This window comes from Cupressus sempervirens, chromosome 3, assembly GCF_028749045.1.
Source record: "Cupressus sempervirens isolate cs-2001-9-10 chromosome 3, ASM2874904v1, whole genome shotgun sequence".
Lineage (NCBI taxonomy): Eukaryota > Viridiplantae > Streptophyta > Pinopsida > Cupressales > Cupressaceae > Cupressus > Cupressus sempervirens.
Genome location: NC_143120.1, coordinates 505962593 through 506034681, shown reverse-complemented (window position 1 = coordinate 506034681; position 72089 = coordinate 505962593). Strand labels below are relative to the sequence as shown.

Sequence of the window (72089 nt, the reverse complement as noted above, 5' to 3'; positions counted from 1 at the left end):
CTCAGTTAAGCCTAAGTATTTGTTCTTCATTGGTTATCTCTTCTAGGCTTTAACACAACTATCTTCTCCACTTAGTGTTATGATTAAACAATGCATTATCTTTTCAAGGTCTAACTGTATATGAGCAATGTTAGTATGCTAATAGAAACCAAATTTAAATAAAGCTTCTACAAACTAAACAAAATTCATAAACTTCAAGATAGACTAAGATGAGCTCTCAATTGAGAATATGAGCCATTAATGGGCTCTCTCAATAAGAAGCTCTCTTGTTGAGTGGCTTTGTCTAAATAGATAGGATGTATGCTCAAGCTTATGCTTCAAAAAGGGCTTCAAATGGAGTTGGAATTTGGGTGTAAGTGTATGGTTTTGATGTAAAATGGCTTCTTAAAATGGCATTATGACTTTACTTCATGGATTGTGTTATTTTGCAAAGGGGAAGGATCCAATTTATAGGCAAGAGGCTTGAGGGATTGAGGGCTAAGATGCAAGGATGGGAAAAAGCTCATGGAGGGCTCAGATTGCATGAGAAGAGAGCACATGGATTGTGCTTCCTTACAACCAATCAAGGAGTGACACATGTCACAGGGTGAGAGGATGGAGGAAAGGGGAAGGATGAGTCAACAAAGGAGGCTCAAGGGATAAAATCTTCATAAAGACCCTCATAATGACTTGTAAGAGCAATAAAAGGGCTTGGAAGAGTCATTTATGGCCTAGTGGGCTTCATAAAGTTTTATGGTTGAGATATTTTGAGGGAGATGAGAGCAATTTCGACTTGGGCTTGATTAGGAGGGTTTTAAGCTTGCTTAGGATTGTGCAAATGATTAGAGGATGGATTAGGATGGTTTAGGATTACCTTAGGGATAGGCAAGTGGATGGCATTTAATGAGGGTGGGTGAAGGAGGAGATATTTGTTAACTTTGGCTTGGGTTAGTAAGTCTTAACCCATTTTTAGGGAATGTGAAAAGGTTAGGAGGGGATTAGGATTAGGTTTAAAGATAGCTTCTAGAAGAGTCTAGACTTTGGATGAGGATAAAGACTTTCTAGAATAGTCTAGAATTTCCTAGGATGAGGATGAAGACTTTCTAGAAGAGTCTAGAACTTCTTAGTATGAGGATAAATTAGATTTTTAGAAAATAAATAAAGTTTTATTGATTTCAAGGGTTTGGGTTGAGGAGATATTTATTAAAACTTTTTTAATAAACATGAGGATTAATATTTAATCTTAATTAAATATTTTGAGTTGGGATTAGGGGTAGGAAATGATGGGATTAGCCTTTAATTAAAATTAAAGAAGGATTAGAAGATTTTGGAAGAGGTTATGGTCTTAAGGAAATTGGCCAAGTTTTGGGCAAAAAATAAATTTTTTATTTATTTTGGGTTTTTTGGTCAATTTATTAATTAAATAATTATTAAATAAAGAAATAATGTTTAAATAAGATTTAAACATTTTTGGGAGGGATTCCTTAATTAAATATTTTTAATTAAGATAAAGGGATTTAATGGCATAAAAATTAATTAATTAATAAATGATGATGTCATTAGGACTTTTTCAGAAAATAAAAATACTTTATTTTCTAAAAGTTTTTAGGTGTCTACACTAACTAATCAAGTGTCCATTATAATTCCACGTAACTCAATCATTCCATTATGTCCTCTTATTATCTCTTCTTCTCAAATCCTCTTCATCAATCATCTTGATATGGAAATTTACTTAGGTAGAAATTGTCTCACCAATAAGGTTTGACATCAATGACAACATAACAATTGTTGCAATTGTAATTCCAATAATCTCGCTCTTTGGAATTGATGGAAACACCTCTAGTTACCATGAAATCCAAAAATATTTACTTGCTTCAAGAAGCTCACTCTTGTTCAGTGTTAGAACTTTATCAATATCCTTAGTTTCATTATGATTCTCATCTCACTATCCAACAATCTCCTCTTTTTAGTTTCATTTTGATTCTCATCCATACAACTCTAATAGCAACACCTCTAAGTATAAAAACACATATCAAAACATGAAGTCAATCATCTCCCTCTTTGATATACAACTCTTGAAACTCTTTACTATCTCTTGATGGTAACACCTCTTCCATACTTCTCCCTCTTTACTCATGCTTTCATGGTAACAACATAATATATCTCTCTCTTTAATAACAATACCAAAGACACTTCCATTCCATCCAAGGAATACTTCCATACTCAAATATTAGCAAGATACTCCAATGTATTTAGTTACGTTTGATTCATACATCTTCAACATGTAGGTATCTCTTGGTTAGTTCTTTGAACTAGATTCTTATGTCATCTTTCTTATGAATGATTCAACATCTTAAGCTTCTTACTTTACAGCTTTAGGAAAATCCTAAAGCCTGACCTTCTACATCAACTTGTAAGATATTCTAATGAACATATTTGATACAAAGCTCCATCTCAACCTAAGTAGCTTTAGTTAAGGAAATCACCCCTAGTTCACCTCTTATATATTCATGTGTATCGTTAGGTAAATAGTTTTTGAATATATCAACAATCTATTCCTTTGTGTTCACATACTCCAATCTTACTTCTCTTTCTTGTGCCAACTCTCTCAAGTAATGATACTTGATAGCAATATGCTTAGTCTTAGTGTGCATCCCAAGATTTTTAGATATGTTTATAGCACTTGTGTTATCATAGAATATAAAAATAGGTTCAATGATCTCTTCCTTAATTCCTTTCAACAATTGCTTGATTCACACTATGTTAGACCAATTAACTATTGCAGCTACACATTCAACTTCTATTGTGGATTGGGAAATATAGTTTTGCTTCTTGCTTGTCTATGAAACTAGCATTTTTCCTAGAAATAAAGCTCCACCACTTGTACTCTTTCTATCATCAAAATTACCAGCCCAATCTACATTAGTATACACTTTCAACTCAAACTTGTCATTCTTCTTGTAATATAGTATATAATCCTTTGTTCCTTTTAGATATCTCAATATTTCTTTTAGTGTCATCATGTGATTCTCCTTAGGATTTGCAAAAAATATACCAACAATCCCAAGTGCTCGTACAATATCTAGTCTTCTATGAATAACATATTGCAATTTTCCAATCATTGATCTATACAAGGTTTGGTTCACATCAATAGAATCATCATTCTTTGAAATTTTATGTCCAGTAGCCACTGGTGTTCCAATTCGTCTTAATTCTTCCATACCAAAAGTTTTTTGTTTCTACTTGATATATTTTGATTATGTAATGTAGATACCTTTCTTCATTTGATACACTTGCAAGAAAACAAAAAAAATGATATCTCCAAACATAGACATCTTAAACTCTTGTGACTTACACAATTCATCCTTTCCTCCAAAAATATGATATCATCAACAAATATTTTAGGTACTATTATCTCTTTGTCAGACTTAGCCTTTAAGAACAAATTTTCATTTTCATTTATCCTTACAAAAATAATCTTCACCAAATATGTATGAAATATTTCATACCATGCTTTAGGGGCTTGTTGCAATCCATACAAAGATTTGTGAAACATATATACCATATATCTATTGTTTGGATCAACAAATACTTCACGTTGTTTAGTGTAGACTTCTTCTTCCATAATTTCATTTTAGAAATGTAGATTTGACATCCATCTAATATACTTTGAATCCTTTGTAAGAAACATATTTAAGAAGTTTTCTAACTCCTTCCAATCTTGCTATAGGGGAAAATGTCTCCCCGTAGTTAATTCCTTCTTCTTGTGCATATCCCTTACAAACTAGTTTTGCTTTATTTCTTTTGACTTTACCTTTCTCATTCAACTTGTTTCTGAATACCCATTTTGTTCCAATTACATTCTTTTCCTTTGGTCTAGGCATAAGTGACCAAGTTTTTTTCTTCTCTATCTACTCAATCTCTTCATTCATTTCTTGGATCCAGTGTTTATTATCCAAGGCATCGTTCACTGATTTGGACTCAAGTTCACTTAGTAAACATGTGTCACTTCTTAGTCTTTTCCTTGTCATAACTCCAGAGTCTTTATCTCCAATGATTTGATCAAGTGTGTGATGTCTTTTCATTTACTTGTCTCAAGGTTAACTTTAGTGGTGAATATTCTCCATTTGGTGAATTTCATTCATCGACCAACGTTGGTATGGCATAAAATTTATGTATATGTGGTATGGCACATCACACCAAGTTTACCAAAAATGGGTCACACTCCCAAGCCTATCGCCATAAGATTTATGCCATTGGATCTCCTTTTGAAATGAAAGAGCCAATCAGAAAAAGAAAAAAATTCATACAACAAATCAAACACATTCGCCCATGACTTCTAAAGTGAAACTTTTTGGATGGCCTCAATTTGCTCTTGGTTTTAAAAAATGTTTTAGGAGAGGGACAAAATTTGCCCCAAAAAAATGTGAATGTGTGTCACTAACTAATTCAATTTTGCCAACTATATTATGCATGGCCATATAGTGAACGAATCCTATTCGCCTTAGAAATTCCAGAAGACGTGTTTTTATTATGCAGGATTTGCCAAATATTTTGTATGCGCTATAATATACCCATAGAATTTACCAAAAAAGAGTGGCATAAATACATTCATAGATCAATAGGTTGTCTCAATTCCAATCAATAGCGAAGTCTCAATTTCTCAAAATGCCAAGATTATTGTTAGGTGAGTCATGAGTGTGATGATTGCAATTTAGGAAAAGGTGAGTAACTCAAACCCCTACATGTTTGTTCTCTATGATTTTAGTTCATTCTTATTTAGTAGATGCAAGTTAGACTTTTAGTGGTCAGTTATCAACTAGGACTACTGACCAGTACCACTGAGTCATGTAGTAACCAGGGAGACAAGTCGTATAACCAATGAATACTATTTAGATAAATATATGTAATAGACTACACTTGACTGACACTTTTTGAACAACTTGAATCTTATGATAGCTTATATTTCTTAGGATATGTCAAACATGAACAAGGGTAAGAGTCTTAAATGTGGTGGAAGTCAAGAAAGGCCAACCAAATGCACTCACAGAACCTTGTCATAATATTTTAGTGGTAAAAATTAGAAAGTTACAACATCACAAGTACATTTACAAGATTTCTAACCACTGTCATTGCTAGTTCCACTGGCACATATTGAAAAACTTGGCAAACCTGATATCTTTGATCATGGTGAACTTGAAGAAGATATTCAATTAAATACCCAGAGTATCCAAGATCTTTAGGTCAATACCCAAAGTAGCCAGAATAATATAATAGATTTGGATGAGAATCCCAAAGATGGTAATGGTGCATGATCAAGAAAGGGAAAAAAGAAATACAATGCAAAAACTTATGTGAAATCCAAAAAAGGTCAAAATTGGGATCTATCGATAAACAATTCTCCAATAGAATAGGCCTCAAAGTGTCCATTCATTTAACCTCTACACAATCCAAAAGAAGGTGAGCCTCTAGTAGAATGCAAATGTATGATATGCACAAGGATTTAAAATGAAATGAAAAAGGTTAAGGCAAAACAAAACACCATAGAAAAGCATATGGATAAATTTTATGAGTAGAAAATCATAGATGGAGTGGAAAAATTAGTGACGAGATAGAAATCCAAGGAGAAATGTCAACATGTTAAGGATGCATAAATCTAAGAATTTCAGGAGAAAATATAGACAAAGCCTACTGAAGTAAAAGGCTCCATTGAATCTCTTCTTGGAAAAGAAATGGATGTTGAAGTAATGGGTAAAGTTCTTTAGTTAAGTATTGTCTTCTATATTTTTAGCAAAGGTTGTTCCATGACAAACTACCAATCATTGAGTGGTTTATTACACTTTGTGAAAGTTTGTTATTATCTGAGGGGTCACTAGTGAGTAAACAACAAATGGGAATGGGCAAGTTGTCTTGCTCAGGTTGAAAAGGAAAATATTGAAGCAAAAATCAAAGAGTCAAATTTCATTGCATTTCTTTATATGAGGTGATAGCAATAGATAATACTTCTTAGGTATGCATGCATCTCTATACTATACACACTACCAACCCAATCTACTAACTATTGTTAAAATGAAGGATAATTCAACAATAGAAAATATATTTGAACTAGTAAAGAGTTCTCTAATTGAATATGGAGGTATCGATGAAATGATGATTGCCCAAAAGTATGTGAATGTTGGAGCAAATGGAGCTTCAGTAATGCAAGGCCACAAGAATGGTCTTGTCACAAAGTTGAAATATTTTTATGCACCTTACATTGTTGGCATTCACTACATGGCCCACTGAATGAATCTAGCTTTTGAAATTTTCAGCAACTCTCCAAAAATATATAGAGTTGAAATTTTAATCAAAGAGATCTATAGGCACTTTTGTCAAAGTCCTAAATGATTCAAGGATTTTCAACAGTTTATCGAGGGAGTAACTTATGGGAGAGATCTTCATAAGGATAATGATACCAGATGGATCTCTTTGGATGGATCAGCTCGTCGATTTTTTTCTTAATATCCATTGTTGCTTGGTACAATGGAGTCAAATCACAATGATCAAGGTGGTCAACAAAAATATGGTGAGCTACTTGAAAGGTTAAGTAATGTAGAGACACTCTTAACATTAGTAGCCATTCTTCCCATGCTAGAGGAAATGAGAAGTATAATGAAGAAGGTCTAGCAATTATTTATGTATAATGTAGAATATAATATGCTATATAAAATGACATGAGTCACCTCGACAATCTCTATAGAAATCTAGATTCATTTTCTATGGATGAAAAACTTTCAGAGTGGAGAATCATGGATTTGGATAATCTTGGTAAACTTTTAAATATTGATGTAAAGGGGGAGTTATGTGTCAATATACGGGGTGTTGAGATACCAATCCACTACTATAGAAGGCTCATGTCCACAAGAAAAGGAAAGAAACCCATGTAGGAGAAATTAACTATTACAAAGTGTTTTAACAAATTGTTGAGTCTGTAATGGATTCTATGAAGGATATTTCTTATAATCTTTCCTCGGAGATTTAAAAAAGGTTACCTCGACACAAATTACTTCAATCAATGTGTATATTGTTTCTCCATTATTGGATTTTAAGAAGTCCTAAATAGTTTAGAGATAAGTTATTGGTTTTGATAGATCAATTTCACAAAAGCAAACAAATAAATGGGTAGCAATAAGTGGAGTTTTAGATGAATCTCATTTGAGAGTCTCATCATTTTTCTATTATAATGAAGAAAAATTTTGATCTTATGTGGAACCCTATAGAAGAAGGATCAGTAACCAAACTTTGGAGAAATATAGCTCAGAGTGAAGTGTTGTGGCTTTCAATATCAAAATTTTTTAATTCAACCCTTCAATCTGATCCATGTTAGACTCAGCTGCAAGCATATCATCAACATATAAACATAAAATAATGTAGCTATCATCATCAAACCTCATAAAGTAAAGACAATGATTTGAATGAGACCTGCTATATCCATGATCATGCATAAAACTGTCCAATTTCATATACCATTGCCAAGGTGCTTGTTTCAAGCCATATAAACTTTTCTTCAATTTGCACACTAAGTTCTCCTTACCTTTGACCTCAAATCCCTATGGATAAGCCATATATATCTCTTCATCCAAATCACCATGAAGGAAGGTTGTTTTAACATCAAGCTGCTCTAAATGCAAATCTTCAGTAGCCACAATACTTAAAATAGTACGGATAGAATTCATCTTAACAATAGGAGAAACTCATCAAAATCAATGCCCTTTTTTTGTGCAAATCCTTTTACAAATAACCTAGCTTTAAATCTATTCTTACCTCCATCCTCTTCTTTTAACCTGTAAACTCACTTATTCTATAAAGCCCTTTTACCTACAAGCAACTTGCATAAATCCTATGTCTTATTTTTCAGCAAAGAGTCCATTTCATCTTTCATTGCAAACTCCCAGTGAATCTCAGTATCCACCTGCACAGCTTCATCATAACATTCAAGTTCACCAACATCTGTTAGTAAAATAGAATACAAAGAGGGAGAAAATCTTTCTAGAGGTCTAATTTGCCTTGCTGACCATCTAACATCACTGGTGTGTGTGCCATTTGTTTTTGTGGTTGTTGCACATCATGAGGAATGGCTGTAATATCATCTTTTGGAGTATCATCCAGCACTACATAATCATCTTCTTTCTTCTCATGTTGCTGCAACAGATCTTTGTACAACACTTTCTCATTGAATATGACATCCTTACTTCTTACAATTTTATGATTTTCAAAATCCCAAAGCCTATAACCAAATTCATTAATTCCATATCCAAAAAATACATATTTCTTTGACTTAGCTTCTAACTTGGTTCTATTTTCAGAATCTATACGAGCAAATGCTTCACAATCAAGGGTTTTGAGAAAAAAATGACTCACCTTCTTACTATTCCATGCTTTCTCTGGAATACCACAACCCAAAGGAGTAGAGGGACCTCTATTAATCAAATATATAGTAGTATTGATAGCCTCCACCCACATGTGTAAGGGCAACCCATCATGCAACCTCATGCTCCTTGCACGCTCCATTATAGTCATGTTCATGTGTTTAGCCACTTCATTTCCCTATTGAGTCTTTGGAATAGTTTTTTGTCTATTAATACCATTAGTGGAGCAATAATCTTCAAATTCATGACTATTATACTCACCACCATTATCAAATATGAGACATTTTAATTTATTACCAGTCTCATTTTCAACCAAGCATTTCCATTTCTTAAAAGTTTGAAATACATCAGATTTTGATCTAAGGAAATAAACCCATACTTTTCTAGTTGCATCATCAATGAATGTAACATAATAATGAGAGCCACGAAGGGAAGATGCTTGAGTTGGTCCCCATACATCGGTATGCACAAGCTCTAATTTCTCCTTTTTATTTTCCTTCCTAGTCTTCACAAAACTCACTCTCTTTTGTTTTCCATACACAAAACTTTCACAGAAATCCATATTAACACATTTTAGACCTGGTAGAACTTTCTTTGAATGAAGTACTTTCATACCTTTCTCACTCATATGCCCAAGTATATTGTGCCACATCCCTGTATCAGAATCTATAGCAGCTATTTATTATCCCTACTCAATTCTAACAATTGTTCATGAACATTCTTTTTTCTCTGAAACAATTAAAGTAGAAGGAACAATATAACCTGTACAAAGATATAAGGTGCCTACTTTCACACATTTTTCTACTACAAGGGAACCTTTTGAAACCTTCCAATTTCTATCATTAAAAGTAACTACACAACCCTCATCACTGAGTTGTCCTATTGAAATTAAATTCTTACTTAGCCTTGGAACATGTCTTACCTCATGTAGTAGCCAATGATTCTCATTCTGCAACTTAATCTTAACTTTTCCCTTTCCAACAATCTGACAAGGTTCATTATCCCCCAAATAAACAAGTCCAAAATCCCCTTGGACATAATCAATGAAATAACCTCTATGAGGTGTAGTATGAAATGAAGCACCAAAATCTAAAACCCATGAATTTTCAACACTTTCTAAAGATATAAGAAAAGCATTCTCTTTAGATTTGTTACTTACCACATTTGCCTCCTTGTCTCCATTTGGTTTATCTCTTGCATTTTTCTTTCGAGTCCAACAATCTTTCTTTTAATGCCTTGGTTTTCCATAGTACTAGCAATCATTCAATCCTCTCGATTGAGACCTCCTCCCCTTTGACTTTCCTCTTGATTTCCCATGATTTCCATAATTACTTTCTCTCTCAGTTGTTCTGCCTCGACTTTTTGCATTCAAAGCGCTTCCTGATATAGATCCACCTGAGGTTTTCCTATGAGTTTCCTCACTCAAAATAACACCGATCACATCATCATATTTCAGGGTACTAGATCCAGGAACAGAATTACTCACAAGCATTACCAAGCCATTCCAACTTTCAGGAAAAGAACACAAAATCAAGAGAGCCCTAATTTCTTCATCAAAATTGATATCCACAGAAGATAACTAACTAGTAATAGTATTAAGCTCATTTAAATAATCTGCAACAAATACACCTTCTGCCATTTTCATATTAAATAAACGCTTCATGAGAAATACCTTGTTTGAAGCAGAGGGATTTTCATACAACTTCACTGGGGTTTGCATCAACTCTTTTGTTTTATTTACTTTTGTAATATTAAATGCCATTGATGGTGCCAGGCATAATTGAATTCATCCAAGTGCCTTTTTGTCCAAAATTTCTCAATCGTCATTTGACATAGATCCCTGATTCTTGGTTTTGCCTTCCAATAGCTTCCATAATTCCTTTTGATAAAAGATAGTCTTCCATTTGCATCTTCCATAACTAAAAGTTCTACTCACTAAACCTATCAACCCTCAGCTTACCCTCATCTTCCATCGCTCGAACTCAACCGTGAGACTTTCCTGCAGAGGATAACGTAAAGAAAAGCCACTCTCTCTTACCACTTGTTAGGATTAAACTAGAGACAGAACTAAAAATTACATGAAAATATAAGCAATATCAGAAAATAATAGATCACACAGAAAAGAGTACAAGACACCAAGATTTAACGTGGTTCACCCAATCCCTAGGTTGCGTCCACCAAACAACAAGTCCAATATTATTATGATCCAGTGATTACAACCTAATTACAATCTGTAATCCCTTACAGCTCAATACTGCCGCAAGAACCAATTTTCACATCACAACAATAAAACAATCCCTAACCCTAAGCCCTTTCATACAAGTATTTTTACCACTTTAGGGTTATAATTAATAATTACATGTCAACCCAAAATTCCAATAAAATAAGGCCAAAAAAAAATTTTGGGGTGATGCCTCGAGCCCCAAAGAATTTATGAAGTATCTATAGTACTTTCCTGATAAGTCACCACAAACTAACATTTCATACATACATGTGTATGTTCATTATATGTGTCTAGAGCATGTGGAACCACTTGGAACCACTTGGCATATTTCATATTTGTAGAACTTGCTTTAGATATTTCATATTTTTAGGATTTGCTACGTTTAATACTTCATATTTCTAGATCACTTGCTTAGATATTTAATATTTCATAGTTAATTTAATCCATTTCATACATGTACATATATTGAATACTTACATGTGTAACTTGCATACTTATATTGAATACTTACATGTTCATTTGATATACTTATATGTTCATGCATTACATACATACATACATACTTGCATACATTCATTTGATATCCATTTCATATACATACAATACATTGAATACTTACATGTTCATTTTAAATATGAAGTTTAGGAGTTTATTTGTGTACTTACTTATATGAAACTTTTAGGAGATTATTTGAGTACTTACATGTTCACATGGACCATAAACTAGAAACATGAATATGTCACATTTAAATTTAATCATCAATTGAACCAATCATACATGTACACGTGTCTAACCATAAACTAAATACATGTATATCACATGGACCATAAACTAGAAACATGTATACATCATGTTTGTAATCATAAATTGAATGAATTATGTACACATGTCTAACCATAAACTAAATACATGTATATTGAACAGTATAAACTAGAAATGTGTGTGTGTCTATCTGTCTGTCTGTCTGTATCATATTTCTAATCATAAATTGAACCAATCATGTACACGTCTAACCATAAATGAAATACATGTATAGATCATATCCAAAGGTCATAAACTAAAAATATATATTACAATTGAATAAATTTCAAACCAATCGTGTGTATAATAAAAAATTAATCATAAACACACATGTATGTGCAAAGATCAATACATATATATAGATATATGTCAAATCATAAATGTTATATGTCTCAATCATATCAATGATAAAGTAAACATGTGCATGTGTCCTAAACTAGAGAGTTATCCAGATGCATATGAATAGAGCGACCCTCAGATCGAGAATCATGAGGATCATGTGTCTTTGGAGTATCAACTAAGCCCTACAAATTAAAATATAACAATGTATTAGACATGTATAGGGATCCACACACACATGGGTTCTAGAGTTTCAAATATTTACATGTATATATTTAAATTTAAATTCATTGATACAAGTGCACATGTATCTAGTAAATTTCAAAATAATTTAAATTTCTATAATTTAAAAATTACCTGAGCACTCATGGGTGTCACATCCATCATATTTATACCCCAACGTGTAGTAGGCGTCGCATCAACAACATCTCTCCTCCCACTACAATTAGAGCTGACACTAGAAAAAGCATGCTTTGCTACCTATGCCTACACAAATATAATTCATTTGGAAATATGAGTGCATAATTATAAGTTTGTACATGGAAATTTGTTATTGTAAAAATGAAACTTAAAATAGGTGTACCTAGGTTTAAGGAGCAAGAGGGTCACTAGTGACACATACTAAGGTGTCATCAATAGAAAGTCCATCTCCAATAGTCTCAATCCTTTGAAATAGTAACATGTCCATGTGTGATCCTATGTCACTGGGAACATGAATCTGACTCAGATCTCGTAACTGCTAATCAAGCATGTCAACTCCATCAGTAGAAATAGATATACCTCGACTAACACTTAAGATCCCCTTGGTTGGAGCTACAACAAACTGATGTGCTAAGTGTTGAGATGAGTGATAAGCTGAGTGCTGAGAAGACTGTTGAGTTGAGTGTTGAGATGAGTGCTAAGTTGAGTGCTAAGCACCAGAGTGTTGTGTAGAGTGCTCAACGCCAAAGTCCTGTGCAGAGTGTTGTCTACTCTGGTGTGCATGACTTGATGACATATCATGGGAAGCCCAAAATATAGGCCTCTGTGAAATCATATCTATGACACTATGTAAAGGCATCCCTTTTGTATTTGTGATGTATTAATATGTATGTAAAAGATCATCTAGAAGATACAAGGCCATCTCCATATGTCTATGCTCTCTAATGAGGCCACGTATATTTGATGGGGTAGGAATGTGTGCAACTCTATAGATCTCATCAGTGGCAGTGTAGTACTCGATGATGCCTCAAAAGATGATCTACGCTAACTAGGTCTACTCAAAAGATATCTGCCTAGAGTGTCAGATGTGATGCTCCTAGTAGAAGATGCAATGTGTCCTATCCAATCAACGGCTTCCCTCTAAGAAGCCATGAAAACTCTATCTACAGTAGTAGCCATCACTAGAGTCACTATTGGGGTCCTGGATCCCACCAATGCATGATGATGATGAACAGCATGAGTAGCCTCACAATATGCATCAAACTCTAATGTGTCCCTGACCGTATTATCTTGGAATATCTAAATAGTTGATGCAATGCCCCAAATAGAACTCCGCGTACAACTGCTGGGAAAAATATAATGAAATTTGATCGTTATTAGGATAATGACCATGTGCTGCTAGGAATCAAGGGTATATCATACAAGAAAATTGTAGCACATCACATCTAGTAACTTGATATGCCCTAACTTTGGTCTTCCCCTCATAAAATGCGAAGACCTCTCATTTGATAATCTCCTTAGAAACCAGGCTCTGAACTTGGTCTAAGGTTATACCAACTAAGATCTCTACTCTAAGCTCAGCAAAAATCCTATCTATAGACTATGGTGTAAATGTAGACTGTGATCTAAGTTTGTCAGTAAGCTCCTCAAGACTAGTCAAAATCTGCTGACATATACCTCTATATAGATGATCCTGAGATTGCTCAATAGTTGATCTTGGTCTAACAGTCTCTGTAGTCAAAAATTGGAATATAGTCGACATATGAGGAACACGAGCCTCTCCCTATCCCTATCCATGTCCATGTCCATGTCCATGTCCTTGATCCTAAGGATGATCGTGTGATGCCATCTATGGGTACAACATGCAAACTAAATGTTAGCTTAATATTACAAGAACATAAGGGGAACTTAAGGTTAACTTAATATTACGAAAGTGATGTGAGAGAGAGAGAGAGAGAGAGAGAGAGAGAGAGAGAGAGAGAGAGAGAGAGAGAGAGTGCATAAGGATCTAGAGGAAGTGATGTGAGAGAGGAGAGACAAGTGAGATCGGAGAGAGAGATTTGAAAGCAGAGATAAAGTGTGAGGAGAGAGAGGAAAAGAGAGAGAGTTCAAGGAGAGAGAAATTAAGAAGAGCAAGAGAGTGTGAGGGGAGAGAGAAAGTGATGAGAGAGAGAGAGAGAGAGAGAGAGAGAGAGAGAGAGAGAAAGGAGAGATAAAGTGTGAGAGAGAGTGAGAAAGAGAGAGTTCAAGGAGATAGAAATAGATGAGAGAAAGTAAGGAGAGACTTGTGAGAGGAGAGAGAAAGTAAGGAGAGACTTGTGAGAGGAGAGAGAAAGTTTAAGAAGAGAAAGTAAGAAGAGGGAGAAAGTGTGAGGAGAGAGAAAGTTCAAGAAGAGGGAGAGTGTGAGGAGACAGAGAACTTGTGTAAGTGAGAAAGCATGATGAGAGAGAAAGAAATGAGAGAGAAGTGAGAGGAGTGAGAGGAGAGAGAGAGAGAGAGAGAGAGAGAGAGTGTGTGTGTGTGAGGAGAGAGAACCTTTCAGGTTCCCCCTTCCAAGCAACCATTTGACACAAACAAAAAGAGTGAGTAAAGAAGCCCAATAGAATAGTAGGGGCTTTAGAATAGTAGGGTGCTACACTATAGACAAAGTGCAGCATGCCATATGTACCACGAAAGTGGAAGACATGGCACACTAGTGTTCGCCATAACTCTGCATGCATTCACATGAAGAAGGGCTAACCAGCCCGCCTTACCTCGAGAGGTATATTATTGTAGGGGCCTACTATTCTTTCTAAGTGCCTACTATTATGGCAGGGATCCTATGGGCCCTTTGCAAGTATGCATGCATCAGCCCATAAAATTGTAGGGCACGCACGTTGAGGACTAGTGCACCAAAACACTTCTATATGCACCAGATTCCCTCCCTATAGTTCAAAGAGAAAGTAAGGAGAGACTTGTGAGAGGAGAGAGAAAGTTTAAGAAGAGACAAAGTAAGAAGAGGGAGAGAGTGTGAGGAGAGAGAAAGTGTGATGAGAGAGAAAGGAAAGAGAAAGTGAGAGAGAAATTGATGAGAGAGAAAGTAAGGAGAGAAAGTGAATAGAGAGAAAGAAATGAGAGAAGAGGAAAGAGAGAGAGAGAGAGAGTTCAAGGAGAGATAAAGTGTGAGGAGAGAGAAAGTGATGAGACGGAAAGTAAGGAGAAGTGAGAGGAGAGAGAAAGTGACAAGAGAGAGAAAATGGTGAGAGAGAAAGTCAAAAGAGGGAGAGTGTGAGGAGAGCGAGTGCACAAGGATCTAGAGAAAGTGAGGAGAGAAAGTATGAGAACTTGAGAAAGTGTGAGAGAAGTGAGAGGAGAGAGAAAGTGTGAGGCGAGAGAGAGAGAAGACAGAAATTGATGAGCGAAAGTAAGGAGAGAGAAGTGAGAGGAGAGAGAAAGTTCAAGAACAGAGAGAAAGTAAGAAGAGGGAGAGAGTGTGAGGAGACAAAGAACTGTTGTTACAGAGAAAGTGCTAGAGAAATTAAGAAGAGGGAGAGAGTGTGAGGGGAGAAAGTGTGAGGAGAGAGAAAGTGATGCGATAGTTCAAGAAAGGAGAGAGAAGTGAGAGGAGAGAAAGAGAGAGATTTGAAAGGAGAGAGAAAGTGTGAGGAGAGAGAAACAGAGAGAGAGAGAGAGAGAGAGAGAGAGAGAGAGAGAGAGAGAGAGAGAGAGAGAGAGAGAGTTCAAGGGGAGAGAAAGTGATAAGGAAGGTAGCAAGGAAGTCACAGTAGAGCCTTCAGGCCTATTAAATGAGTTACAAGACATCTTATTTGATAATGTCCAGTAAGGAAATTCATTCATCAAATAGATTGTTCGTGGAGCCATTTTTCCTAACAAGGTTGCTCATGAGATGACTTATATTGAGATTGAGGAGTTGAAAAGAAAACGTAGGGAATTTCTAAGGATGGGTTTGATTCAGGAGAGTCGAGTCCATGTGCAGTACCTATAGTACTAGCAACAAAGAAGGATGGAGAGTGAAGGATGTTTACAGGCTCTAGGGTCATAAAAAAACAACCATTAAATATAGATTTCCCCAACCAAGGATGGATGAGCTCATTACTTCACGAAGATAGACCTCAAGAGTAGGTATCACCAGATTCAAATCAGAGAGGGTGATAAATGGAAGATGGCAATTAAGACCAAACAAGGTTTATATGAGTGGTTAGTCGTGCCCTTTGGGCTAACCAATGCACCAAGCACCTTTATGCATCTCATGAATGAGAAAATATGTTACTGAGTATTGGATGAATTTTGATATTTAATAAGGCACTAAGTATTTCATGCATATTTGTAGAGCACTTGAGAAGTTAAGGGAGGGGAAAATTTTAATTAATCTAAAGAAGTGTAGTTTTATTAAGAGAGAATTAGTCTACTTATGGTTTTTTGTCTCACTTGATGGTCTCAAAATGGACCTAGAGAAAGTAAAGGTCAACATAGAATGGCCTACCCTAATTTTTGCTAATGAGATAAGGTTTTTTAGTGGTTTGGTTAGTTTCCTCGGGAAGTTCATTAGAAACTTTAGTAGTATTTGTGCACCTCTAACTGAGACAATTGAGGAGGATAGAAAAGAGTTCAGATGGACAGTAGGAGCTACAAGGAGTTTGAATTGTTGAAGAAGAAAGTGATAGAGAAACTTGTGTTAGCACTCCTTGATTTCAACAATGTGTTCTAGTTTGATTGTGTTGTCAATGGCAATGTTATTGGAGTTGTACTAAGCTAAGAAGGTAAGCCTATTGCATTTTTTAGTGAGGAATCAAATGATGCAAAGAAGTATTATGTTTATGACTAGGGGTTCTATACAATAGTTCAGGTGTTCAAGAAATTAAGGCAATATCTATTATCAAAATAATTTATTTTATATACTAATCATCAAACATTACGATACCTGAATAAATAGGGTAAATTGAATCAAAGACATTTGAGATTAGTAGTGTTCTTGCAAACTTATACATTTCTATTGAAGAATAAAAGTGGACAATCTAATAGGGTTGTAGATGCCTTAAGTAGGATGCAAATATTACTAATAGAAATGCAAATTAAGGTGGTTGGGTTTTATGAATTCTTACCCTGAGGATCCTCATTTTGCAGAGGCTTGGAAGGCTTGCAAGGAACATGTTACTCTAGATAGGATAAAGTAGCATGTTATTCAAATGGAGTCATTTATGCAACCCAACGAGTTCCATAAGGAAGAATTCGATCAAAGAGAAATATAGTGGAGGAATGACATGACATTTTGGTTGAGATAAGACCATTGTCATTGTCAGTGAACATTATTTTTGGCCTTAGTTGTCACAAGATGTGAAGAAAATTTGTGTAAAAGTCTCAAGTTTGTCAAACAGCTAAAGAAATCAAACAAAATATAGGATTCTATGATCCATTTCCTATTCCATCAAGGCCCTGGAGAGATAATTATGAATTTTGTACTTGGCTTGTTGAGGACACAAAGAGGAAATGATTCAGTATTGTGGTGGTTGATAGGTTTTCAAAGGTGGCTCATTTTATTCCTTGCCACAAGACCCATGATGTGGTTCACATTGTTGATTCATTCTTCAGAGAAGTAGTGAGGCTACATGATCTTCTAAAGTATATAGTTTCAAATGGTGAAACTAAGTTTGTTGAGTATTTTGGAAAACCTTTGTGAAGAAATTGAAGATAGGGTTGAATATTTAGTTCTACACATTACCCACAAATTGATGGATAGACTGAAATACAGAATAGAAGTATGAAAACTTGTTAAGGTGCTCAATAGGTGATAAGCTCAAGGGATGAGACTTGATTCTACAACAAGCATAATTTTCTTACAACAATTTTGTGAACAAAAGTACTAGCAAGTCACCATTCCAAATTTTGTATGAGAGTAGCCCAAGGATTGCACCAAAATTGAGGAAGGATTGCACCAAAATTGAGGAAGATAGATCAAGGAGGCAGGACTAGTGTTGAGGAAGAAGACTTTGTTGAACATTTCAAGAACCTAAATGAGGACGTGCATGAACATATCATTTGAATGAACATATAGTATAAGGCTAAGGTAAATCAAAAGGAGGCATAAGGAGTTCCAAGTTGGAGATGAAGTTATTGTGTGCCTAAGAAAAGAACGGTTTCTAGTGGGCACCTGAAGAAATTTAGTCCCTACAGGATTTTGAAGAAACGTGATTCAAAAAATGCATATGAGGTGGAGTTGCTAAATGGAATCCACATTTCTCATGTTTTGAACATTGCAAATTTAACATAGTATCAAGAAGGTGGTATGGGGGATGAATTGATACTAGAGCAATGTTTAATTCCTGCTTAAGAGGAGATTAAAAAATCTTGGACAAACACGTGGTAAGGAGTACTAGAGACGAGTAGTATGAAGAGTACCTAATGAAGTGGAAAGGATGATAATGAAGTGGAAAGGATGACCAGTGGAAGATTTGGCATGGTTATCCAAGGTGGAGGTCGTCCATGTAATTTTCCTCAACAAATTGAGACGTAACAAGTTTACTACTCACGTTAACTCGAATGTCTGATGTAGCAGCATCTGACAATTTTAGAGCAATCATATATCACCCAAAAATATTTCTAGTGATAGTTTATGTTAGATGTTTTTGCATTTATGGATGCCCTTTGCACAAATTAGAGATTCCAATTCTCATATTTTCACTACTACTTTTCTCAATCCTCTTTTCAAGCACATGAAATTGTCAAGCACACGTGAAAATGTAGAAAAATGAGCTATTTTGTTGAAGGGTCATAATTATGAAGAACTAGAAGGTATTACTTTTGAGGAAATGATAATTGAAATTTTAAGAACTGTATAAAAAGAATCAAGTGAAAATGTTTCACCATTTGAATGTTATTCATTTTTAAGTTGTTTGAAGACCTAAAACCCTTTGAAATCATATTTGAGGCACTAAACGACATTGTGTGGCCCGAGAAATGGGGACAATTGTAGGATTTCCATAGTGTTGTAAAGAACTCAAAGAAATTTTTTACTGTGTAAACGGTTCATCAATCAAAGTCTCGAGTCAAAAGTTATGCATTGGACCACTTTTTCTCGAACCTTTTATTTTCGTACTTACTTCTAATTCGAATTCTAGATTTTCTATTTTGGTATCTAGCTGACAAATCTCATAATGTAAATTTCATTCTTGATCCTAACCCTAAATAGGCTATTTAAGACCCTTTGTAGTGAAAAGAGAATTTTGAGTGAGTTTTGATAGAAGGTACTGTAAGAATGCATTTTCCCCAAAATCTTATAATATTGTATCCTAGAAGACATATATTTGAGTCTGTTTAGATTGCAATACATGTAATAACTACTTATTTCATATAATAGCAATTCTTCTTCTTCTTTTTGTGTTCATTTTTACCTCAAGGTGTGCCTCATCAAAGATGAACAATTGATGAACACACTGACTATTAATGACCCATTTTCAACATCCAAAACCAAAGTTCTCTTCATTAAATATTTTCCACTTTAATAGAAATGATCATAATCCCTTCCTTGCTAATAACATATTGTTCAGCTTTCACACCTCCATTAGCAACATAATAACTTATATGTCCCTTCTGTCCAACTCTCTTACATTTTTCTTATGATCTCTAGCAAATTTATCAAGACATCTAGATGCAATATGTCAAATTTTCCCTACATTTAAAGCTTTTTAAAGGTAGTTTTCCTTCATACTTATCGGATCCTTTATGTAGCAACCCTATAATCAAGGCTTCTAGCTCGTCCGGTTTCTTTTCCTCCTCTTTAATTTCTTCCCAATCTTTAGCATATCATCCAAATCTAGCATAACTTGATAAGCTTATAGAGTTGTCATACTCAACCATTCTTTTGGCATTGTTCACAGTTCAATCATTCTTCTATCCTTATTGACTATAGCTTTAAGTGTGGTCTCAATCTGCAAAAGCTCCTTATCAAGGGTAGTCACTCCATGTGCACCAGTCTCCTAATTAATGCTTCCCTAGAGATCTTTCAAATTGTTTTCGACTCTTCGATAGCTTTAAGTGTGGTCTCAATCTTCAAAAGCTCCTTATCAAGGGTAGTCACTCCATATACACCAAGTCTCTAAATTGTTCTCGACTCTTCGATTTTTAACTGTAGCACTTTGGCAAAGATCTCAGAATCTTGTCAATAACCTCATTTTCCTTCAAGGTACCACCAGCACATTTGATTGTACAAACCAAATCATTTATTATCACATAACAAAGACATCAGTTTGATAGGAATATCAATTGATACATTAACATCAGTTGGATTGTTGGATCAGTGTAAGGCAATACCAGAGTGATGCACTGGGAAGGGTGAGACTATTCTAAGCAATTGACTCCGATGTATTGGGAAGGGTAATAATTCTGACTATTCCAAGCAACTGACCGGAAAATCCAGATGAAAGCTGACACAGTCAACATAAATCATATTGGGATATCAAGATGTGTGAAATGCTCAAGGAGGGTGAGCGGAAGACTCAAGATTTGAACGATTGGTCAAGATTAAGAGGCAAAAGATGCACCTAACCACAGTTGTAAAAGGTGGTCTAAAATAAGATGAGTGAATTGAAAAAAGGAAGCTGAGTGCAGAAGTTGCAATCAAGACAGAGCAGAGAAGAGCAAAGAAAAGTTGCAAAAGAGCAGATAACTTATTGGATCTTACAGACAGTGTGTCATAATCTAGATCAGTGATTTCGTTGTGGCCTGACAATTACAACAAACAAATCTATAAATTAGGTGGACCCCAATAGGTTCTAGTTGTAAATCCCTAGTACACGCTAAAGAGATCAGTTGAAATCCTTTAACGAGGCAGATTATGTATCTGTACTTCTAAAATGTACAAATCACTACTGATAGGATGAACCCTCAAAAAGGGTAATTATACTCCTTAAAAGGCAACTCATTTGCTACAGTTGTCACCGTAGTTTCCACCGTCTGTGTAATGATTGCTTTGTTCTTATCTTTATTAGCATCAGTTATATGCTTTACTATTTGAAAGTTAATAATTCAACTTAACATATCGGCGGTATAAGCTTTAAATTACCAGGTTGTCCAAATTTACAGCATTTACATTTAGACCCATCCAAAAATACTAATAGATCTTAGATAATAATTTTATGTCTCAACAGTCATTGATGTTCAACATCAATTATGTTGACCTCCCTAGAAACTTACCCAAAAACAAAAACTGAATAGTTGATATGATTAGCTAATTATCTGTCCTTGAACAGACTGCACAGTCAATACTAGAACGCATGACTTCAGATCATGAAATTGGAATGAAACATTAAGTTTCCACCACAGAAAAAAACGATCACAATTTGGTTGCCCAATTCAGAATCATTCGCCATCTGATACATGGTTATTCATGATATGCAGGCAAAGCACCCTAAAATCTAAACTCCAAAATATGGGCTGAACACAATCTAATTCTTGTGAACAAGATATACTGCTCCCAATGAAATTACAGCTGAAGTGCCTTTCAATTTGATCTTAAGACCATGCCGGAACTCAGTATTCTTTAGGTACATAATTGTCATATCTTTGTTTGTTTAGAGAGACTAAGGTGCACAATGACATGGTATGAAAGTAACATTGACTGTAGCATTCAATCAGCACTTGGACATATAATACAGTGGGAAAATGCATTTAAGATGTGACCTGTCTAGACAAAAATGATGTTTCCCAGAGTTACAGCTATGGGATTAGAGCTTCCCACAATTTAAATATATTTGTGCAGCACTTGTAGAGTTTGTACAAGTGATGCATGCAAATTGAGAAGTATCACATATCCATTGACTGTAACACAGATGAACATTGAACATCTAATTGAACACATCTTCAGTATCGCCCTCTGCATGCTCCCCCTCCTCAAGATTGCAGAACTCCAGAAAGTGTGTGGGTCGATGATCCTCATGGTAAAAATCTCGAGGAGTTCCCAGCTTAACTCCATACTTCATACTTACAGTATGCTTGACACCCATGAAATTGTAATTCCATGGACCATTGTCCGGAACCTGCACATAAATGAGATATAACATGCTTGGATTAGCGATTTTGACTCGAATATTAATTGAATTGCCTCAAATCTGCACAAACACAACTCAACATACAATACCTCAACAACTATGGAACATTTTAAAGCTAACGGTTATATGAACAAGAACACAGATTGTCATTCCATCCAATGTTGTAGGAAAAAACTGTCAGCTGTACAAATTTAAAAAATCTAAAAAACTTATGTTCCACATCAGATGACAGTTACAATTTTAATTTTAAAAATGAAAGTAATCCTAAAATTCTATGGTTTTTGATAATGGTAAAAGAATAGGTTTTTGAAAAAGACTCGAACTCGTTTACAATGAAGTAGCCATAAAGAAGAGGCACAAGTTCCATGAGGTATGGATCAAAACCACCAAAAGACAGTAGGAACAGAAAACAAGAAAAGAAACTGCAAAAACACATCACAGAACCGGATAAACATGGAGGAAGCACCTCCCTTGATATCAACAAGATTCTGCAAGCTTGCAGCAGCCTATCCTTCTCATAAAGAAGTTGACTCAGTCCACAAAAATGACTCCAGGGGGTGGTCCTTGATAACAATGCCAATGGTTTCAGCATTCTGGGCCATAGGTTTAGCTCTCGTTTTCTTGAAGGGCCCTGCATCTCTAAATGTCTTCTTCTTTTTTTAGTTTGTTTTGGAGCACATAGACACTGGTGGCTTAGTTTATACAGGCCTTTTACATAAGGCCACAACATGAGCATAATTTTTGCTCAACTCATACTCATTTGCCTGAACGGTGAAGATTTTCTCCTATTTGGAACGTGGCAGAGAATTTTGCTGATTTCCTTCCAAATCTTATCGTCATGGTCTCTGGCTCCCTCCTTGTCTTTCGTAAAAAACTACTCCGAGGAGAGAGAAAGATTTGAAAGGAGAAAGAAAGTGTGAGGAGAAAGAAGTGTGTGTGTGTGTGTGTGTGAGAGAGAGAGAGAGAGAGTTCAAGGGGAGAGAAAGTGTGAGGAGAGCTCAAGAAAGTGTGAGAGAGAAAGCGATAAGAAAGGTAGCAAGGAAGTTGCAGTAGAGCTTTCAGGCCTATTAAATGAGTTACAAGACATCTTAGGGGTTACCACCAGTAAGGAAATTCATTCATCAAATAGACTGTCCGTGGAGCCATTTATCCTAACAAGGTTGCTCATAAGATGACTTAAATTGAGACTGAGGAGTTGATAAGACAACTTAGGGAATTTCTAAGGATGGGTTTGATTCAGGAGAGTCGAGTCCATGTGCAGTACCTATAGTACTAGCAACAAAGGAAGATGGAGAGTGAAAGATGTATACAGACTCTAGGGTCATAAAAAAGACAACCATTAAATATAGATTTCCCCTACCAAGGATGGATGAGCTCACCACTTCACGAAGATAGACCTCAAGAGTGGTGGGTATCACCAGATTCGGATCAGAGAGGATGATAAATGGAAGATGGCAGTTAAGACCAAACAAGATTTGTATGAGTGGTTAGTCATGCCCTTTGTGCTAACCAATGCACCAAGCACCTTTATGCATCTCATGAATGAGGTAGTGAAGAACTTAATTTTCCTCATTCCAATTAAAACCACTTTTGCAATCTCTGATAATTCCTATATTGGAAAATGTTGAGGGCCTATTCAAATGGTGCAGATTAAAAAGCACATAGGGACACCTGCTACTCTGAGGCTTTCATATTTCATTGGAGTGGACGATTTAAAACTTCGTTTGGTGATTTCCATTTGGTGGTGCTTAGCCTGCCAACAATATTATAATAGATCTTTATCTCACAATGGAAAGTTTGAAAATGGGTATACAAACCCCATGATTCCTGTTGTTGCAAAATGGATTATGGAGAGGTAGCCTGTGGAATTGTGTTGGTGGATCCAACTGTGAATAGGTACAGCCGGTTAATAGTTAATATTGTGTTTGCTTCACTAAATGCAGAGAGAAAACTTGAAGATGAAGTAGGAGTTTTATCGTGACCAATATAAAGGAATAATGTAGTTAGTCATCAATCTCCCCCTCCACAATGGCATCTAAGTTTTCATGATTACAAGGGTACTTCTCTTAAATTACCTCATGAGAGAGAATCTTCTATGAAATTAACTAGTGAATAAATATTCAGAGTAATTATTGTATTCATTTGATATTTTCCCGTTCCAATGGTTTAAGTGTCCACTCCTCGTACCAATGATATTGACCATTATATGCCCCAAAACAGCCTTCAAGTTTAGCAAAATCCATATGATTTAAGTCCTCCGCATCACTGTTGGGAATATGAACAACTTTAGCACAAGATTAAGCCAAAAGGAGCGCTGCTAAGGCTTCAGCATAGTTTTTGAACTGAGAGCCAAATTAAGGGCAAAAGCAGCAAATAACTCTTCTTTGTTTCTCCTAAGCACTCTTTCCACCACTAGCCTGCTCAAAGATCCATCAAATTATGTTTGATTCATCCCACATTAGAAGCAGCCCACATGGTTGTTTTTCTTTTCTAATTTTTTAGATCATCCATATTATCCAAGACAGATCATATGTTCCAAATGGCAACAATTTCTTGTTAAACAAAAGAGAAGAAATTTTTTGGCCTTCAAATTTCAGAAGAAATAACATTCTCCTGTATTGCCTTGTAGATTTTCAAGATCACACAACCTTCCAATGCCTACTTCTGTTTCTAAATCCTATTATTCCCTTTTTCCAATGCCCTCGCAGATGTGTGGAAGGGTGTAGGATGACCAAAAGAAGGGACCATACTGGCAGTCAAAAGCCTGACACTTGCCTAGAATTCCATGCAAAGGTACATTCTATGGATAGATGATTAACAGATTCCTCCTCTTTTTTGCACTCAATGCATATGCTGCCTTGGGAGAAACCTCCTACTTCTCAAATATGGAGGCTTCTTTTGTGCACCAAGCGAACTTCCAAAGAAATGGCAGGCTGCACCAGTCCTGAAGAAACTTGCTGGTATCACCTAGAGGTGCTTTCCTGGTGTTTCTCTAGTTCTATGTTGTTTATCACTGTTTCTCTTCCTTTTTTTATCCTATTGTTTATGGAGGCTTAAATTGTTCCATACCTCATGGAATCTGTTCCTCTTGCTTGATTGGCTACATTTTTTTTAAGGAATTCAGGCTCTTCCATAAACTTGTTCTTTTACAACCATCAAAAACAATGGCAATTTAGAATTATGTTTATTTTGAAAAATAAAAATTATTAATTATCATTTGATGTGGAATCAAAGTTTTCAGATTTCTAAAATTTAACAGGTAACAGTTTTCACTCAATTTAATTGCTTTGCTACTTCATATTTTGAGAGCACATAGCGGAATACACTACCACAAGATCTCTAAAATTCCATTGTTTTTATTTGTGAACTTGCCATCTATACATGGGAGATGCCCAACTAAGAGTTTGCCAAAATTATTTCAACGTTAAAATAAAATAAAGAGGAAATTTGATTGTAACCCAAAATTAAAACTGAAAAAAGAAAAAAGCAAAGGAAGAAATGTAGAAGAAGAGTGTTAAAAATATACCATATAAAAGCCAAGGAAGCGGTCACTCAGAAGCATTTGTACTTTTTCATAATGAGTTGGTAGATATCCATGTGGATTGCTTCCAGTGTCTTTATTAAGACGTCCCCATTCATACCCTGTTGGTGTGAGTTTGTATGCAGTTAAGGAGCAGGAGCCAGGAGTGAAGCTGCATGTTAAAATTATGCATTTTTCTCCATCCCATTGCTTGTTGTTTTCTAGGATTCGGGCATGACTGGTCAAGTCCTGAAGTTCATCAAAAAAACGTTAAGTAACAATTACTTAACATATTTTCACCGTATATAAATAGAACATGCCTTCAAAACTAACAAGTACAGCACCCAACACCACAGACCTGAGGTGATAACTGAGGAAGTTCATTCGGTTGTGTATGCATCCATCCTAAAGGTTCTAGATCATTCAAAAAATCATGCTCGGGCAAAGCTGAGGGTAAATGAACTTGTTGATGTGTGCCCCACTGTGGAGGCATAGATATGCAACGAATTTCCTTCACTTGAGGATTGTCTGGGGGACTTACACCATAGAGATAGCCTGCAATCTGGGTTCTAAGGTCGGCTATGCAAATAAATTTCTTCAATATATTCTTGGGAATGATGTATGTATAACCAGTTTCCTGTTCAAATTACCAAACCAACGATTAGATCAAATCAAAAATATAAAAATCAAATTGACAGAAAAACCAACACATTAATTGTACCTTGATATCATCTGAGTTAACATAGATATGATTGACTCTGAGATAGAGGTTGGTTGCAGATATTGCCCTAACTCGCCAATCTGTTTTAGAACCAAAAGCAGCCTGCTCATATGGACTTGTGGTTGTAACAATCAACTCATCACCATGCACATTTGTAGTTCTAGTTGTAACAGCGGTGAGCTGGCTTGCTTCCTTTGCCTGAAAACAGCATACAGGTCCCAATAAATTCACTTTATTAACATTCATATCAAAATACAAACCGTCATTAATTTACTAGAATTAATGAAAAAGGATCTCTCACCTGTTTCTCTATTTCAGCTATCTGTTGCCTTTGTTGAGAAGGTGGGGTTATTTCAGCTCCAAGTATAATATCTCTAATTTCTGATTGAGTTAATGCAGACGTATTAACATTATTCTTCTTAGCATAGTCGGACAGAATCAGGTCTCTCAAAGCTACTTCCACCTGAATTAGCAATATTCAAAGATTGTTTCAGGATACAGTCCATCTGCTTAATATTTAAACAAAGCAAAAAGTTCATGTACACCTTTTCAAAAAAGAAACCCTACAAAATGATTGAGCTGTAGAACCTCTGTGAAAATATTATGGCTTTACAAGAGGTTTACCTTCATCCATTGATCATCAGAGAGGTTTGGCCAAATGTGATGTGGCTCAGTGACAACTGTCTTGTCAGGTTTCAACAACATCTTTGCTTTCTCATTATTCACATGTAGGGCTCGTAATATCAATATTAAGCGAGAAAATGCAGTGTAAGAGGAGATAGTCTTTAACCAATCGTCATAAATGTTGAAAAGAACCATTTGGGGCTCAGTAGCCTTCAGAATTAGATCACCAAACTTTTCAATTTTTAAGCATGCTTGGAAGGGCAATTGAAGCTCACTGCCTTTGATGACAATGTTGGGAAAGTCAAGTAAGTGAACTTCCAAAGGATCAAGCATCCCCTTACGCGTAACAATTATCTGTTTTGGTTGCTCCTCAACAGGTAATGACCTTACCAATGCAGCTACTTCTTCAGCTGTTTTCCATTTTGCTAGCTGACCAAGCCGCTTCTGCCCTGCCCACACACTAGTATGGATAACCTGCATTATCCAATTTTTTATATACGTTAGAATTATGCCCTTGTAATCCTATCCCCTAAAAAAAAGTTATTTGAGTGACACCTCAAACATTAAAGACAGCAGCACAAACTAAACACAAATGGCATGCTAGAAGGGAAGCAAACCTTCAAAAACAGTTGCCCAGTCCTTGGGTTGAATATGAAAATTGCCCCATTAATGGGCTTTGTTGTAAGATTTCCTTCAAAAGTTTTATGGATAGTGACACGATATACGTTTGTATCATCCACAAACCATATGATTTGGTTGCTGAAGATTTCTCCATAATTTTGGGAAGATAAGTACGGTTCTGTGGGCTCAGAAGAATAAAGCTGTAGACCTTTTCTTATGCGCTCCCTCAATACATAAAGTGCAGGATTTGACTGCAAAAATTTTAGAATATATACATGAGCAATTCAAAACATAGAAGAAATGATATTGTATGGAATTCATCACATCATATGATACTACTGATTCACCTTCATTATTTTATTCATAGCTTGGGCTAGAAGAGGCTTTGAACCAGGAAACCAATTACCAAATGCAGAGTGTAGATTGTAGGCGAGATCAATGGCAATCATTACACCTGAAAAAAAATTGACTCAGCTTTAGCTCTTCAACATTTCAAAATTGAAATCTATCTTGACCTTGAATTTCACAATAAAAGCAAACATAATCTACATGATTCCTCAGGATGCTCTCTTATAATGTAGCTCTAGTATTTAAAGATATAGATGCTATTTTAACAATAATTTCCAGAGGTGCATACCTGTAGGGGATGGATAAATGGACATGTTGTCTGTTGTATAATCCAAAAACTTGGCTCTTGTATATCTCTCTATGTCATGGGAATCATAGTCACCCCAACGAAGTTGCACATCAATCCAATATTTATTACTTGCCTTCTGATCAAAAACATCCTTTGACTCAGCAACAAGGCTAGGTTTACACATTGGCCATTTATAAGCCGCAAAGAGAAGAATATCAGCACAAGAGCTGTTCATCTTATAACTTTTACGAGGATGTATAGTTTCCTTTTGGACGGTCTCAATTTCCAAAGCATCCAACTCTTGGTCAAGAACCTGACAGAGATCCATAACAACACTCTCATGTACTTTCTGCCACAGATGAGCTCTAAATATCTGTATTAATGATATTTTCAGTGTTGGGATTTTCCCATGCATGAAAATTCCCGTCAAATCTAGCTGCACTTGGAAACCCACATAAACATTGGCACGATTTATGGTAGGAGACCACCAGAGAGTAAATCTTCGATTTGGAATTTGATTCAGCCCTGATCTTTGTGCATTTGTCAGCTTTTTGTATTTCATTGACTCCTCAAAACCGGATGCTTTTTCCCAAAACAAACCTTCCCATGTTGGAAAGCTTCATCACACAAGGAAGGAAGCATCAGAAAAATGTCCAACAAGATTTAGAAATGGTCAAGAATTAGAAATAGTCACTACCTGAAAGGCAATCTTATATACCCATCAAAAAAACACAAACCTGGAAGTAAGGGAATAGGACAAGGATTAGAGCTTACTATGTTCCCTTGAAGAGAGTATGCTCCAGAATACCTTCAACTCCTCCAAGTGCCTGAATAACATCTGTTCGATAATTATTCAAATTCCACAGCTTCCCATCATGGCGCTGATGGGTCCACCAAAATGGATTTTGCTTCAAAACCTGATACTGTTTAAAGTCTGTTCGTACCCTCCATCCTTTATCATATGCTAGTGTATGCCTATCTTTCTGAAAGAGAGTATTAATACGAGGGATACCTCTATCCCATGAGTCCTGCAACAACCAAAAAAATGAGTACCATGAATTTGGCAGATTCAGTAATCAAAGCCTCGGAAAGTAAATAGTGAAAGGATACCTCAAGATCCTCAAGTGTTAACCGCCTATTCTGAGCCTGTGCCTCTTGCCTTTTTAAAGCATATTCTGCCCAGACACGTTGAGAATCTATGAACTCACTTTCCCAGGGCTGCAATACAACACACTTTTGAGTTAAACCCCTAAAAGCTAAACATAGAATGATACAGAAAAGACAATTGTCAATTTTTTACCTGTATGTATCGATATAAATTAGGAATAAGTTGATCTTCTTCATGGCTCATACCACTACGGAAATGTGTTACACCAACATCTGTCTGTTGGCTATAACGCAAGTCACTTTGAGGAATCAAAATATGTCCCATAGACAACATTCCCAGTCCTCCAATTTCTTTGGGTGTATAGAAGATGACAGGAGGAAACCTAGTCCACAAAAAATCATACATCACAATGAAAATGCATATCTAACCAACTTCAAATTTGTCTCTGCATGTCCTTTGTACAATAACTTGTGTGACATACCTGCTAGGCATCTTGGAATTCAAACCAATTTTAATGCGAGTTTGAATTTTATTTTCACATTTCACTAGGAGATCAAGAAGCTCTTGTGTATGGACAGTTGCTTCACGGAAGTATGTCATAAGCCCTGCAGAGCTCAAAAAATAGATAAGCAACCATAAAATAAAACCCTGACAATATCTAAAAACTAAAAAGTACTATGGAAGACCCTATAAAAACCACACAATATTTATAACTAAGTTGAACAAGGAACTATGCAAGCAACGAGAAGATAGTACAGAGTGCATCAGGCATTTACAAGTAAAACATCTACCTATAAGTGCAGTATTCCACTTGTTTACGATTTTTGTGAAAGTTGTTGATCCTGATGACATGAGGATCTGCCTAACACGATTCTCAAACACCTTCATGTGTTCATCATCAACACGCAAGAAAGCAACAGCGGTGCGCTCTTTAGTTTGTTCATTTTGCAGATTCCAGACTCCATCCTTTAAGTTGCTGAATGCTTCTTGAGTCATTCTTATCTTAGGCAATATACGAACTTCAAATCCACACCTACATGTGATGCATAACTAGCTATGAATATTTTACATAATTCATGTAAAAAGGAACTACTTGACAAAAATAGAAATAAAAGACCTAGATGAGTTGTGTAGACATACATGCTGAAAAGCAAATTAGGATTGTCCTTGCTGTACACAGAGACAAAACTGTTCTCCCACTCTAATGTTGTTATACTACGGGGAAGTCTGTTCTTTATATCCCAAAATACACTCCTTCCAAGATTAACTGCAATGCATGAAAAATATTTGCTATGTAAATACAAACTGCAATATAACTTGATTTAACCAAAAAACCAAAATAAAAAATGAAAATTAATATTACCATCATGTTTCATCAGCCTCATTCGAGCATCTCTAGGCCAGCACTTCTTATTGTTATAACCAACCATGTTTTCATTATTTGGATCCGGATGTTCAGTAAGGTAACGCTGAATAAGATCTCTTGCTTCTTCATGAGTGAATCTAAAAAGCATGTGCACCTTTTCAATATATCGGGAATATAATCTTATTGGATGCCTCGTCTCCACTTTTGTATCCCAGTAAGTAATGAACTCATTTGGCATCTGTGGGGAACCAGCTATTTCACTTGCCCGAGTCAAACCAAGAACCAGGAGATCAAGAACAAGACCATAATATTGCACAACAAAAGATGCAAACTGAAGGCCTCGTATTAAGCCATATGAATTTGTATGGCTCATATCTTTGTATGATAAAACCACATTGTTCTTTGCAGTGACATAATCAGCAATATTATGATCAAGCACCAAACGCAAAAGCCTGCAAATTGGATTCATTTTGAATGACATAATCAGAACATCATCAAGAAATTATGTTTTGTATTTGTGTTTTTTCCTAGAATAAAAATCACAATGCAAAAGATAATAACACACCTGTTCAACATTGTAAGATCTATCTTTTCAAAGAACTTCTCAAATTTTGTCTGTAGCATCACGACACATTGGCCCTCACTAGTATCCCATATATCTTGTAAATTATTTATACCTTGACACCATTTATAAACCAACAGAGGAGGTGGCTCTGAATCTGCAGGTTTAATCCAATTTGGAAACAGATGGCGTTTGTCCCCTTCATACCAGAGATACTGATCAAGATATGCATCTGTGATTTTCTCCAGAGGTTCAATTTCATAAACAGGAATCAGATAGCTGTACAAGTCCATAAACTCAATTCCTACCTGCAGCATGTAGCCCATAGTTAGCCATTAAACATATAGAAGCAATATCTCAATCTGAACAATACTTATGGCAGTAATGGTTAAAAGCTTAGCTTACTTCTTTAAAGGAGCGTTGAGTAAGCAGATGACGTTTAATACGTGATAAAGCTTCATGAGGATTGTCATATGCCTGTTCAATAAGACCTAGCTCTTCTCTCTGCTGCTGATTTAATCTGACCGCAACACTGTAAGACTCTTTCAACCGCTCCAATGCCAGTATCAGAAGTTTGGTATCATGCTTATATGACAATGGTGGAAAAGGAATAGGAGAAAACTTTCTAGATTCTAGCCAATGCACTGTAGTGGTATAGATAGCCACAGCTTCCTCTGGTGTCACATATGGACCATCTTTCAAGTAATTATGTTGCCGTTCCTGCAGGAAATAACCAAATCGATAAGCCATGAGAACTGTTGAAGCTCCAAGTTTACCAAACATGCCTTATACTTGTCAAGTATTTAAACACAAACAAAGCACAAGGAACTGTTTGTCTCAAATAAGATTAAGAACAAATACCTGTTCTGCTTTAAGCCATAGACGTGTGAGCCTTCCCAGGTTTTTACGACAAACTGTCTTGTCCACAGTTGCACCACGCCGAATACGTTCACGATTATAGTGTGCAACATTTGTCCACCAATCTGCTTTAGATTTAACATAACGAAGAATCATATTCTCAATAGGCACTGGCAAACCTGGTACCTACAGTATCAAAGCAACTGTCTATTAGTAAACAATGAACATGCAATAGTAGTAAATAGAGAGAATCAAGAAGAATATAAAGCATTGTAGTTAAAGTACCTTCCAAGGGATGTTTGCCTTCCAACAACGCCACGCTTCACTCAGATGCTGCAAGATAGTACGAGCTTTGTTCTGTTTGATACCCTCTGTAACAGTACCATCAATTATGTAAGAATATCATATGACAGGGCATCTAAAGAAAGTTTGATAAATTCATCATAGAACAAAAATGAACTTCTGTGTCAAATAGAGCGAGGAATTTTTTAACCAACTGCAGATCAATGTTATCATACAATCTCAAGAAGAGTATTCGATCCCTAAAGAACTAAGAAAAGATTAGTATAAAAAAAATTGAGAACCCTCGTTGAGAAAAAAAAAAGCATGGCTGACACTTTCAACTAAATGATTTCTTCTAGTGAAGGATTTCTAGCAGTAACCTGCTCTCTTTTTATCAATCAAATAAAAAAAATGGAATTTAGAATATATCAATAAAAAGACTGGCATTTCTCAGAATTACCTGGCATTGCATCAAGAACATCATGCATGACAGCTGCTCTAAGTTCCAAGTCAAAATGACTTTCAACCCTTTGTTTGGTCACGGTCTTTGCTACTCCCTTTGAATGACGGCCTTCAAACTGTCTTGCAAGCAAGTTCCCAAGCCATCTTTCCAACAATGGCACAATACCACGTAGGAAAAACAACCACACCCTCCACATTGGAGCCCAGAAACCACAACCAGGCCCCTTCCCAACAGGTCCAGTATTAAAGCGATAGTAAATTAAATGCTTTAAATCCTTGCACATCCTGATTTGTCGCATCAAACGATACTTGTAACGATACATACCAGTCAACTGCCCTACATGTGAAAATGTATACTGCAATCCATCTGCCAACTGAAAAGCATCTACATTTCCCAGCCGAAATTGTATATTGGCATCCACAACAAGCTTTGTTAATCTCAGAATCTCACGACACAAGTGAAAAGCATTTCCAAATCGTGATTTTTTACGCTCTTTGGTTGTGAGTGTCTTCACAGGTTTCAGATTGAAATTATAATCTAGATGAAGATAATTCAAGTTCTTTCGATGAATAAGAAGATTCAGCATGTTGTATCCCTGCCTGCAAACCTGGAGTCCTGCCTCTGCCCAGTCCAACTCAGTTGTCTGGAAAAACTTAGTAGCTTGGAGGGAACGGAACAAGTACTTCTTTTTCTGAGCCTTTGGTGGCCTATGGTGCAGTTCATTCAATACATAACACTTCAACAGCTTCTGATAGCTCACTCGAACCTTCACTGGATATGTGGGAGGACTGAATCACAATAAAATTCAAAGAAATTATTTAATAATGAATCTAAAGATTTATAAGTGTGTGATTAACCAAAGAAATACAACATTATGATAACATACCAGTGCTCTTTATACCAATCGGAAACAAGAGGAATGTCCTCAGCTCGTCGTGTCCGACCTGATCTCATATTGAAAGGTCGTGGAGCAAATAATAATGAGATACCTGCAGCTGTTGTATCCGTATAAAGTGGTGTATTATACAACAATGGTTCAACAGCTTCTGGAAGAAAGAAGTCGTCATCATCTTCTTCTTCATAAGTTTTCTTATCCCGACGATCTGTCCTATGAAAGGAAATTGGATGGATCAAAGGATCAAAATAAAAGGCTGGTAAATCAGGATCTTCTGTCTTTATGTACATGACCATAGGAGTATGGTATACACAAAGCCTCACTTTCCTTGGCCTGTTGTTGTAGAGATGAGGAAATGCAATTCGATACTCTGTCCGAAGTGGAGAACGGATAATAAGCTTATTGATATCATTAAACTCATTCCAGTCCTCATCACCTTTCTCCATATCACGGTACAAAGGTTCAAACTTTGGACCACCTGTTGATAGAAAAGATATATAAGCCCAGATGGGAACTTATCAATTACCAAAAAAAGGAAAGAAACAACTATAATTTAGGCCCAATAATCAAATTAATTATATGATGCATGATACCTGGTATGCACATGTTCAATGCTTTTGCAGTGAAAAATGATTCCATATCAAAAAGATAGAAATAATTCTTGTCAATCAAATCAGAAAGCAGCTGCCCTGCAAGTCGGTGCAAAGTTGCCATGATTGGAAGTGACAGCTGCCACCTTCTATAACTAGGACCATTGATAAGTTTTGTTTTCACCAGAGGCTTGTGATCATAAAACCATGTACAAACAGCAGAATCTTCTTCCTCATCAAGCTCCAGTTGGATAGGTTCCAAAGGATCCACATCTAACAAATTGTCTGCATAATCTAAAGGTGGTTCTTCATCATCAAATGGTGGAAAGCGCATTCTTTTAAAATGTCGCCTATCTCTTTTCTCTCTCCGCATCATGATCCACATTGTACCCCACTGTAGACAAGCCTCCAATCAGGTTTTACAATTGACGAAAAGAGGGAGAAAGCATGAAACAAGGAAAAAGTTTTTGAAAAAAAAAATTAAAAACAGCTTTACCTGAGCCATGAATATTGGTTCGACAACCCAGGGTATTTCATTAACAAATGTAATAGCCCCAGTAATATGATATAACACCTTCACATCTCGGACCTTTACAGACATTTTTCACACAAACCAAATGATAAGCAAAAACTTCAGGACAATATATAAATAAGCACTGTAATATGCACAAATTCAATACAGGGTGTAAGCATAATACCTGCTCCCAGGGCATAGGCATGTTTTCAAGAAGCTTGTACACTGCATGAGGAACAAATTTAAGTGCTCCAAGATAGACACGTTTATCATGTCGATATTTTTTTGAAGACATATCTCCATGATCTCTGTCAATATCCAAAACATCAGATACTTAGAGAGAATTAACAAGAAATTGTAACATTCATATGTAGTCGAAGCAAGAGTATGGTTTTGAAGGAAATTGAGCATCTCAAAACAGAGTTTGATGTACGTTTGATTAACCTAGTCCACTTATTCATACTTTGCTAGATACTGCAAAATGAATAAATAAATAAAGCACCCAGGTCAAGACATTTTGTTGACTTTTCATGTCCAAAATCAACTCAAATTTTATCACTACTCTATAGCAACACCACTTAAAGCTGTATACTTTAGACACTGGCATGAACAATGGCATGAAACATCTCAAACCAAAAAACTCCTGTCATATAACCAACAGGTGTAATTGGAACCATAATTGGGAGGCTCGATGGGTACTAGCCACCTTTCTTTGCCTACTAAGTAACAAGAAATTGTAACATTCATATGTAGTCGAAGCAAGAGTATGGTTTTGAAGGAAATTGAGCATCTCAAAACAGAGTTTGATGTACGTTTGATTAACCTAGTCCACTTATTCATACTTTGCTAGATACTGCAAAATGAATAAATAAATAAAGCAACCAGGTCAAGAAATTTTGTTGACTTTCATGTCCAAAATCAACTCAAATTTTATCACTACTCTATAGCAACACCACTTAAAGCTGTATACTTTAGACACTGGCATGAACAATAGCATGAAACATCTCAAACCAAAAAACGCCTGTCATATAACCAACAGGTGTTAATTGGAACCATAGTTGGGAGGCTCGATGGGTACTAGCCACCTTTCTTTGCCTGCTAAGTAACTCAACCAAAACCTTGAAGAACTTTACAGCCAACTTCCTGTCTAGCGATTCACAAAAACTGACCAAGTCTATACAAAAGCCTTGCCCGGAAGCGGCTGGGATGCAGGAAAGGCACAAAAAAAAATCACTTTCTCAGTTAAGGGAAAAGCTAACACACCCCTGACTTCATCACAAAACATTCCAGCATACGTTTGAGCTAAGTACAGGAATTTTTAGGCAACTTTGAAATTTAAGGGCAGTTTCAAAAAACCAATGGCAGATGACTAAAGTTTTTTTGTTTGTTGCAAGCATTTAAATTCAATGAAGCTGCTAAAATCTAGCATGTAGAATGTAAACAATTCATTTTGTCATGGTATTTAGTAGTATTTACAGTTTAACTTCTAAAAACTGCATGAACGAACTTTGTTTGTTCACTTATGCTTCACTTTTTATATGAAATCACTATTTTTTTGTATCAATTAATTATTTTTTTAATTTACATTTTTGGGGAGATAAAATCACTAGGTTACACAATTTTTTTGCTATTTTTTGTTTTTAAAATTAAAATGTTGTACTTTGTACTCTGTAGGTTAGAAATGGGGGCCAATAAAGAACCCACCTTGTACTTGTAGGTCAGAAATGGGGATCAACACAGAACCCTTGGCCTCTGGAACAACTCCCACTCCACTTAGGATAGGCTCAACAGTTGATGGCGGTTACTAGAACTCACCCCCATAGCACTAGAGACCTTGATTGGAAAAACGTAGGACACAAACCTGAGGCAATAATTGCATTAGATTTTTAAACTTATATTTCAAAGTCCTCAATTGCCTAAACTGCCATCTTGTAGGCATTCCTCATCACGATGCCAAGCAGTACGACAACACCACAGAAGTGATGAAACAAGACATGAATGCTTTGCATTAATGGAAGGAAAAAAACTACAAAAGAAGGCAAGAGCAACCATAGCAGCATCGATAGCTAGTGCTCGTGGTCCTCAATCACAAGCAGAAACAGACAAAGATACAATGTTTGAACTTTGAAGGCATAGTGAGCTTCATTTGTAGTCAATGCATACAAAGCACAATGACATCCACTTCATCTACTTCAAGCCGAGCACCTACACAGACACCACATTTTTTTGGTAAACAAAACCATACATAGAGCACAACCATCATTGACAAGTACGAGGTGGAACAAGGTATGTGCCAGTCATAGCTTTTTGTACACAAAACCATACTTAGAGCACAACCGTCATTGATAGGTAAAAGGTGAAACAAGGTATGTGCCGATTTTTGGTACTTCAAGAACCTTCCCTTCAATGCAGCAAACAATCCTTAGAGAAAGAATTGGGTAATTGTGTTGACAGTCACTAGAAAAAGCTACACGGCACCTTCTTGAAAGACTCAAATGCAAAGTTGCTCATAGATGCAACCAAAGAGGGAAAGTTAGCTATGCAGAACAATAGAACCAGTGCAAATAGTATGTTTGCAATAGTCTTTTATAAGAGTGAACTGAAAAAAAGACCCACACCCTTATGAACATTCCATAGCTTTGAATGGTTAGATAATTTTTTTAAGTCAATTAATGCCTCTAACAAAGTAAAAAAACAAAAAGCTTTTAGTCTAATGTTGGAAAAAGTTGCCTTAGATGTAGACATAGAGAATGTGGCGCAAATTATAACTAACAATGCAATGGTGTATGTGACAGTTAAGAGATTGCTCCAAAAGAGACATTTGACACTTTTTTTGAACCCCTTCCCATGACCTTGTTTTGAAGACATAAGCAAAATTAAGAAGTTGCAAGAAACATTAAAAAAATTATTTATAATCACCCTTTTCATGAGAGATCACAACAAAAGGCATGAGTTGGTCCAATCAAGGGTTACAAGTTTTGCATAGATCTTCTTCATATTTTGAAGTATTGCTGGTTTATTGATTTCTTTGAAGCAAATGTTTGTGAGTCAAGCATGGCTAGACTTATCATATTCAGAAAAGTAAAGCAAAAAGGATTGCAAGTAGCCTTTGATAAAATCTTTGCACAAGAAGCTACAAGATGGTTTTGATTTAAAATTCAAATTGAATAATATTATTTTTAAATGTTAAATTTATTTACTATATTATAAATTTTAAGCTTTTATTTGTATTTGTAGAAGTTGAAACCCTTAGTGTTTTGCGCTAGCTGGATGGGAATAAAAACTAATTGGGTACATTCATGAGGCCATTGATAGGGCAAAGAGTCCATCTAAAACTATTATGAGGGAGATAGACTTCTATGTGATCCCATATGGGAGATTAATTGATAGGAGATGGAAAAGCCAAATCCACCAACCCAACCATGTAGAGATAACTCAACCCTTTATGTTTTTATTTAAATGCATTTGCAAATCCTAATAGAGAGGTTGTAGAGACCTCATAATGTGCATTGAGAGGATTAACCAGAGGTTGAGGTGAGAGACTTAGTGATCAAGAATTGCAAAATTACAAGACTGGTACATGCAAGCTCTTTTCTTCAATACTAGCTCTCCAAGGAAAACAATCAACAAGCAAAATCAATACTCAAATCTTATCATCACACACATCTAACAATTTGGAAATTTGAAATTTATAAGTAGTGATAAAAATATGGTTTGCTTGCTAGCTCTTAAATATCTTCTTATGTAGTTCCTTGTTTTGTAGCTCTTCAAAGATTAGCCCTCTACATTTTGTGTCAACCTTGTAATGCATCTTGCTATGAGACCATTCATACAAATGAGTGGACTAAATCAACTCAAAAATGTGTCAATGACTTTGCCTTTGTACAATACAACCTATGGCTTCACACAAGAAAATTAATAGACAAAGCATAGGAGGTCATTCATTTGGATACCATTGATCCTTGCAGCCATTAGATGTAGCAAGATGTAGCAGGATGGAGAGACCTCGTTGTAACTAGAGACAAGATTCTTGATTTCGAGAGATAGTCCATATATTACTATAATAGAAGTTATTGGATTGTCATTGGATGGCATTGATGAGACAAAGGAGACTTTAGCATCTAGGAGCAAGATGGAGAACAGGCTTAAATCCCCAAGCACAACCTTCTGTGCCAAGCAAAGAGCTGCATGAAAATGCAAGGATTAAAACATCTCTGGAAGTTTTCATAGTGTGATGTAAATATCAGGATTTAACTGTGTGATTTTGAGTCAAACTCATTGACCCATGTTTCATGAGTAGTGATTCAACATGAATCCATCTCTCATGAGAATAAATGGAACACTTAGCACTCATTGGATCTAGGTGATGCTCATAGGGGTGAAGCACCGGGACTTCCCGAGAGGTCACCCATCCCAGTACTACTCCAGCTTGAGCGCGCTTAACTACAGAGTTTCCTCTATAGTTAAACCCAAAGCTTGCAACCCCATTTGCATATAGTTGACGACAAGTCTTTTTTCAGCAATGATCTGACCATTCTCATCCTTTTTGGAGACATACATTACATGACATGAGAAGGGACTAGTGCTGGGTCTGATAATCTGTTTTTGCAGCAACTCTGTAATATCCTTTTCACACAAGGCCTTGATGTTGACGGTCATTGTTCGTGCTCCAATTGTTCTAGGCGATCTTCAATACTATCTTCTTTCCAAAGGATTCTCCTTGTTGTTCTCATGAAAGCGGTTGGTATAGACACATCAGGAGTCCTGTTTTTTGGAATAGACTAAAATCCGATAAACAGCCAAATAGATTTTCGTTGAGACACAAAAGATTGGAGTGTCCTTAATTCAATTGTATCAGGTTGGCTAGGAGATGGACCATATGTGTCAAACAAGTATTGACTTATAGGTGTTGGAATTCCAGACAGGAATTGAAGACGAAACAAATATCCATAATTAGTAGTGAGTGGCTGTAGGTTATGAGCATGAGGATATAGGCCAAGGAAAAACTCACTTAAAGCTGAATCTCTGTGTAACCACTGATGTTGATTAGGAATATGCGTATTACTCAGAAAGTGTATAGGACATTCATATGCTGTTGCATAGGTTTCAATGGGTCCTAGAGCGGCTGAGATTTCAGGATTAGCTTCTTGACAAGGATATTTGGCTATGAGAGAGTCAGTGAGCAACTGTCGATTAGCAGCAAAATCCAGGTTTCATATTCAAATATTGTGTGCCAAATTGAAACATCAGAACTTTGTCCAAATGATCATCTAACAAACTGATGGCAAAGTTTGGAATTACATCAAATGCTGTGGCACCTGCGGCCATGGGAGCAGAGATGCCTCCCATGAGCATATCGCAATAGCGATTGTGGCGAGCATCAAGCAATGTCATAAAGACAGTTGCGGGGACACCTTTACGGTATAAAGGTTCTATTCCTGCCACAATACTTCCTATATGCAAATATTTGAAACCATTTGTTGTTTTTGCTTGTTTTACTAAACCCTGGATATCTTTACTTGACAACAGATTGATAAAACTGTGAGGCTGATTATTTTTTACCACTACTTGCAACTCAATCAATTTACAGATAGTTTTGGACTTATAAGACATAAAACCCAAATCACTATATATCTCATTCCATTTCTTAACTGGTAAACGAAATCTTTCATTTGGCATAGAGTATGCTTCAGACTGAGAACTCTCTTCTTTGACATTCACATCTTGAATGGAATCAAAGACAGAATTTAGACTTACTAGTTCAGTTGTGTTTTCCGTTGATTGTTGATCTGTCATCTCAATCTCTGTTTTTCTATCAAGGTCGAAAGAGCGCTACCTTCCTTGCCTCTAACACGCCTTCACACGGCTTCAACAACGAGGACTTACTTCACGCGAAAAGACCAGAAAAACCACGAGAGACTATTCTAACAATCACAAAGGAAAAGCAACATGAACATCATAAAGATCGTAAAAACTTGGCTCTGATACCAACTTAGAACGCCGTGATTCCAATATGAAATGCTTCAAATGTTATTTCTTATTATCTGACAATATGCGGATTACAAAGGACTTTATGTTTGGACAGTCTGATTTCTGATCTTCTCAGAGAGAAGAGAGCATACTCTCTATGTCAAACACTTGACTGAAAACACAAAAAACTCGACTTCACTCGACTTTGGAGAACTCGACTTGACTTAGGAAACACTAACTTCAGAAACACTTGCTTAGGAAAACTAGACTGGACTCGACTTGCTCTATGCCTTGCAAGGCTACATATTTATACACAAAGTGCCACCATAGGAAGTGGACGCGTGTCTCTTTGCTTTCGGCAAGCCTTATCTAAAACGAATCTCGAACAAGACCTCCACTAAGAAAAAGGAGATGAACAGTAATTCGAGATGCTTCACACCGACAAACTTTATTACAAACAACATCTTTTTGACTCGAGAAGGGTAACTCGATACTATACGGAGTAACCGCGTTTTTACCATGGTTATCGTCCATGTCTCAGATGAGCTGTCGAAGGATGAGATGCCTTCGTCAAGTGACAACCCCACTTGATAGGATTAGTATGAACTGCATTCCCAGTTCATTTCTTCTTCGTCAGAACTTGATGTTGACGGTCGTTGTTCGTGCTCCAATTGTTCTAGGCGATCTTCAATACTATCTTCTTTCCAAAGGATTCTCCCTTCACCAAGTGTTGTGCCTTATGAACCATTCATTAGAAAGCCCCTTAAGCTCATCAATTGATAAGTAGGAGATAATTTCCACAACAAGTCAAATTGTGATGTGAATATCAGGATTTAACTGTGTGATTTTGAGTCAAACTCATTGACCCATGTTTCATGAGTAGTGATTCAACATGAATCCATCTCTCATGAGAATAAATGGAACACTTAGCACTCATTAGATCTAGGTGATGCTCACAGGGGTGAAGCACTAGGACTTCCCAGGAGGTCACCCATCCCAGTACTACTCCAACCTGAGCACGCTTAACTACAGAGTTTCCTCTATAGTTAAACCCAAAGCTTGCAACCCCATTTGCAAAACCTTCAAGTGTTGTGCCTTATGAACCATTCATTAGAAAGCCCCTTAAGCTCATCAATTGATAAGTAGGAGATAATTTCCATAGCAAGTCAAATTGTGATGTGAATATCAGGATTTAACTGTGTGATTTTGAGTCAAACTCATTGACCCATGTTTCATGAGTAGAGATTCAACATGAATCCATCTCTCATGAGAATAAATGGAACACTTAGCACTCATTGGATCTAGGTGATGCTCACAAGGGTGAAGCACCGGGACTTCCCGGGAGGTCACCCATCCCAGTACTACTCTAGCCTGAGCCCCTCTGTCTCCCCCTCTCCCAGGGCGGTGTAACTATGTGTTTTTTATTCTTACCATACAAAGAGGTAGAAACCCTACCCTTGCCGTTACAAGAAACTTTCGATAGAATATTAGACGCAGAGTCTTCTTCAGGTCCGTATCAAAATCAACACCCTCCTCGTAATCATCAAACTCTTGGAACTTTTCATTAAAGTCTGAATGCTCTGAGATAGCCTGCTCAATGGTATTAGCTTTAAAGTGTTCAAATACAAGCACCATAAGCCCTTTGTGAAGGGTAGGATTATTGTCTTCTTCAACTACAATGCTCTTAATATTGGAATTCATGTGAAAAAAACATAAATAAGGCAAAGATACCTTCCGCTTATGACAAAAATGGTTCAAGAGGACAAAGTGATAACTATAGATCCTCAAGAACCTACCATCAAGGGTGATACAATACATAATCGCCAACAAAACTTTCCTCCAAATCTTCTTAATCATGATGGGAGAGTAGTAAGTCTTATCAATTTTGACAACAATATCCTTTTTATCTTGCGTTTTGGGGAATTTTCTTAATAGCAAACTCATTAATATCCCTGAAGAGCTTCTTCCCCACCATTGGGATTCTCGTAACCTCCGCAAGAAGGCTTTCGTCAATTCTAACCTTCTTCCCTCCAATGGTCATTTTACCCTTCTAATATTTTTGAACAACTTGGTTATGGAAGGGTTTTCTACCAAGCAACCGTTCTGTAAAGCTATTTCATTTTCCCAACATCCAAAATCTCCCACACCCTAGTCTTTTGTTTCCAATCTACACAAGAGTTATCCATTGCACCCTTACTATTACAGAGAAAAAGATTTGCAGATGTAAAACTAGAGAATGAATATATGCATGAAAACAGTTGCAATCATGCCAATATTCAGGCTTGGAGACAGTGATGAACAACCATAAAATGTGTGAAGTCTTATCAAAATCACCATAACTTTGCGCTTCTCAAAATCCTGTGGAAATTTCAAATCACTCCCATTTTTTTCAGTAGCTTACTTGGCAAGTCCCCTGCTTATAACTAAGGTTTCAAAGCCACATCATCAAATATGATGCCACATCAGCATGCTTTTTGCCAAGGTGTCCAAAATAGCCCCCAAGAAAAGTGAGACCATTCATGGTGCATTAGAGAGCCCCATACTTGTGCAACTGATGTGGCATCACACTATTGGTTGTTTTTTGGAAAAGGGACACATTTCATTCAATCATGGGTATCATCATTAGAAAGAACAACTTTAAAGTCACAACTATTGGTACAATCTTGTCAAAAATATTGGATATTAAATGAGCAAGTGTGGGTATTAAGTTAACTCCTATCATAACCATCGGAACGTGCTCATGTATTGGGTCCTCTCCCCTATACCTTGGGATGACAATAAGGCATGATCATTACTGGTTTTGCTCCTTCTTCAAGCTCAATGATATGTTGGGAACCTTTGTTAGGGGGGCGATCCTGACGGTATGTCCTTGAAATTTGTATAGTTTACTATGTTTATCTAAAATAGACTGAATCTGCAAATTAACAGTCCTTTCTTAGCAGCTTCTTCTTTTTTTGTGATAACACATTCTCTGCCCATATTACCTGCCCTTTATGGGAAACTCGATCCATTCATCTAGCTGATATCTCCATTGTTCCTTTGTCGTTCAGTCCAAGGAATGCTATATTTTTCCCATTACATAGTAAGGAAATTTCTTTCTTCCAGTGACTGGTCTCATATTTATCAATTTTGTGCAGCCATTTGCACCCCAAAATTATTCCATGTCCATATCAATCACATAGAACTAGAAGTCATCACAGAAATTATAATCGCCCATTGTTAATTCCATTTAAGGATCTTTCACATGCAAGAGAGGATAGTTCCGCTGGCCACATTTAAATCAAACCCCTCAATTGAGGTTGAATTCAGTCCCAACCTCATTTCTACTTCTCCACTGATGTAATATTATTAGTTGCTTCACCATTTTGATTTAATATTATTCGTTGCTCCACTATCAATAAGCATAGTTACTTTTTGTCCTTTCAAGAACACTTTAACGTGGAAAGCACTATAACGTGATTCTCCTGTGAGAACAGCAAGTACACCTTCTGTTCAGTCTTCCTGATTTTCTTCTTCATTTTCAGAATCAACCTCATCACTCTTCATCACAGATAACTTGAATATGATGAATATGTCCTTTTCCCAAACAGTGATGCTCTAGTTGCTATGATTCCTTGCATGTAAACACAATTTGCTCCTCCTTAATTCATGTGTACTTACATCATAGGACTCTTTTTGAAAGGCTTTTTGATTGCCATCAGTACTGTTGCCCTCCTGCTAGTGAAGATGTCCTTCGCCACTGAATTTTCAGGATTGAGTGTTGATTTCAAGGTCTCCAGAAAGGTTGTTGGGTTTAGCGAATTAAGTAGTCCTTTAGCTGGCCCAGCTAAGCCTTCTACATAAAGCACAACCAACCTTCCATCAGACACCATTACTGAATTTTTTTCAAACTCCACCACATAATCTTCCACTCATCCTTCTTCCCTTACTTGAGCTACACTTCTGAAATGGATTTCTGGATCTGTCCTATCAAATATGTCCAATAGTCTTTGACTGAACTTCTCTATAGTTGAGAACGAATACTATCCCATGATACCATCACTCATAGGCAGTTCCTTCCAAATGAAGGGTTGCAAACTTGATAGATTCTTCTTCCGTCATAGGACCACCAACCCATTGGGTTCGTCGCTCTGCTTGTACAGATTAGAAAACAAATGTATCAAATAAACAATATATCTTGTTTCCTTAAAGAAACCATTCTCACAGAAATCTCGCCTTCAATGATAACCATCCATATCTATCTTAAAATGATACCCAATAATTTGCATGCCTCTGTTTGCATTGTAACTCCTTTATTTCCTAGGGTTTTTGCAAGTAACAAGATTGTTTGATATTAGCAGATATAGGAAATGGTGCTTGAAATCTGCTTAGCAATGGCAGGATTAGCATCCCACCTTGTAAGGCCCTTAGAGTTTCTGTTCCAGCAGACCTGTGTGCACAACGACATTCAAACATGATCCAAACATTTAGAAATAAATGATTTCCACCTATTACTAGGCATCTTGGCCATGCTGACCTGGCAAAAATTATAAAAATAAAATTACTTAAACTTGATAGTCGGCTAAAGGCCTACTCAACAACATTAAGTTCATTTATTTAGTTATTTGATTATATATTAGCCAGCCACCTAAAGTGGGGTGCTAAAGAGCACTATGTGGGCCTCGAGCCCTAATTTGCACTCATTAATAGTGGGGTTATCACTCTTCCGCATTGATTCTTATATTTTTTAAACTATTTTGTACTCTTTATTTGCATTTGGAAACAACAATTGATTAGCCCTCCACACACTGTCAATTAGTTGGTCTCTTTTTTAAGTGTGCACAATTGGCTTTATGATTTGTAGCAAGATGTACACTCTAAATATACATGATTATATTAATATATGAAAGTACAATAAAAATTTCTTTGCAGCTCCAGATAGCATTTCTCCTTGTCCAACTCATGAAATGTGCAATTTTTTTGTAGTAGATTTCCAGGACAAGATGTGATTAAATTTTGGAATGATAACTCCTCTTACAAGGATTTGGTGAGCTCATTACTACAAGAATATGAGCATAATAGCTTTATTTGGTGCATGAAAAAAATTAATAAATCAAAATTAAATCTTAGAAATTTAAATTTAAAAATATTCAATTCTACAAATGTATTGACACACATGAATTTGATTTTTTTTAATGTTGGATATTTTAACATCTCATAAATAATAAAGATAGTTGAAAAAAATTACATTAAAATCTTAACCTTCAGTCTAAACTTGACATTTGATTGTAGCCTAAGGGCACTACCCCAGTATCAAAGCTCACTTAACCATACTTGAAAAACGCAAACTCAGCATCCCAAAAATTTGACATAGAATCAAAGGTTTAACAAAATATGACTCAAATCAACCAACACAAAAGAAGCAATCAATGCATTTTGATAACAAAAAAGTCTAATTGACTATAGATTTTATTACTAGCAAGTAGAGTACTCATTTCTATTGTAACTTGTAATAGCACTTGTGGATATTCTATGTGTTTTCCAAGTTACCATACGAATGAATATATATGTGATATAAAGAGGCATGCCTCTTGAAGAGACATGTCTCTTTAATATATTAACTTACATTAGTTATAGTTATAACACAATTAATATACTTTCAATATTTAAGGATTATATTATAAGATTTATTATTATTATTATATATATCACTCTTAATATAAGTTAATTATTCCATATATAATATTTGTCATATATTATATATCTCATATATATAATATAATTTATCTGACAGAATTATAACATTAACACTCCCTCTTAATGAAGAAGGATAAAACACATAGATATTACACCATAGGTAATATTTCAAAAATAATACATATAGGAAATCTTTGATCAGAAGATTTCCAGTATATGATATCATATAAGTATTGGCCTATCAGAATATCAGGGCAAGATATTCACCAAGTACCGAAAATATATCCATACAAGCAACTTGTAGATAATCAAATTAATGATATCAAATGCCTAGTTGTTGATTTATAAGATAAAGCCTTTACATGAAACAATTTTCACAAAATGAATCATGCTACAAGTTATTGTAAGGACGTCACTTTACAACAACTTCTCCTAATACAAGTGATAATCATTTAGAAGTCATCACTTCTTCATGATGTACATAGGGAACATGCTCATGCATGTATGTCATCAAAAGTTCGCATGAAGTCTCCACGAATACTGTTCTATGGTGTTGTCACAACATTCACCATAAAACATATCAGAGAATAAGGTTTCTCCCTCTTAGTTTGATATCAACTTTTCTGACCTCTTAGCACAAGATTCTCTCCAATGAAGTGTTGAACTTCCTCTGAATCTATTATCATCCTTCTAACCTCTTGGAAGCAAGTCATGTCATGCTTCCCTAGTTCAATGGGTATCCTGATAGCATAAAGCCTTCTAGCCTACATACATGAGACTTTATCCCATGAATCATAGTCCTTAAGCTATTATAGTTTCTGACTAGTGTGGAAGCATCAACAAGGTCTACTCCTAAACCAATTGATCAAAAGTTTGGATTAAGCATTTTATTTTCTGCTCCCTCTCTTTCTCCAAGGTTGCCTCTAATGAACTGTCAGACTCCCTCTCATAATTTCAATCATCAAAGATATTTGCTTCAAGAAACTCACATTATCCAACCTAATCATCAGATGATTCCAGAATCCTAAATCACAGTTTCTTTGAAGCTACTATCATAAGATTGAGTCTGGACGGTATTTGGTAGCATGCCTAATGTACCGATCTTCTTTTCTTGCAAGAACATCCTCAGAGACAAAGGAAAAGATCAAGGCAAATAGCTCTTTATAGTAATTATAGAAATACAAAATAAGAGAAATGTAAAACTCAAAGATAATAAGTACTTATCTGTACATCCTTGATACGAGTTGCTCCAATGAGGGTGCATATGCAACAAATCAGAAAATGTCTTGATATAAGCATTTGTCAAACAATGGGAATAGAACATTGATTATTATTTCCCCCACAATGTAAAATTCCCATTAAAAAATTAATGCGTCTTCCAAATTAATGAGCCTCCAAATATATTTAGAGGATTGACCAAGATGAACAATAAGGATATAATTATCCAAATGTCATATATAATGTTCCAACCTCTAGGGCATAAAATATTTCAACTCCTTGCTCAACCCCAACCCTTTCGTGATGTTAAGAAATTGATCCTCAAATGAATTTGTGTAGAAACACAACAAATATTATGTCCAAATTGAGACATGTAGGAAAGAGCATCTCTATGCTCTCAGAATTACCACTATGAACATGAAAATGAAAATTTCCTGTTAAATTGGTTGAATAACCTCCACAATCTCGTTAAGTGAAAACCCATTGTAAAGTCTACTTAATATTTTCTTTATATAGACTTACTAGGCAGTTTCATACCGCAAGAATATCACCTAGTTCAATTGCTCCCATTTTTTATGTTGTCGAGCTACCCTTGAGTTATAGACTAATTTGAAAGTGTTATTAACTGGAAACATGACTATCAATAACAATAAGATTCATTGTTCTTCTGCACATGAACACAATTGAATTATCTGTGAAAATTCGATGTTACCCAGTCTCTACAATCCACTCTCATCACACATATATCTCATCAGATTTTTCAATAGATGTCCCCCTATGTTGTGTGGTTGTGGATTACTGTATCAGATTAAGTTTTGATAACTTCTAATTCACAACATTACTTAGTTTGACTTATCTCTGATCTAATTTACTTTTCTATACTCTATAAGCTTATTACAATCTGAAACTTGCCATAATGTCAAGAATCACAATATGCTGATGAACCTGTACTGCTTCACCTTTTCAAATTAATTTTGCACATATTACTTTCTAAGTTAGAGATTCTGACAATCTCATAAATGAGTTCTTCATTCTCCATAATCATTTTCAATATTGATTGCACTCACTTCCATTTCCTATGCAAATTTCTTGTAATCATTCGATGGTATTTTGTTGATCACTGGATGTGAAATTTTCTAATTCTCCTTCAATCTATCCTGATGGTCAATTCTCAAATATGAACAAAATAAGGACATATGAAATACTAATCAATAAGAGAGACTACGGCAGGAGGAACATGATTTATGTACTATGTGGTATGCCACATTGACAAGAACCTATATCCTTAATTCAATTTTAATGCCCATGATTATGATAACCTATATGCCACGATGATTACTTTGAAGATATTACTCAAAAGGACTGAGATATTGCTGTTAAAAACTTTATTTTCTGTAAGAAACACCTCTCCCCATGAACACCTATGTAGAGGAGAAACGGAGAAAGGCCTTGGTTTGGATTGATAACATTGGATTTGAAAGCAATCTAAAATTCCTATTTGTAGAGTATGCGATACCTTCTGCAACTTCTGGTTGTACAATTCCACCCGCAATCATCAATCTGAAATGAATATAGTTTCGTCGAGGTTAGCTCCAGATTCATCCATTTCTTCTTCTAGTGGCATGTCCCTATCTTCTCTCTCATCAATTCCAAGTAACGTTGTTACTTCTAAAAGTTCTATTTCAGAGGAAGATTCCCTCTCACCAAAGTCTTCATCTGGAAGCAGCCTTCTCAATCAATGGAACCTATGCAGAAGCAATCAATGGTACCACAACAGGATCATTTCTCCATACTAATCTATCACTTTAATGACTGCACCGACTTGGTAGAAATGTAGGCCCAATCGCATTGGCCTTCTGACAACATCATGATGATTTATTAACATCATCGATTTAAATTTGTAGATGTTAAGGAACCATTTGAAAGAGGTTGTAGCAGCTCCTAGCATCTCCTGTTAAGAGATATTTCCATGTTGTTGTAAATGATTTGAATCCCCTCTAGCATGAGTATGATTTCACCTCCCTCATTGCCAAATCTTCTTTGGAGGCATGTATCATCGAGGGGCTAAACGACTACCTATAAACTGCATGTAGTAGGGTGGCATCAAGCAGGGACGAACCAAATCAGCATGAACAAAGAGCAACATATTACATCAGCATAACTATCCCTTTCCGATAACAGTGAGTGGAACCACAAGAAGGAATTTAGCAGCACATTTTCTATCGTCGCCTCAATTCAAACATATAAGTCAGAAATACTCCAAATCACATGTTCTATAATGTGGTGATGCAAACATCATATACACTGCGAAGAACCAGTGGTATCTTCCTATTTCTGAAGGTGAGATGAGTCTTTCTTCCAAGAAGGAACAATTATGATGGTTGATACCACAACGATTTATAATTTATCGTTGATGATGAAAGCTATAGCTACAAAAGACCATTAGCATTCATGGCTGACTCACTCTATTGCCGTCAAATCTTCCATTGAGCATCGGATCGCTTAACCTGATTTTGATATCATGTTAAGTTTTAATAAGATTTATGAAAGAATAGGCACATGATCGAACTCTACTCTGATACCATGTTAGTGAAATAGGATTGATTAATCTATTATGTAACTTGTAATAGCACTTATGGATACTTTATGTGTTTTCGAAGTCACTATACAAATGAATATATATGTGATATAAAGAGGCATGCCTCTTGAAGAGACATGTCTCTTTAATATATTAACTTACATTAGTTATAGTTATAACACAATTAATATACTCTCAATATATATATATAAGTTAATTATTCCATATTTAATATTTGCCATATATTATATATCTCATATATATAATATAATTTATCCGACAGAATTATAACATTTTTGGACATTGTAGGGAAAGCCTTCACATCATGTCCAAGCATTCATTAATTCCTCTGAGCATAAGGAGCTTATGTTCATTGCATCAAACTTGACACTTGACAACACCCAACATTCCATACTTCCTTGCAAGGTCTCCTGCTAGTCATTTATGTTCAACCTAAATTGTTGATTTTAACCGATGTACCCTGAGGATGCATCCCTGCCCGAAAAGCCAAGGTTTCCAAGACGGGGACATTTCCCCACCATCCCCAATTATGTAAAAAATGCAAGGGACATCCCCGGTACCTGGTGACTTATGGGAGAAAAAAGGGGATGGCTGGTTGCCCCAATACGAAAAGGGGATGTCCAAAAGTCCCCTAATCGTACTGGGGACAACTAGCAATCCCCTTTTTTTGTGAAGCTTAAAAAAAATTAAAACAAAAAACTTTATTTTGTTTGTCCCTACTTGGTCCTCTAGTGGGCTCTGCCCCTCCAAATGCCCTAAAAGGTCAAAAAAGACCACATTGTGGTTGTTTTGTCATTTGTTTGGTTTTGCCTGTGAAATTGGAGTGTGTTGCAATTGGCTAGGGTTTTCATTTTGCAAGAAGAGATTTTTTTTTGCTTATAGAGCTTGAACAGCAATCTGCTTCATTTTTCTATATTTTGTTTTCTATGTTGAACTTGAACATGATAATGAAACTTTATGTAGTCCTCTAGCCTTTGGGCATATTTAGATTTCCAGATTTTTATGATTTTGTTCACTGCTAAACTTATATTTAAACATTTTTGTTCATGTCTTGATATGCATATTGACAATTAAGTACTGAGATCAGTTATTATTTCCTATATGCCATTCAAATGGTGTATGTTAAGGTTCTATAATGTTTAGATAACATGCTTTGTGCATAGTTTCATATGAATGACATGTAAATTTGCAAATTTCCCTATATATATAGCCTCCTCCAACCCCAAAATCGGCAAGAAAATTTATCGTCCTGGAAACTCGTTTGTCGTCCCATCAACTTGAGGGAGCATAAATTTTTTTATAGAAATAATATATAGCAAGAGTTTTTAAAAATATATCAATAACTAAATGAACCAAACTAAGTGAAAATCTTATCTATACAAAAATTTGCGCTTTTAGTAGACCATCAAAAATAGAATGTCTAAACCTCCTTGATCGATTTATGGTCAAGGACGAAAGGCTTATTTCCTATTTTCATTGTCTTTGTTTGTAAACGTTTGCATGTGTTCTCCTTCATCTCCATGTAATAGTCAGATTCAACTCTCTACATGTACAGTAAAAGTATAATTATTGCACTAAATTGCCAATTCAAAAGCAGATATGTGTGTGTGTGTGTGTGTGTATACAGATATGTGCAAAGAATTTAAGAAACTTATAAATACAAGAACTTAGAGTTAGAAGCTTAGAAATATACAAACATACACCATTTGATAGTGTCATATGATACTTCAGCATTGATCAAAATTAAAGACGTTTCATATGTCAATTAAATAGTTCAAACTTCAAATTGAAACTTCATAGGCAAAAGTATTCACATTGAAATTTACTTGAGTTCTAATCTCCAAACTATAAAAATGAAAAGCATAGTTCTTTGAAACTAATCAAGTTGCCTTCAAAATGCCAAAATGGAAGCCAAATAAGAAGACTAAACCCAACTACAAACAAAATGGAGATTGAATGATTGAAAGGCCTTTATTAAGGTTGTTTTAGGGTTTGGCACAAAAATAATATACTAAAATGTGCAAATAAGCACGTCTTTGTGTTTTAAGTGAAAAAAAGCATTTTTTGTCTCTAATTGGGTGGCAGCTCGTGGAGCCCAGGTGCCCTGTGGGTGCTACCCACAAGCACCCAGATGCATCTTAATGCCTTCAAGGCATCTGGACTCATCTAGGTACCCCAGATGCCCTAAAGGCATCCAGATGCCTATGGGTTGCATCTGGGTGGCACCCACACGGGCATCCAAACACATTCAGTTGGCTCCCACAGGGCACGCATCTGTCTCCAAGTACCCGCACAGATCCGCTTTGGCCTCCACTATCCACCCCCACTATCTAGGCACAAGTATGGGTATTTGAGGTATTGCAAGCTGTTGCAAGGGAAAAATTGAAGGGCAATAAATGAATTAAAATTAAAATACCAAGATGATTTACAAATATGATAGTGCAGTTCATCTTTTTCCACAAATTAAAATTTACACTTCAAAATTTGAATCATGTCAAAGCCACAAAACCCTATGATGGTCTTCTTCCTTGAAATAGCTCAAGCCAAACTAACATCATCCCTACTAATCATGAAGAAAATAAATATTTTGACAAATGAAAATTGAAAAACTAAATGACTTTGTCCTTTTTTATTTGAGAATTCAAGCATTTACAGTCTATTAGGTGTACAAGATAAATGATTTGAATCACTGATTAAACAAGCATAAAATCTCCACATGATGATTTAAGTTTAAACATTCATCTCAAAACTATAAGGTATTCAAGATAAATGATCAGGGTGGTTGATTAAACAAGCATAAAATAGCGCTTCTCACCTAATAACTTAATATTCATGTCAAAATTTTCAATTTAAAACTCATTTGTATCAAAATTTTGTTGGATATAGATAGATGGTATAAAAGCTATTAATGTCTTCAACCATACTTTTCTCATTTTTTCACACTGAAAACCTGAAAAAAAATCCATAGTTGCACAAGTACTTGTACCCAGACCCCTAGGACACGTACCCAAGTACCGATGCACATACCCAAGTACCGAGTGCTTAGTGGGTACTCAGTGAAGAGCATCATAGCTAGGGACCTTGATTAGTATTTCTGATTTTTGTTTCACCTTTTTCTTTGCATATTAGCTTGCAATTTATCAAGCTTAATTCAATATGTACTAAGTTTAAAACTTTTATTCAATACTGATTAACAGTAAACTTGTTCAAGTCAGAGGTTTGTTATTTGCAATATGTCAATCTTATATGATTTCTTGTTCATGTTTACAGTTTACCTTCTCTGTTATGCATCTAAACATTTAGCATATATTATTATTACAAACATATTGCAAATCTGAAACTGAAAACAATACATTACATTTGCAAACGTTTTATCACTATTCTTTTTTGAAAAATCATTGCCATGGCTCATGACTCGTATTTTCAGATTTCCTATAAGAGCCTAAAAATACTTAAAAAATTGACATGCCCAAGTACCCCGTCCCCTATTTTGAAAAAATAGTCATAGCTATACCTGTGCCCAAAGTACCCAAGTACCCCGTCTACTTGAAAAAATCTAATGCTCGAAGTGCCTAAACTACAAAATATGCAACCACAAAGCAAAAATTCGTGGTGTCAAGGTAAACCTATACCAGGTAAATTGCATATAAGCTATTGAAGCCTTGAATATAACTTCAAATTCACTGCAGTAGATCCTCAAACAACACTAGAGGCTTTAATTCCTTAACACCTAAAGTACATAATGCATAATATTGAAAATTCATGTCTCGAATCCTTTTCTAGTAGACTGTGCAGAAGTCATTCATCCTTCTCCCAAATTTTACTAATATCCTATCACAGAAAACAGCTGTAACCCTAGACACAAAAAACCACGATTAAGGCTTTAATTCCTTAAAATCTAGTGTAACAATGCCATGGGAGCAAAACAGTCTGAGTCCAGCTTTTAAAAGCAACTACTTGCAAACTTTTTACCTTCTGCTTAAGACTTACCGCAGGAACCCAGCCATCAATACGTTCGAGCATTTAACTCTTAAAACCCGACGTATCCACTCCATCATTTTGAGATAACCGTGTACAAGCTATCGAATATTCGTAACAAAATTTCCTGATATTATCACTTTGGCATGAACTGCGTACAAGCTATTGAATCTGGTAACGACTTTTAATGAAATTATTGCCCAAGACCCCCAAATAACAGTTGCGGCTCTAATTCCTTAAACTTCAACAAGCGCAAATAAAAACACGGCTCAAACTTCTCATGGTAAGTTCCATAAAGCCAATTAAACTACTGACTAAAGTATAGTCAAATTCATTACACAACACTTGAAGTTTAAATTCCTTAAAACCTATGGCATACTGCAAAAACTCAGTCCCGTATATTCATATGGTCTGCGGCTAAACACTTTGAACTAAATAAAGCACAAAAACAAAAAGGCACTGCTCTTACCTGATAATTTTACGTACGTGCTCTGGTGGCATGTCCTCCTTTTGAGTCTCCACAAAACCAAACTTCCGCTTATCGCCATATCTCTTGGAGTTAAGCTGCATCCACTTGCGGGCCTTCTCTTCGAGCATGGCCTCCGCATCGGCGGCATTCAGAGGAGGGCCGTATGGCGGCTGAGGCATTCCGTTAGGCGGTGGCATCGACGGAGTTGTCCCGGGCGGCGCCATGTGAGAGCTCCCCGCTCCCACTGCTCCCCCACCGCTCCACATCTTTCTGATCCAAAGTTTAAACCCCGATTTTTAACAGAAGCATTTACTCTCCCCCTTTTCCAAAACCTGCTAAATGGCTTATGGCATTTGTTTCCTTGTTGCTGGAAACAGTGACTCGAACCGTTGGCCTTCTGGATTGTGTTTTCTTCAAACCCTTAGAACGAGTTTAAACCCAAGCTGCTTGATGGCGGTGAAGAAGATAATAAGCCAGGGGACTTCTTACTGGCCGTCAAGAGGGTTCAAGTGGATTTAGGAGTTGAGAATTGATCAGAACCCTGTCACACCATTAAATAAGCTTTCTTTTTCGTCCCCGGAAACTGTAAATGGAAAATGAGAAAGGGGTTTAACTCCTGTTCTATGTAAATAAAGCCTTCATACAACAACAAAAACGGCATGGGAGAGAGTTCTAGTGTGTTTTTGGGTTCGGTTTTATTTTAATTTGATTTTTTTTATACATTTTTATAATACTATTATTTGTTCTTTTATAGTTAGATCAATGAGATTTTAACATTTTTGGAATTTATTTTATCTAATGTTTTTCTAAAATCAAAATTATATATATTTTTTATATTTAATTTTAGAATTAAAATTATTTATAATTGAAATATAATATAAAATAGCAACGAGCGTCTTTGGTTTTAAACGTAGCGCCAAGCTACATAGTTTAAATGAAGTATTGAATAATTTTAATGAACACTCTAGTAGAAATCTTGGAGAAATCCTGTTGGTTGAAAAATATAAATCTAAATAAGGCTATCAATCTTGTTCATCTAAATCAATCACTTTACTTATAAGCTTTGGAGTTAAAATCTTTCATTCATTAAATGTAAAGCCTTCATACAACAAAATAATGTGTGTGAGAGTTCTAGTGTTTGTTTTTTTGGGTTCTAGAGGTTTTCTTTTAATTTGTGTTTTTTAAGTGTATTTTAATTTATTTTTTAAGTGTCTTTTAAATGAGTGCCCTAGTAGAAATCTTGTATGTAATCAATCATTTCACTTATAATCTTTGGAGTTAAAATGTTTCATTCATCCAATGTAAAGCCTCCATACAACAAAACAACTTGTATGAGAGTTATAGTATTTTGGGGGTTCCAAAGATTTTCTTTATAAAAAAAAAAGTCTCAATTATAATATTATCATAATTGTTAATAAAATCTATTTGTAAAATAAATTAATAAATAAAATTGTGCAATGCTTTTTCAATTATATGTCTTAGAGTCAAAAGTATAAATTTATTTTAGATTTAATGCTAAAATAAATATTAGTTATAATTGAAGTATAATAAAAAAATAGCAATGAGCACCCTTGGTTTTGGATCTAGCTCCAAGCTATAAAATTTTGATGAGGCAATGGATACTTTTAATAAGTCCCTTAATAGAAACCTTGAGAAATCTTGCAAATTGAAAAATGCAAATATTTGAGAAATCATGTGCTCAACAAACGAGGGTCGCGGTCTTTATTTATGTGAATCAATCACTTCACTTATAAGGGTTTGGAAAAGGGGAGAGTAAATGCTTTTGTTAATAATCAGGGTTTAAGCTTCAAATTGGAAAGATGTAGAGTAGTGTGGGAGCGGTGGGAGCGGGGAGCCTCAAGAACTAAAAAATAAACCCTTGGAGTGACCAAGCTAAATACATTGAACATAAACCATTTAACAAAAGGATAGGAGAGGCACCCAACAACTTTAGATTCATTTAAAGTTCTTTTATTTGGACTATGTTTCACTATTTCAATGTATTGACAAATATTGAACATACTTTCTATGTCTTCTCACTGATTCAACAAAAGCATTTTTGTTCTTGTCCAAGCTAAATACATTTATATTTAAAACTTTAAATAAATGGATCATTATTTTCATATTTGAAACAAATAGTTTCCACCAAACCATTGCATATTATTACACTTATTAAAATTTGAATTTTATATTGCTTTTTCCACAAAGTTGTTTTAGTTATAATATTTGATCTTTTATGTATTATTTAATTATTTACTCATAATAAATTTTGAATTATTTGTTATTTGAAACTCATCTTAATATGTTTTAAGAATGTAAATAATATTTAAATAGAAGTTACCTTTTATTTATTTATTTTATATCTTATTTATAAAGGGTTAAAAGATTTGGCTTGACAAAATTGAACTGAGGAGAAAGTTTTGACCAAAGTAAATCAACGCACGGATGTGTCTATATCTTTAAAGAAGGCTATAATTTTAGGCTTCCTGAACACAATCATTCTCAAATCAGCTTATTTAGTTCTCAAGATTATAAATTTACTTTATTACATAGTTTTGTTTTTTGGCTTATAAGAATATATCGAGTTTATGAGCTCTATTAAATTCAACTTCGCATTCACAATTACTTGAAATTTTCCAATCCCACCAAGGATCCCAAAAATCATTAAAAAATAAAAGGAGAAGGAATTTCGAGTACTTTTTAGCATTTTTAGTATTTTCTAGATACAAAAATGAGGAAGATACAATTTATGTAATAATTGTGTTCATGAGTTCAAACATGTGGTAGTTATGTGATTACCAACTAGCAAAATCAATACAATATGGATACTCTTTTTTTAACTTCACATACACTCTATATATCTTCTTCTTCTTCTTTTTTGTATTTTCATCTGCATATCTCTACTTTCATTTCTCTTCAGCTTTTGGAAGGAACTTTGAGGCATTGTGTCCCTTGTCAAAGTAAATATTAGCATATTTTATCTAATAGGACTTCATGTGAACTATGTTTAAAGGTATTTTTAATTGTACTATAATCTTTAATTAAAATATAATTGTAAAATAATATACTTCAAATTAAATTATTCAAATATTTGAAACATAGTTGTTCGAATGAAGCAATAATAAAGGTATTATTTGAGCATTGGTGAGGGCAGGAGCTAATAAACCTCAATACATTAAAATAATTGGTGGAATATTTTAGTTGATAGTTCTGCAGTTTTTTTTGTGTCTAACAAGTTAACATCAATTAGGACCTATGCCCAATATAGGAATAAGAGAACTGTCAGTTGCATATTTTAGTTAAAAGTTCAAATTTAGGTAGAAATAACGAGGTTCAAAGGTTGATCCAAAAAAAAGGCCAATTCCTCCTTTCATTAATCTAGAGTTGTCTCTCCTTTCTATGTGCATAATATAATATATGAAGAAGAAGAATTTTGCAAACAAAGGTCTAGGTCTATTTGGATCAAAAGTGGTGATTATTTTTTCATCTCTCTACTCTTCAATATTGAGCCTCTAACCATATTAGATCAAGCTTTTTCATTAAGATTTTCCTTCATAAGGAGGAAGATATTATGGTTGTTGTCTTGGATGTTTTCTCAAAGCTTTTTGTGAGAGATTGGGACTTCAACCCTACCTCTCATGATCGTTTCCTTACTGTCATTTCTAATATAATTTCTACTTGGATGAACAAATATCTTAGTATAATTGTTTCTATTGATGAAATTCTAAAACCTATGCTTTCATTTAAAGTAAGTAAGGCTTCAAGTCCCAATGATTTTCCTATGTTCTTCTTATGTAAAAGTTTGGCATATTGCTTCTAAGGATTTTTTAGGTGTAAATAAAGAGATCTTGGGAGCAAGCTTATGTTAAAAGAGCTTAATACTACTTTCATTATTCTCATTCCTCAAATATTGGAGGTTAATACTTTGTAGATTTTCATCCTACTAGTCTCTACAATTCTTTGTATAAGGTCTTTGCTAAGATTTTTGTGCTCGAAGTTAAAGTGTTTTCACCTTTCATAGTTTTTTAACAATAAAATGGTTTTGTTTTTGTGAAAAAAAATAAAAAATCTTAACTTCATCCTCTTGGTTAATGAAGGCATCTACTTTCTTTTGATGGACAAACATGTTGGCATTTTGCTAAAATTGGGCCTTGCTAAAGCCTATGAGAAAGTTGGTAAACTTTTATTAGGTTCCTCGTGGCCTTTGGATTTTTTGATAGAGTATTGCAACTTCTAGGGCAGATAGTTTCCACTCCTAAATTATATGCTATCATCAACAATCACCTATTGACTTATTTTCTAGCTATTATGGTGTGATAAAAGGGGACCCAATTTATCCCTTTCTCTTCATTGCTATAGCGAAAGATCTTGGGAGACTTATTAAAAATGTTATTTTGGATGCTTAATTTTAGGATTTGTGTCCTTCTTTGAGGTAGGCATATTTAGATCAATAGTATGTGGACAATATAATCATTATGGGTGATGTTTTTGTGAGAGAAGCTAAGTAGTTGAAGGATATCCAAAAGCATTACATGAATGTACTTCAAGGCAAAAAAAAAGAGAATAAGTCTCCTTAAAATTTATATTTTTTTCTATAATAAATTTGAACAAATGAGACTTAGAATAATAAGGATCCTATAATTCTTCTGTACACTAAGAAAGTGCACTTCTCTAAACCCTTTTGTCCAAGATATCCCATAGATTGAAACACTCGAATGTTTGCTTAGAGCCCCCTAGTCATGGAGTGCAAGAGGCATAGATTAAAAATGTTATTTTGGATGCTTCATTTTAGGATTTATGTCCTTCTTTGAGGTAGTCATATTTAGATCAATATTACGTGGACAATATAATCATTATGGGTGATGTTTTTGTTAGAGAAGCTAAGTAGTTGGAGGACATCCAAAAGCGTTACATGAATCTACTTTAGGGCAAAGAAAATGAGACTCGGAATAATAAGAAGGTGCACTTCTCTAAACCCTTCTATCCAAGATATCCCATAGATTGGAACACTCGAATGTCAACTTAGAGCTCCCTAGTCAATGGAGTGCAAGAGGCATAGAATAAGTAGGAAGTGAGCTCTCAAATGAGCTTTAAAGGTGCAACCCTTGCTAGTAAACCATGAAATGGGAGGATCTTGAGACAAGAAGAAGAATGCAAGTGTTCAAAAGAACTCTCAAAATGCAATGCAAGGAATGAAGTTAGACTAACATGAAATGTAGGAATGCAACTACCCTAAACAAGATGAGCATAGTACAACCATTCTAATTAGACTATGTGATTTATGCTAGTGTGAAAGGAAATACTAAGTTATTGCAAATCCATCTAACTATGAATGATGATGGAAATGAGAGAATGAGACAAGAGGAAAGAAGTTATCCACAAGTGCTCTCAAGAAAACATGTTAAAAAACCTACAACATAACAATACTCAAAAGTTGGATTCTCAGAGAGGGAGAGAGCACTCTATTTTAAAGGTATACAAACAATTGAGATCGAGATGAAGAAATAGATAATCAAGGGTGGGGGTTGACTTTTGCCATGATCCATGTGTAAGAGCAAGTCAACCAATGAAAAGGAGTTGACTTTTCATGTGAGACAAAAACATTTTCTATTAATTTGTAAGTAGGAAAAAGGCTTTATGTGTGCACATTGAGTGGGTTAGAAGAATGGGGTCTTTTATTTAATTAAAAGGGGACATGTTCTTTTAATCAAATATGGACATATAGTCAAACTATAGGTTAAATCAAATAAATCAATTTTTAGCAATTTGGCCTAGGGAAATAATTAATTAATTTAGCCAAAATGTCGAGAAGGGAGCTAATAGTATAAATGACCATTTTTAGGTGATCACGTTTTCCCCTCTTTGACTAATGTGTAATTGATCTGAGAATGCATTATGTCAAAGAATATAGAAGCCAAGTAGGTAACAATAGATAGAGAGATCTAATTCTGAAGAATGAAATGCAAATTGAGATAGCAATTCCTGAATGCACAACTTGGCAGCGATAGTATTGAACACTGGGAGAGAGATGATATCAGAACTCAAGAAGAGTATTGATATCAAGCAAAGTAGATAGATCAATAGAAAATGAAAGAATTGAGTGTATTTTCCTAAGTAATAGATAGTTGTAGCAAGCAAGCAATGATAGAGTATTTATGCCCCCTTAGGATCAAAAATCAAGATAAGGTAAAGGGCATGCAGAAATGAGCTAGATGTGAGAAAATTGAGATATAGAAAAGTCCATGATGACATATATGTGATTAGAACCAAAAAGTGACCATAAGGAAGTAATAGAATGCCCCTGTTTGACTAGAGTTGACCAAGAAGGATAAAGTATGCAAATTAGGTCAAATCAAGTAGAAAGATGAATTAGAAGTGGAAGAGGCGAATTGAATTTGGTACGAAGTGTGAAAATGATGAAGAAATGAAGATGCCCCAGTGAATATTTGAATATTAGACCTCAAAAATCCAGCTAACTGCATAGAAGAAGGCAAATTTTTTAAATGTGATTTTGACTAGCAAGATGAACTCGAATTTTGATTTTGATCCCGAAAATGAATCAAAATTAGGTAAGGTTAAAAAGGATAAATAAGAGACCTAAAAGGGTAGATGGATGTGATGAAAAGATCAACCCGTTTTGATGATAGGTATATAAAAAGCAAGAAAGTGGACATGGTCTACAAGGAATGAAAGACATGATTGAGAGAAAGAATTAGAAGATACGAACACAACTAGCTAACATGTCCATGAAAGATGAAGAGAGAGAGCTCTCTCCATATGCAAAATGTGAGACTAAGCTAGAATGAGCCTATAATGCAAACTACTATGCAAAATGGTTTACTTACAAGGGACACAAAACATTTAGACTCTAATTTCATCATTGAGCATTATTAGTGACATCGAAAGATCATACAATGTCCACTGGTATAACTATGAGGACATGAATATGATCTATATTGGATAGGTATTTGGGAATCCAACCTAAGCATCAAAGACATATAATTCAAGATGACTAATGTAGTTATACTCCCTAAGTTTAGTATAGCAAAATTATACATGTATCGAGGCATAAGCGTCGGGATAACCCTCAAGTGCGATCTTGCAAAAAAAGACAAGGATGATGCATTGTAGGTGAAATTGTCGAGTAGGACTAGCACAAAGGCTCTCAACACCTTAGACTAAAAAAGTATACCCACAAGCAAAAAACAAGTAAAACATGCCCTATGCCCCCAGTCTTCTAGTCCATGACATCCTCAAAAGACTATTAGGGAGGGAACATTCAACAAAAGAAATAGTCATAGATAATGCACAAAGAAGATAAAATTCATCATATCTCAGCAAGTTTAAAGTTTGAGAGAGAGAGATTTCTTTGAGACTTGAATCTAATAGTGAGAAATATTGTAGCATCCTCGACTGTAGGCAAAGTATCCAAGAAGTATTGAGAAACACTCGATGCCAAGGGGGGGAGTATTAAGAAATATTATTTTGAATGAGTTTTCAAATAAACCCTAACACACAAGAAGTGTAATGCCCCGCCAAGGGATCCAAAGAATTTTACTAAGTTTGCCAAACAATTTATTTATTTATTTTTTAAACGTGAAAGATAAAACCATTCATAACATTTGCGGAAGCAATAGCAACAATTCAAATGAAAATAAACATAACATATATATATAACAGGCTACATTCTTTAAAGATCCTTTAACGTTGTATCACATCTAAATTAACTATTCATCTAACATCCCATTCTTATAAAATAACAATGATACATCCAATGTACTTAAACAATATACAAGTGTCCTTTTGTAATTATATTTTAGTTTAGCTCAATCATCCACTATACATATCACAAGGTATGAAAGGCTTAAAAGAATAAACATCCAAGTAAATAAAGTACATCATCATCATCTAATATTAATCCATGATGCAATAACATAAATGAAACCACATATCATACATGATACATCATCACAAAAGATATAAACATCCATCACAAAATATAACCATGTATCTCAAACATAAATAACTAAGTGCACGGTTCCTCCCAACCATAAATAGCATCATTAGACCATCATGGATCCTAGCCATCCCTCTGTGCGTAACATTCCAAAGCACCGAAAAGATCATCGGTATTAACATAGTAGGAATGTCACTCCTAAAACATCCTACTGACATGCAAAGTAAAGCATAATAAATCATCAACTAACATATGCAAAGTAAAGAAAATCATCAATATAAGAAACATACCAGTAAATACATCCATCATAAGGTATATTATTTATCATAATGCTCCAAGAACATAATGAAGAATAAATACCAACCAAGGATACTCCAGCCACGGTGTCTCAGACGAATCTCAAATGATAAGAGTGAAAATACACTACCACCCGACCGCGTGGAACCTAAGTGGTCCACTTCCACCGTGCTGAGGAGATAATCTCAAGTCCCAAATAGGATATCAATACACATAGCATAAAAAGTTTAGGAATCCTAAAAGTATACTAACTCAAAGGTTCCATCACACAAAACCGACATCTAATTTCCAGAGGCACACAATGACATGTAGGAAACCTACTCTGCAAGCGGGAAAGTGTCATCGCAATTATCACGTACAAGTTACCCTGGCAGTTAGCTAAACTCCACGGGTCCATACTGATCTCATGCGGCCACTAGTATCCTCTCATGCTGACAAGACATACTACGGAATGCACGGTCGCAACCATGCGTTCTCACTACTCCCATCCTAACCTGTACAAGCACTCAAGGCATGGGCGAGAACATCAAAACAATTATCTTTTTAGGTTCATTTAATCCCCATTTAGTGTGTAAATGTTATCACTTATTAACCAAACTTACAATGAGTTACCCTAGCAGCCACTTAGAGCCCCGGCCCCCATTGCAAGCCACTTCCCGACACTACAAGTAGATTACCTACCCTAAGCTCATGGAATCATAAATCTCAAAATCATAAAAGATAATCCATAATAAAATCATCAAATATCCATAATAAGAATCATCAAATCTCCAATATAAGAATCATCAAATCTCATGAGCATCTAAAAAAGCATCCATAGAAAATCATGACCACAACAGTTCTCTATTGGCAACTGAAGGCATCATTGATAATCATAGTAATCATTGGTTCTCAATAACCACAATATATCTCAAGATAAATGGTTCTCAACAAGCAACCAAGAATATCTCAAAATCATATTGATCGAAGACTCCAAAATGGTTGAGTTAAACATGTCACAACATGGCATCATCAAAAAATGAATCCATATTTCAGTCCCATCATGGCGACTAGAAAGTAATCCAAGGATAACTGATCGATGACTCAAAAATGATTAGCTCAAGCATCTCGAATATATATACATCTCAGCTTCACACATGAAGGCTGAAGAACAAATACAAACATTTCATAGAGCATACGATCACATAACCATGGTTGGGCTTATAAAGATCAAGACCAAATAAAATAAACATGCCAACACATCTCATAACCCCCGAGCCTCTGGTAACAACCTAAGACTAGTCAACACTAGTCAACCCAAAACCCAAAACAAGAAGCATATAGAATACACGATGCAAACAAATGTTTTGGTTTACTAAATTCACATAGTTGAATAATGTGTAGGGGTTTCCAGTTTTATGTTTGCAAGTATACTTTCAAGTGTTTTAAGTTTCATCATTTGACCTACAAGTCAACCTAATTGTTCTCCGATAGCATTATCCTTCCATTATTAAGAATTACATTCTAAGAATAACTTAAGGATAAATATTCACTAAACTGGTCATCATTGACCTTAATTAAATTATCCTTCTTTATTTAACTAAGATCCATATTCTAATTGATTAACTCTCCTTCATAAATCAAGGATCATTATTCATTTATAAAAGAACCCATTATCAAACTAAGAAGAATTATAGCTTTATTAAAATGATCAATTTAATCAAACAATGAACATAGGTACACCATCCATGACCTATTAACATCTAATAGTTTTCAATTCAATAATACTAAGTCTCACCATTAAAATATCTAAGGTCGTTATTCAATTCATGAGAGTACGACTTATCAACTTCGATGTAAATACTTCACAACTTTGCTAGAGGAATCGATATTAACATATCAATTAAAAAACTATTACATAACTTGATTATTAATTAAATCTAATTAAATCTAATTAATTTAATTAATAATTACATATCCAAGGCAACATTCCAATTAATATCAGTTGACTAATAACTAACTATAATTTTGTAAGTTAAAAGTCATCTATAATTTAGTACACAAATATTCATATTCATAGTTCAATAATAATAACTTGCTAATATTTAATGACAAACTATATTGGAAATCTTATTAATAAATCTATAATGACCACATTCGTCATGTTCTCATTTTTATTTTAATAATAACAAGTTATAATAAATCTCCAATACCAAGTATTATTATCTCAAATAAGTTTTTCCTATGTACGTTGATTCAGTTAATTGATATTCCTCCAAATTATTAACCAATTCAATTTGATTAATATCTTTTACAGTACTTCAATCATTAACTAATCTCTTCTAGATTAACTCTGATCATATTAATTGATAATTATTTAAACTATTTATACTATTATTTATTAATAGTTTGCTAGTCTTTACAAACATTAATAAATAATAAACTCCTCAAACTATACATATTCGATCTATAGAATCCTTCCATAAACTCATTAGTTACTATTTGGCTAACTCTTAACTCCATTAAGGTATTCAAACGTATTAACCAATAACATAATAATTCAGTCTTAATCTAATATTATTCAGAGTTTCTAAATTTAAATCAACATAATATAAATTATCATCTTACAATTATTTAATCAATATTAAAATCAACCATTAGACTTCATTTTCTAATTGTTCTAATAATATTTTGTCTATATAAACGTTGTTTGAAAGAGATCCCTATCACAAACCAATAAGACTCATTGTAGATTTTAACATGAATAATCTCTGAATTCTTAACATTATCATCTTCATTAAACAACTCTAAAATTATTTAATATATATTAAATAGTATTCAATATACATTATAAAAAGTCCATTATATAAACTATATTAAAATCTCTTTTCTTTTAATTTTCTCTCATCCATTTACTTAGATTGACTAATAATTAATTACACTTCTTCTACTATTAACTAATCTTAATTAAATTTGATTTAATTAGATTAGATAATAAACCATATAAAACTAATGCATATTAATAAGATTCTAATAAGGGAAGATTGCAATAATATCTTAATTCATTCCATGCTTTGATATATTATTTTTGTGAAGTTTAAGCATAAAGAACTCTTGATTATGGGCAATGGAGAAATATCTATCCTTGAATAAAACAGTCTCAGTATGACGGTCATATCTCCCTAATGAACTGTTGGATCGGGCTGAAATTTAAATATGTTGGAGAGGGCCAAGTTGGGCCAATTCTAATCGGAGCGATCGAATAAATTCGATCCTGATAAAAAGTTATGAATGACTAAGTTCGGGTCTATCCAAGGGGCAGCGACAGGTCAATTTGTGATGAATTAAGAATTTCCTGTTAAAATAATTGTTCTCTAAATTTAACCATAAAAGGGTTTGTTCATATGCATCTAAAAATATAATTGATAGAAAGATTACATCTAATCATTCGAATTTTCACCATAAAATTTTTATTTTAATTCCAAATCTTGTCTATCTAATTTAATATAAATTCGAACCCAAATTCGATTAAAATCTAATTTCTTTCTCATTTGGAACTAGAATTTTTCTATTGTTTTCTTCTCATCCAAATAAAATATCTAGATTCCAATTTCAAATACAGAGAGTATTCAGACACATAAAACAGATATGATGAAGACAGGAAGAGAAAGAGTGCAAAGTGAATATGAGAATATCACGAGTGCACTTGGACACTAATGCTAATTTGTCATGCCTCAGAAGTCCATAGAAAATCCCTTCCTTCTCCATCATTCACAATTCTTCCAAGAATCAAAGCCGACCGAATCCTCCAAGTGATTAGAAGAGCTAGAAGGAGCATAGAAGCAAGTAGAAAATATATGAGCATATGAATCTTCTCCCATGCATGTAAGCTTTGAAGTTTCTATTTTTTTTTAGCTTGTAGCTCGAGGCTTCCATTAAGCTTGTAGCTTCCAATAAGCTTTTCATTTAAGCTTCTATGAATGCCTGAATATCAAGAGCTCTCAAGAAACCTTTGGAATGCTTCTTGAAACCGCTAAAAGGTGTCACCAACTAAGCATGGGTATTTTCCAATTCTTTTTTGATGAGTCATAGAATTGTAGACACCTTGTGCTTAATTGATGCACTAACCCCCATGTTGTTGACACATGTTAATTCCCATGCAAGCTTATAACTCCAATTTACTTTTTAAATAATCTCTATTTAAATTTTATAACTTTCAAATTAATTTTTATAATTTTTATTATTATTATTTTATTTATTACTTTATTATTATTTTATAATTATTATTAATTTTAATTTCTAGTTTTCTTTTATTTAATTCATTTTCTCCAATAATTCACATTTAATTAATTACAATCAAAGATCATGATATTTTATTAATTTTTTCAAATAAATAATTTATTAATTAAATCTATTTATTAAGACTTAATTAATGGAAAATTCACCATAGACCTCCAAGATAAAATATGAAAACTCATCATAGAACAAATCATACAAAATAAATCTAAAGGGTTAAAAATCACGAAATATGTCATCCGACACATTCGGTGGGTATTCAACTCAGATACTTGTCCTAATTTTCTAATTAGGACAAATGGCTCAAAGGGTTGGGATTTGGACTTGAGAATTTATCTCCCCTCTCTTATCATTGAGATAATGTGATAGGGTACGCTCATCCTGACAATTCAGGGAAGTCGATACCCGGTACCTGCAACCTGCATAAAAATCATGCATGTACAAACACAATATATACTAAACTAAATAGACAATGGTGGGAAGTGGTGCATCATGTAGATCTCGACTAGCAGGTGACTACGACTCCCTTGCTTAACCACATCAGACACGCCATACAAAAGCAAACATGCACACCATACACATGCAAGTATGGGGTAAGTATCCATAAGAAAATACATATGATAATAAATCATCTTACTAATCATCATTAATAACTGAAAGCAATGTAATAATCATCATCAATAATTGTGAACACTAAAAATAATCATACATACATGAAATGTAGAGTCTAAGTAATCTCATCGCATAATAAACTGAATCCATAGCACAATATCTGATAATCTCAAAAGAATGTTGCTAACCAACAACATAAAACTATTTTAAAAGAGTTCAGCAACGATAACAAAATGCGAACTAGGGATAGGCACTACAAGAAGACCCTGGTAAGCTGAAAAATTGTGCCCCCGAGATGAGGACAAGAGACAATTCCAAGCTAGGAAGTGTGGTGTGAAATGAATTAGACTGATAGACATAGGTGCAAGGGTCTCAAGTAGCACCTATTTCTAGGTTTTTCACCACTTGGCATATTATTTTAGAACTTTTTTCAATTCTTTTTATATTTTTCAATTTTTTTTGTTGATACATCAAAATGCCTATTGCTAGGTTTTCACTAAGATGCTCATTTTTTAAGGATTTTTTTAGGATCATGAGATATATATAGGTAACTGAGCCATAAGAGCCTTATGCATATAACTTTATCAAATGTAGAATGTTGATAGGCCCAGTGAGTTGTTCCCCTTTAGGAGGAAAAATTTGATATGCACCAGATGCAAATGTTGTTGCACTGTGTAAGGACCCAACCAGTTAGGCTCAAATTTCCCCTTCTATTCCCTGCTTTGTTGATTCTTGGGGTTCTCTTGGAGAATAAGTTCACCCACCTAAAATTCTTGAGAATGAACCTTTTTGTTGTAAGTAGTAGACATCCTTTTCAAATAAGCCCTCATGTGGTCAAAAGAAGCCTTGTGGCGCTCATCGAGGGTTTCTAGCTCATGTATCCTCGTAGCTTTATGGTCTTCATCAGTTATTAACCCATGTAGGGAGACTCATAGTAAAGGAACCTTGACTTCTAAGGGTAAGACATCCTCAAAATCATAGACAAGTGAGAAAGGTGTAGCCCCTGTAGGAGTACATATAGTGGTCCTATAAGCCCATAGTGTCAAATTGATCTATAGGTATCAATCTCTACCTGATTTGTGGACCTTTTTGTGTAAGATCTTGAGCAGTGTCTTGTTAGAGGTCTCAGCTTGGTCGTTCCCTTGAGGATAGTATGTTGAGGACTAGTATTTTTTGATCTTGAATTTCTTACAAAGTTGCTTAAGGTCCTTATTTTTTAATTATCCTCCATTTTTAGTAATAGTGGAGGATGGGATGCCATAGCGACAATTAATGTGGTTGAGAATAAACAATGCAACATGTTTGCCTATAGCAACAGATAAAGGCACAACTTCAACCCATTTTGTAAAGTATTTAGTTCCTATAATAATGAGTTTGTGCTCACTAGACGAGCTTGGATGAATCTCGTCAACCAAATCAAAGGCCTACTACTAAAAAGGCCAATATGTAATAGAAGGCATAAGCTCACATCTAGGAGCACAAATCAGGTTACTATGTAGCTGACATTTCTTGCAAGATTTGGCATATTTGACGACATCAGCTTGGATGGTTGGCCAATAGTAGCCCAACTTAAGTAGTTTTCAAGCAGGTGCAAGGCTATTAGAGTGTGCCCTACAAATGCCATCATGGACTTTAGCCAATGCCTTTTTAGACTCTTCTAGTTCTAGACACCTAAGAAGCATTTTTTCTAGACTCTTCCTATACAAATTACTAGAGATAAGGGTATAATGGGAGGCATTTTAGAGAAGTTGACATTTTTTGTTACGCATGAGATTTTTAGGAATTATTTGATCATGCAGGTAGGAGAAAATGGTGGAGTAGTGAGAGGAATCTTGACCGACAACAGTGTAGATCACATGATTGTCAAAGGAGTCATATGAGGGGTGACGTAATTCTTCAACCAAGAATTCAAAACATGATTCATATTCTTGTAATTGAAGAATAGATGATAGGGTGGCCATAGCATCTACAACCTTATTTTCTACCCAAGGAATTTGTTGGAATGTTACAAATGTGAAGTAGTTTTGTAGGGCATTGATCAATTTATTGTATGGTAAAAGCTTGTAATCTTTGGTTTGATAATCATTATTAACTTGGTTATTAACAAGCTGAGAGTCATCATAGATGTGTAGCTCTATGATCCTCCATTCTAGAGCCATTTTAATCCCATTAGTTAAGGCCTCATACTCTGCTATATTGTTAGTGCATGGAAACAAGAGTTTGTAGGACTCAGGGATAGTGTAGCCATGAGGCGTGATAAACAGGATTCTTGCACTAGCACCATTATGGGTGTAAGAGCCATCAAAAAACATCTTCCATGTCCTTTCAATGACATACAAAATGGAAGCATCAAGAAATTCAATCTACATAGGAGCAATATATTGCGATGGAAAATCAACATGTTGATGGCTTGCCCCTTGATAGCTTTGCGTTCAACGTACTGAATGTCGAATTTAGAGAGAATTATCATCCATTTAGCAAGATGGTCGGTAAACACAGCCTTAGTAAATATTTGAGGGGACCAATCTTTGTAATAAGGTGTACTATATGGGCAAGCATGTAGTGCCTAAGCTTTTGGGACGTAAATACCATTGCAAGGAAAGCCTTTTCAATGTTGTTGCAATCCATTTCACAAGCCACCAAAGTGCAATTGATGTAGTAAATAACTTGTTCTTTTCCAATCTCAACACTTTGTGCTAATAGTGCTCCTAGGCAAGAATCTGTAGACGAGATTTATAGTATCAAAGGTTTTCCTGGTATGGTTGGCATCAACACTAGAGGTTTAGCCAAATACTCTTTGATTTTATCTTAGCTCTATTGACATTCCTTATTCTAGATACACGTCGAGCCTTTGTGCAAGTTCTTGTTGAAGGATTGTGCTATATCAACTAGCTGAGAAATAAACCTACTAATGGATTGAAGACACCCCTGAAGACTTCTTAATTGCCTGATATTCCTAGGAGGGGGCATTTCCATGATGGCTTGTACCTTTTTTTTGGATCAACTTTAATGCCTTTAGTAGATATGATGCATTCTAGTAATTTGCCTAATGTGACACCAAAGGCACACTTTTTTGGATTTAACCTAAGTTGAAACTATTCCATGTGGTCCAATATCAAACTCAAGTCATCAAGATGTGTATTTCTTTTTCTAGATTTAGCCAATGTGTCATCAACATAGTCTCCCATATTTGTATGCATCATGTCATGGAAGATAATGGTCATGGCCCTTTGGTAAGTGGCTCTTGTGTTCTTTAACCCAAAGGGCATGACATTCCAACAGAAAATAGCCCATGCACATGTAAAGGTTATTTTTTCCTAATCTCTAGGGGCAATTTTAATTTGATTGTAACCTGAGAAACCATCCATTAAAGAATACATTTCATAACCCACAATCATGACCACTATCATGTATATGTTAGGCAATGGAAAATAATTCTTAGGGCATGCTTTGTTTAAGTCTCTAAAATTGGTGCACACATGAATGGACTTGTCATGTTTGGACACAAATACAATGTTGGATATCCACTCTCCATTATCAATAGCTCTAATGAAATTTGCACTTAAGAGCTTTTTTGGTTCTACTTTAACCAAGAGAGCGACATGTGGATGCATTTTCCTCAACTTTTGCTTAACAGGCTTGACACCAGGGGAAATAGATAGATGATGCATAATTGGATCATTGTCAAGGTTAGGCATAACTAAATAGGTCCACACAAATTTGATCTTTTTGTCTTGGAAAAACTTAGTGAAGTTCTCTTTTTCTTCCACTAATAGAGATTAAGCCATGTGAATGATTTTGGGAGACTCTTTTATACCCAAGTTAATAGGTTGTGTGGGTTTGATGAGAAACGAAGATCTGTCCTAAAAATATCTTGGCAGACTACCAAGTACCTCATCTTTAGGTGCCTCAAAGAGGTTTTCACCCTTAGATATGTCTTTATTTTTCCTTTTTTGGGGTTTAGACACAGCCATAAAGTGGTTTTCGCCATTTGAATGCTTATTTTTTGTTTTTCTCTTAATTTTGTGACTAAGGTACTTGATATCTATTTTTGTCAAGTTGTATCATCTTAAAATGGAAGCACTTCCATATTTAATAGCATTTAGCCCTTCGAGTAAGTGGTTTGGGGTCATGTCAAGCACCTTGAATGGTTCCTCAACTTAGATCTGGATTTTTCCCCTAATTGTGCCCCTCTTTCCACTTTCTTTCTACATTTTTCTAGCATTTTGGACTGCAATCCTGAGAATTTTGACCTTTGACTCAAGTTTCAAATTTCAATGT

At 35.1% G+C, this 72089-nt stretch overlaps 1 protein-coding gene across 1 annotated transcript; it reads right to left on the bottom strand.

The window, feature by feature from the left end:
- Positions 1 to 21227: 21227 nt before the first annotated feature.
- LOC149567404 (pre-mRNA-processing-splicing factor 8A) lies at positions 21228 to 55071 on the bottom strand. The gene is made up of 26 exons (XM_089820582.1): positions 54668 to 55071; positions 34942 to 35065; positions 34740 to 34832; positions 34247 to 34637; positions 33645 to 34131; positions 32756 to 33546; positions 32299 to 32384; positions 32017 to 32199; positions 31561 to 31875; positions 31159 to 31463; positions 30591 to 31045; positions 30368 to 30494; positions 30019 to 30260; positions 29709 to 29832; positions 29420 to 29609; positions 29230 to 29337; positions 28894 to 29147; positions 28120 to 28736; positions 27830 to 27936; positions 27479 to 27733; positions 26862 to 27335; positions 26539 to 26700; positions 26238 to 26435; positions 25875 to 26153; positions 25523 to 25765; positions 21228 to 21984 (listed from the first exon to the last, which is right to left on the bottom strand). Exons 1-26 carry the CDS (start codon positions 54931 to 54933, stop codon positions 21793 to 21795), a joined length of 7068 nt encoding a protein of 2355 aa, XP_089676708.1. The 5' UTR covers positions 54934 to 55071; the 3' UTR covers positions 21228 to 21792.
- Positions 55072 to 72089: the final 17018 nt, after the last annotated feature.

Bases quoted from the DNA above. Each gene is read 5' to 3' on its own strand.
- LOC149567404 (XM_089820582.1), bottom strand. From the start codon at position 54,933: ATGTGGAGCGGTGGGGGAGCAGTGGGAGCGGGGAGCTCTCACATGGCG. The intron at 34,132-34,246 runs GTATCATGCATC...TTCTATCAACAG, and splicing joins ATTGAACATGTGCATACCAG to GTGGTCCAAAGTTTGAACCT. The intron at 28,737-28,893 runs GTAAGCTCTAAT...TGTGTGATGAAG, and splicing joins ACTCTCTTCAAGGGAACATA to CTTTCCAACATGGGAAGGTT.